The sequence below is a fragment of the Manis javanica genome, chromosome 11 (assembly GCF_040802235.1).
Source record: "Manis javanica isolate MJ-LG chromosome 11, MJ_LKY, whole genome shotgun sequence".
In the NCBI taxonomy this organism is placed as follows: Eukaryota; Metazoa; Chordata; class Mammalia; order Pholidota; family Manidae; genus Manis; species Manis javanica.
This window is the reverse complement of record NC_133166.1, coordinates 112,691,591-112,760,351: the sequence shown is the minus strand read 5'-3', so window position 1 is coordinate 112,760,351 and position 68,761 is coordinate 112,691,591. Positions and strand designations below refer to the sequence as shown.

At 56.1% G+C, this 68,761-nt stretch overlaps 1 protein-coding gene across 1 annotated transcript; it reads left to right on the top strand.

Moving 5' to 3' along the window:
• Positions 1–40,479: 40,479 nt before the first annotated feature.
• MUC5AC (mucin 5AC, oligomeric mucus/gel-forming) lies at positions 40,480–67,516 on the top strand. Its single transcript, XM_073217738.1, has 47 exons — positions 40,480–40,507; positions 40,687–40,948; positions 41,240–41,354; positions 41,672–41,762; positions 42,467–42,576; positions 42,704–42,917; positions 43,015–43,140; positions 43,363–43,480; positions 43,632–43,801; positions 43,958–44,082; positions 44,494–44,563; positions 44,642–44,779; positions 44,859–45,023; positions 45,376–45,470; positions 45,917–46,043; positions 46,285–46,540; positions 46,618–46,670; positions 46,951–47,051; positions 47,284–47,435; positions 47,547–47,685; positions 47,783–47,896; positions 48,039–48,218; positions 48,930–49,169; positions 49,359–49,515; positions 49,896–50,024; positions 50,172–50,334; positions 50,752–50,795; positions 50,888–51,076; positions 51,752–59,341; positions 59,611–59,819; positions 60,358–60,532; positions 60,849–61,099; positions 61,213–61,396; positions 61,823–62,036; positions 62,386–62,567; positions 62,894–62,981; positions 63,075–63,178; positions 63,390–63,421; positions 63,714–63,885; positions 64,250–64,351; positions 64,608–64,645; positions 65,057–65,179; positions 65,287–65,385; positions 65,765–65,884; positions 66,053–66,107; positions 66,205–66,319; positions 66,852–67,516. Exons 1-47 carry the CDS (start codon positions 40,480–40,482, stop codon positions 67,117–67,119), a joined length of 13,992 nt encoding a protein of 4,663 aa, XP_073073839.1. The 3' UTR covers positions 67,120–67,516.
• The last annotated feature ends 1,245 nt before the right edge of the window (positions 67,517–68,761 follow it).

Below are 68,761 nucleotides of genomic sequence, written 5' to 3'. Positions count from 1 at the left end.
TATTGATCAAATGGTTGTTAACAACAATAAAATTCTGTATAGGGGGGTCAATGCTCAATGCACAATCATTAATCCATCTCAAGCCTAATTCTCGTCAGTCTCCAATCTTCTGAAGCATAACGAACAAGTTCTTACATGGTGAACGAATTCTTACATAGTGAATAAGTTCTTACCTGGTGAACAGTACAAGGGCAGTCATCACAGAAACTTTCGGTTTTGATCACGCATTATGACCTATAAACAATCAGGTCAAATATGAATATTCATTTGATTTTTGTACTTGATTTATATGTTGATCCCACATTTCTCCCTTTATTATTATTATTATTATTATTTTTAATAAAATGCTGAAGTGGTAGGTAGATGCAAGATAAAGGTAGAAAACATGGTTTAGTGCTGTAAGAGGGCAAATGTAGATGATCAGGTGTGTGCCTATGGACCAAGTATTAATCCAGGCTAGACAAGGGCAGCAAGACATCCACGGATGCAGAAGATTTCTCTCAAAGCAGGGGTGGTGAGGTTCTGAGCTTCACCTCTGTTGATCCTCAAATTCTCACCTGATGGCCCCCCTGCGACTGTGCCTGTCTTAGGTTGTTCCTCCCTTGAGGAATCTTACCCGTCTCTGGCTAACCAGTCATCTTCCGGGGCCATACAGGGAAATGTAAAGTTGGTAAGTGAGAGAGAAGCTATATTGTTTGAAAAGGTTAGCTTTTTACTTCTTTGCAGATTTATGCCCTGTGGCTTCTATGCCCAGCACTTGTCTCGAGGTATCTTTACCACCTGGAGGAATTATGATACTCGGTAAATTCGATATGAGGCACGAATTCTATTTACGGGTTGTAATTAGGAAGGAAGAAGAAAAGCTATAGAGGTAGCAGACGGAAGACAACATGGGAGGATTGATTATTTCTTTGACATATCTTCTTGTATAGTAACTTAAGCATGTATAGGTTTTAAACTACTAACTAATTTGCACACACATATTAACATAATAGGAATACGGTGACATAAACAAAGCAAATCTATAATTACCATCCATCTCCAGTGAAGCCAAGAAAACCATTTAGGCACCCTAGGCATTTGTGAAAATTTATCTATGATATGATGGATATTGTCCAACTGTACTTGAACCATCAGACAAATTAAAGCAGCCCATTTCTGGGATCTGTTCACATCCCATATGTTCTTTTAACCGTAGATAGTCTATAGTCATGAGATTTTGGAGTGCTACAACTTGCACCCCTCCCAACTCCTGGTTGAGTTCCAACAGTACAGATCTGGTCAAATTCGCTGTCTCACTGTATGCACATGCCAGCCTGGACATCTCCCTCCTCATTCCTATGGCAAGTCCAGGAGACGGTGGGCTGGAAGCAGCCACAACCGCAGCATCGCCCGGATCCCTGTGGAGGCTTTTTGATGATCATCCCCCGGCACAAGTCCTCCAGAGAGTGCTGATGCCGGAAGCTCCTCCTCATATCGTATCTTAGTTCATTTTCTGGGTATCCAAGCTAGGCCTTGATCTTCTGCATAGAAACAAACAGACCCTTTGCCCACACTTTGACATGCCCTCTATACCACTGTGCAGAACTCATTGGAGGTCAGCACACAGTAACTGCTTTTTTATTTTTTTTTTATTAAGAGAAAGGAATATTATCAGAAAAGAGTACCTCCATAGCTGATCATCTGACACCCTTTAAGTGATCAACATTAAGGATATTTAAAGCATGCATTGATCTTGGATTTACCAATAGTTTTATCCTATCAAGGAGTAATCCCCCTTTTCTTTCTTTCTTTCTTTCTTTTTTTTTTTTTTTAATTTTAATCTACACTTACATGAAGAATACTATGCTTACTATGCTCTCCCCTATATCAGGTCCCCCCTAACAACCACATTACGGTTACTGTCCATTAGCTTAGCAAAATGTTGTAGAGTCACTACTTGTCCTCTCTGTGTTGTGCAGCCCACACCCCCATGCACGCTAATCTTAATACCCCCCTTCTTCTTCCCCCCACTTATCCCTCCCTGCCCACCCATCCTCCCGAGTTCCTTTCCCTTTGGTACCTGTTATCCATTTTTGGGTTCTGTAATTCCGCTGCTGTTTTGTTCCTTCAGTTTTTCCTTTGTTCCTATACTCCTCAGATGAGTGAAATCATTTGGTATTTCTCTTTCTCTGCTTGGCTTATTTCACTGAGCATAATACCCTCCAGCTCCATCCATGTTGCTGCAAATGGTTGGATTTTTCCACTTCTTATGGCTGAGTAGTATTCCATTGTGTATATGTACCACATCTTCTTTAGCCATTCATCTACCGATGGACATTTAGGTTGCTTCCAATTCTTGGCTGTTGTAAATAGTGCTGCGATAAACATAGGGGTGCATCTGTCTTTCTCAAACTTGATTGCTGCGTTCTTAGGGTAAATCCTAGGAGTGGAATTCCTGGGTCAAATGGTAGGTCTGTTTTGAGCATTTTGATGAACCTCCAAACTGCTTTCCACAATGGTTGAACTAATTTACATTCCCACCAGCAGTGTAGGAGGGTTCCCCTTTCTCCACAACCTCGCCAGCATTTTATTGTTGTTTGTCTTTTGGATGGTGGCCATCCTTACTGGTGTGAGGTGATACCTCATTGTGGTTTTAATTTGCATTTCTCTGATAATTAGCGATGTGGAGCATCTTTTCATGTGTCTGTTGGCCATCTGAATTTCTTTTTTAGAGAACTGTTCAGTTCCTCTGCCCATTTTTTAATTGGGTTATTTGTTTTTTGTTTGTTGAGGCGTGTGAGCTCTTTATATATTCTGGACATCAAGCCTTTATCGGATCTCTCATTTTCAAATATATTCTCCCATACTGTAGGGTTCCCTTTTGTTCTATTGATGGTGTCTTTCGCTGTACAGAAGCTTTTCAGCTTAATGTAGTCCCACTTGCTCACTTTTGCTGTTATTTTCCTTGCCCGGGGAGATATGTTCAAGAAGAGGTCACTCATGTTTATGTCTAAGAGGTTTTTGCCTATGTTTTTTTCCAAGAGTTTAATGGTTTCATGACTTACATTCAGGTCTTCGATCCATTTTGAGTTTACCTTTGTATATGGGGTTAGACAATGGTCCAGTTTCATTCTCCTACATGTAGCTGTCCAGTTTTGCCAGCACCATCTGTTGAAGAGACTGTCATTTTGCCATTGTATGTCCATGGCTCCCTTATCAAATATTAATTGACCATATATGTTTGGGTTAATTTCTGGAGTCTCTAATCTGTTCCACTGGTCTGTGGCTCTGTTCTTGTGCCAGTACCAAATTGTCTCGATTACTATGGCTTTGTAGTAGAGCTTGAAGTTGGGGAGTGAGATCCCCCCCACTTTATTCTTCTTTTTCAGGATTGCTTTGGCTATTCGGGGTCTTTGGTGTTTCCATATGAATTTTTGAATTATTTGTTCCAATTCATTGAAGAATGTTGCTGGTAATTTGAGAGGGATTGCATCAAATCTGTATATTGCTTTTGGCAGGATGGCCATTTTGACAATATTAATTCTTCCTAGCCAAGAGCATGGGATGAGTTTCCATTTATTAGTGTCCCCTTTAATTTCTCTTAAGAGTGACTTGTAGTTTTCAGAGTATAAGTCTTTCACTTCTTTGGTTAGGTTTATTCCTAGGTATTTTATTCTTTTTGATGCAATGGTGAATGGAATTGTTTTCCTGATTTCTCTTTCTATTGATTCATTGTTAGTGTATAGGAAAGCCACAGATTTCTGTGTGTTAATTTTGTATCCTGCAACTTTGCTGTATTCCGATATCAGTTCTAGTAGTTTTGGAGTGGAGTCTTTAGGGTTTTTTATGTACAGTATCATGTCATCTGCAAATAGTGGCAGTTTAACTTCTTCTTTACCAATCTGGATTCCTTGTATTTCTTTGTTTTGTCTGATTGCCGTGGCTAGGACCTCCAGTACTATGTTAAATAACAGTGGGGAGAGTGGGCATCCCTGTCTGGTTCCCGATCTCAGTGGAAATGCTTTCAGCTTCTCGCTGTTCAGTATAATGCTGGCTGTGGGTTTATCATATATGGCCTTTATTATGTTGAGGTACTTGCCCTCTATTCCAATTTTGCTGAGAGTTTTTATCATGAATGGATGTTGAATTTTGTCAAATGCTTTTTCAGTATCTATGGAGATGATCATGTGGTTTTTGTCTTTCTTTTTGTTGATGTGGTGGATGATGTTGATGGATTTTCGAATGTTGTACCATCCTTGCATCCCTGGGATGAACCCCACTTGGTCATGGTGTATGATCCTTTTGATATACTGTTGAATTCTGTTTGCTAATATTTTATTGAGTATTTTTGCATCTACATTCATCAGGGATATTGGTCTGTAATTTTCTTTTTTGGTGGGGTCTTTGCCTGGTTTTGGTATTAGGGTGATGTTGGCTTCATAGAATGAGTTTGGGAGTATTCCCTCTTCTTCTATTTTTTGGAACACTTTAAGGAGAATGGGTATTATGTCTTCTCTGTGTGTCTGATAAAATTCCGAGGTAAATCCGTCCGGCCCCGGGGTTTTGTTCTTGGGTAGTTTTTTGATTACCGTTTCAATTTCTTTGCTCGTAATTGGTTTGTTTAACTTTTGTGTTTCTTCCTTGGTCATCCTTGGGAGGTTGTATTTTTCTAGGAAGTTGTCCATTTCTTCTAGGTTTTCCAGCTTGTTGGCATATAGGTTTTCACAGTAGTCTTTAATAATTCTTTGTATTTCTGTGGAGTCTGTCGTGATTTTTCCATTCTCATTTCTGATTATGTTGATTTGTGTTGACTCTCTTTTTCTCTTAATAAGTTGGGCTAGAGGCTTATCTATTTTGTTTATTTTCTCGAAGAACCAGCTCTTGGTTTCGTTGATTTTTGCTATTGTTTTATTCTTCTCAATTTTGTTTATTTCTTCTCTGATCTTTATTATGTCCCTCCTTCTGCTGACTTTAGGCCTCATTTGTTCTTCTTTTTCCAGTTTCGATAATTGTGATGTTAGACTATTCATTTGGGATTGTTCTTCCTTCTTCAAGTGTGCCTGGATCGCTATATACTTTCCTCTTAAGACTGCTTTCGCTGCATCCCACAGAAGTTGGGGCTTAGTGTTGTTGTTGTCATTTGTTTCTATATATTCCTTGATCTCTATTTTGATTTGTTCATTGATCCATTGATTATTTAGTAGCATGTTGTTAAGCCTCCATGTGTTTGTGAGCCTTTTTTTTTTCTTTGTAGAATTTATTTCTACTTTTATACCTTTGTGGTCTGAAAAATTGGTTGGTAGAATTTCAATATTTTGGAGTTTACTGAGGCTCTTTTTGTGGGCTAGTATGTGGTCTATTCTGGAGAATGTTCCATGTGCACTTGAGAAGAATGTGTATCCTGTTGCTTTTGGATGTAGAGTTCTATAGATGTCTATTAGGTCCATCTGTTCTAGTGTGTTGTTCATGCCTCTGTGTCCTTACTTATTTTCTGTCTGGTGGATCTGTCCTTTGGGGTGAGTGTTGTGTTGAAGTCTCCTAAAATGAATGCATTGCAGTCTGTTTCCCTCTTTAGTTCTGTTAGTATTTGCTTCACATATGCTGGTGCTCCTGTGTTGGGTGCATATATATTTAGAATGGTTATATCCTCTTGTTGGACTGAGCCCTTTATCATTATGTAGTGTCCTTCTTTATCTCTTGTTACTTTCTTTGTTTTGAAGTCTATTTTGTCTGATATTAGTACTGCAACCCCTGCTTTCTTCTCACTGTTGTTTGCCTGAAATATGTTTTTCCATCCCTTGACTTTTAGTCTATGCTTATCTTTGGGTTTAAGGTGAGTTTCTTGTAAGCAGCATATAGATGGGTCTTGCTTTTTTATCCATTCTGTTACTCTTTGTCTTTTGATTGGTGCATTAAGTCCATTTACATTTAGGGTGACTATTGAGAGATATGTACTTATTGCCATTGCAGGCTTTAGATTCGTGGTTACCAAAGGTTCAAGGTTAGCTTCTTTAGTATCTTACTGCCTAACTTAGCTCACTTATTGAGCTGTTATATACACTGTTTGGAGATTCTTTTCTTCTCTCCCTTCTTATTCCTCCTCCTCCATTCTTCATATGTTGTGTGTTTTGTTCTGTGCTCTTTTTAGGGGTGCTCCCATCTAGAGCAGTCCCTGTAGGATGCCCTGTAGAGGTGGTTTGTGGGAAGCAAATTCCCTCAGCTTTTGCTTGTCTGGGAATTGTTTAATCCCGCCATCATATTTAAATGATAGTCGTGCTGGATACAGTATCCTTGGTTCAAGGCCCTTCTGTTTCATTGCATTAAGTATATCATGCCATTCTCTTCTGGCCTGTAGGGTTTCTGTTGAGAAGTCTGATCTTAGCCTGATGGGTTTTCCTTTATAGGTGACCTTTTTCTCTCTAGCTGCCTTTAAAACTCTTTCCTTGTCCTTGATCCTTGCCATTTTAATTACCATGTGTCTTGGTGTTGTCCTCCTTGGATCCTTTCTGTTAGGAGTTCTGTGTAATTCCATGGTCTGTTCGATTATTTCCTCCCCCAGTTTGGGGAAGTTTTCAGCAATTATTTCTTCAAAGAGACTTTCTATCCCTTTTCCTCGTTCTTCTTCTTCTGGTATCCCTATAATATGAATATCATTCCTTTTGGCTTGGTCACATAGTTCTCTTAGTGTTGTTTCATTCCTGGAGATCCGTTTATCTCTCTCATGTCAGCTTCTATACGTTCCTGTTCTCTGGCTTCTATTCCTTCAATGGCCTCTTGCATCTTATCCATTCTGCTTATAAATCCTTCCAGGGTTTGTTTCACTTCTGTGATCTCCTTCCTTGCATCTGTGATCTCCCTCCGGACTTCATCCCACTGCTCTTGCATTTTTCTCTGCATCTCTGTCAGCATGTTCATGATTTTTATTTTGAATTCTTTTTCAGGAGGACTAGTTAGGTCTGTCTCCTTCTCAGGTGTTGTCTCTGTGATCTTTGTCTGCCTGTAGTTTTGCCTTTTCATGGTGATAGAGATAGTGTGCAGAGCTGGTACCAGTGACAGCTGGAAGAGCTTCCCTTCTTGTTGGTTTGTGGCCTTCCTCTCCTGGGAGAACAGCGACCTCTAGTGGCTTGTGCTGGGCAGCTGTGTGCAGACAGGGCTTCTGCTTCCTGCCCGGTTGCTATGGGGTTTATCTCCGCTGTTGCTGTGGGCTTGGCCTGGCTGGGGCTGCTCCTCCAAAACGGTGGAGCCCCGTTGGAGGGGGAGAGGCCGGGAGGCTATTTATCTCAGTAAGGGGCCTCTGTGCTCCCTGCTGCCCAGGGGGTTAGAGTGCCCAGAGATCCCCAGATACGCTGCCTCTGGTCTAAGTGACCTGTCCTGCCCCTTTAAGACTTCCAAAAAGCACTCCCCTTCGCAAGGCGCTGGGTTCTTGCAGGTGTGGATGTGGTCTGGATGTTGTCCTGTGTCCTGTGGTCTCTATTTTAGTAAGATTTTTCTTTGTTATATTTTCATAGCTCTATGTATTTTTTGGAGGAGATTTCCACTGCTCTACTCACGCTGCCATCCTGGCTCTGCCCCCCTAGATCAATATTTTGATGGTGAATTGATCTTCAATAAAGGTGCCAAGGTAATTAATGGGATAAAGGGAGTCTTTTCAACAAATGATGCCAGAATGACAATCTATCTGTAGGGAAAAGAGATGAACCTGACCCTGAGCTAACACCATACACCAAAGTCACACACCTAAATGCAAGAGCTAAAACCATGAAACTTCCAGGAGAAATATAGAAGAAAATATTTATGACATTGGGAGAGGTAAAGATTTCTTAAGGGAGACACAAAAAATGCAAAATATAAAAGAAATAAACCAATAAAATGGACTTCATTAAGATTCAAAACTTTTGTTCTTTGATGAACGTAGTTACCAAAATAGTAAGCACAGTGTGGGAGGAAATCTTGTAACATGTATCCAAAAAGGAGCTTATGTTCAGAATATATAAGGAATCAAACAACTCAATTATAGTATTGCTCCCAAAATATGATCTATGATTGGCCAGAAAGCATGTGAGACGATGTTCTTCCATATTGCCAGTCACCCAATAAATAAATCCACCCTCAAACTGTGAAGATTTGCTGGTGTCCACACATGGACAATACCAAGCTTGGGCCAACTAGAACTCTCAGATGTTGCTGGAGGGAATGTGACATGTGACATCCTGCAGCCACTGGGGAAAACAAAATCTATAAAGTTAAATGTATGCTTTACTCTATGGCTAACAGCTCCAGGTGTTTACCTAAGACAAGTGAAACACGTGGCTAGGTGGGGAGATATATGTGTATGTTCAATGCAGCATTGTGCAAAATCTCTGAAAACTAGAATCAATGTAAACGTCCACCCACTGGCAAACGGATGGACAAACTGAAATATATCCACACAGTGAAACACTACCATGTGGATATGTATGACTATAGGGTAGATACGTATGAATACCACGGAAATGAACAACTGCTGATCTAGCTGCATGGGTGACTCTCAAAAACATTACATCAATTGAAAGTAGTCAGACCTAATTAATGCATGACTGCACTACAGGATTCCTAAAAGAAAGAAACCGGGGAGCAGGCTAAGCAGGTTTCCTGAGACTGGGTTTGAGGGATACCTGCAGAATGGCACCAAGATTTTGAGCTTCTCTATTTGATTCTGGTGGCAGGTACATGATAGCACAGTTACTGAAATTCATCAGACTGTACGTTTAAAATGTATTTTTTTGCAAGTAAGTAACACTGACTACAAAAGTGAACTACTGATAGTTGCTTAAAACAGCCATCATTTATTCAGCTTGTGATCCCACAGTAGTCTGGCCTGGCCTGGCCTGTGTCTGCCGTCAGCTGGACGGTCTGCAGGGCTGGCCGTGGCTGGAGCAGCTGGGACTGGACTGCTCTCCCCACAGTGCGCTCCTCCTCCGGAAGGCCGCTGTTTGTGCTCTGGTCCCGGTTTCCGAGAGCGGCAGGAAGATGGACACGGCCCCGTGCGCGGGCAGCTTCCATGCCCGCAGCTGTTCCAGTGACCATTATGGGCTGCATGCACAGAGCCCAGGCCAGCAAAGACGGCTCAGCGGGTATGAACCACTGGGGGTTACGACTGCCTGTGTCACACAGACTGTTTCAGATGGTAGAGGAAGTGGGAAAGCTTAGCCATCTCACCTCTGAAACCAGAGTAACTGGCATACAAATCACTCAAGGCAGCCCAAGGAAAGATCACCGTAGACACACGTCGCTCACCAGCACAGAGGCAGACCCCCTGAGGCGGACGTCAGTCAGCGCAGCACAGAGAACGGGGAAGCCGCAGCGAGAAGCCCCTGTGGGCATGCAGTTTTCTCTGCATGGGGAGCCCATCCCACCCCTTCTGCTCTTTACTTACTGTGCCGGGTGTGCAGCCACCACCTGGAGGAGCCAAATCTGAAAACAGAAGCAGGCGCATGTGTCCCAGCTCCTCTCTTCCTCTGGGGGCTGACCTGTTCTCCGCTTCCCCACGGAGCGGGGCTTGTCCAGGTCCAGGGCTGCCTCCGACTGGAAGGGTGCCTCTGATTCTGGGGGTCAGAGTTGGGAAGGACACTTACCCACAGCATAATCCATGGCCTCCTGCTTAGAATTCATAATTTAAGAGACTGGGCTTGGCCCTGCACATGCCAACTCCGTTTGCTTAGTTTTGAGTTGGTTTAAGCACTTGGTGGAGAGGGTGGCACAGTGCACGAAGTTGCTCCCAGTGCCCTAAGGCCCCAGCAATCGTAAGCACGGAGGGCCTATCCAGGAACTCGAGAATGTTCAACAGCAGAAAACCCACGGACCTGCTGTGTCTGTCAGGGTAGCTCTGTTGTGTTGAATAACAAAAGCCTCCCAATCTTGTGCTGGTGACCACAGAGGATCTGTCTCATTCGTGCTTTGTGTTTGTACCTCTAGGCTGGAGCTCTGCGCCTCCAGCACCCAGAGGCACGGAGCAGCCATCAGCTCAAGATCACGTTGTCCCGAGGAGGGTCCAGCCCTGCATCTGAATCCTCGGAATCCAGCCGCTGGGCTCCTTGCAGCCACGGGCCAGACACGCAATACTGCTGTGTGAGCAGCAGGGGGCGCCAGCCGCACTTGCAAATGCTGGGTGATTGCCACACCCTCAGATTTAAGGAGGAAAACCTGGCCATCTTAGCAGATGCAGAAAAAGCTTCTGACAAAAGCAAACAGTGGTCTTTTTTTTTTTTTTGAACAGATTAACACTGGAAGGAAACATGCTTAACATGTTAAGGGATCTCTGTCAGAAAAGGGCAGCAAACATCAGATTTAGTGCTGGGACTTGGGGCTCACTCCCAGAAGTCCAGGGGAGGAGGCTGCCTACAGCTTCTGCTCTCACACCCGGGGGTTCTGGAGGTCCGCGCCAAGGCAGCAAAACAAGAAAAAGAAATAATACGTATCAGGACTGGAAAGAGACAAAACGGTTTCTAGTTACAGACACTGTGGTTTTCAAGACGGAAAAGCCAAGCACATGTATGGCTCTGTTATTTGAACCAATTCAAGTAATTGGCTGTTGGAATCAAGTAAAATACACAAAACCAGTAGCATTTATTTATTTACTTAGCTTTCATGTTAAAAAAATTAATTTTGGCATTATTGATCTACAATTACATGAGTAACATTATGTTTACTAGATGCCCCCCATCACCAAGCCCCCCACCCCCACATACCCCATTACAGTCACTGTCCATCAGCAGCATTTATTTATACCAGGAAAAACCAAGCAGAAAATATAATAGAAAGTTATCTCATTAATAGCAGCCACAAAACCCATGTATATTCCTTAGAGTGAGGCAAATAAACATAGCCCATCACAAGCAAATCACTCTATATTACTAAAGGCCACAGGGGAAGATCTCACTAAACAGGGAGGCGGAGATGTTATGCTCACTGATGGTAAGTTTCAGTTTTGAAAAATAAGGTCATTTCTCTTCAAACAGCTGTCTAAATCCCATGGTTTTTCCTGGGACGTGGCAGTCTCCCTCACAGCCCACATGAGGGGCAAAGATCCGAGGAGAACCGAGAGCACCTCAAAGAAGCTCAAGGCGGGCAGGCCGGTCTCAGCCGCTGTGTGACTCACGAGGCGGCGTGGACGCGGCATGTGGACAGGCGAGTGGGCAGAGGGAACAGACCACACACCACGGTAATGGCTGCAGTGGTGAGAGCTACCCACACCCAGGGCTGGGGGGACTTTAGTGGACGGTGCCCGATGGGTTCTCCACATGGGGAAATCGAAACTAGGTTTCCACACCCCAAACTGAATTAAGTTACCAAACGGATTAAATCACTAGAGGTGAAAAGCAAAACTGTTAAGTTTTCAGGAGAAAAAAAGGCACAATATTCATGACCTAAGGGTAGGGAAGTCACTAAAATCACGGGGCATAATTAAAGCCAAGATGGATGCATCGGACGCATTACACTTTAATAATTCTGTTTGAAAAAAATACAACATGGCAAATAAAAAATACAGACCAAAGAGTGGAAGAAAATTTCCATGGGTGTGGCCCACGAGTTCCAGCATCCAGAGGCCTAAAGAATGTCCACACCAACACAGCGTCAGGATGGGTGAGGGGTCTGAGCAGCATGTCACAGAGGAAGGCACTCAAATGACAAAAAAAACAACAGCAAGAAGCAAAGAGGCTTGAGGCCCCCGATCCTGAGAAGTGCAAGAGTTGCCAGCACCAGGACCCCCACGTTGGCCCACCAGATCCCCAGTGCTGGCAGGCACTTGGGGTGCCACAAACGTGCAGACACACATGCTGAGGAGAGCCAGAGACTGGAGGCAGCCTACGTGCCCAGCGACCGGAAAGCGGCCGTCAGTCGGGTGCGTTGGTTGCCTGGAACGCAGCACAGACATCAAACTCGAGCTGTGCGCGGCAGCGTGGCAGAGCCGCCAGATCACAGACAGCCTTGAGCAGAAGAGCGGTTTGCGGACTTACACGCACCCTGAGCCCATTTCCGTGCATTTCAAGCATGAATGATACTTGGTTACTTGCGGGTTTATAAACATAGTAAAATTCAGAACTTCTGAGAATGCTGGGATTCAGGAGAGAGGCTGCCTCCAGGGCAGGAAGAGAGGGGAATCAGGCACCCCAATTCTACCTGGAATATTTTATTTCCTGATGGAAAAGAAACGGCAACTTGCTAATTTAAAGCTGGTCGGTGGGTCGGTGGGTAACTGCTTTATCCTTCTGTACTCTTCACAGGGCGTTGAAATCACCCGGGAGGGGTGAGTGTGAAGGGCCGGATCCTGGAGCTGCAGGAAACGAGACAGAGCCCAGGGACGGGCCAGCGGGAAGCCTCAGGTCTCAGGCCCGCAGGCTGGCGGCCCCAAGCCCGTCCCCTCACCCACCCACCTGGCAGGGCCCAGATGGTCTGCGGGTCTGAGGTTCTCTCCGAGTTGTTCTCAGCCCTCCCTGGCCTGAGTTTCGACTTGCTTTCTCTGTGCTTGTAGATTGCTATGAGCTGAGCTGTCCCCAAACCTCGCAGGTTCGAGTCCTGACTCCCAGCATCTCAGAACGTGACTCTGTTGGGAGGTGGGGTCTTTACAAAGGTGATTAAGGCACATGAGGTCACAGGGTGGCCCCAATCCCATATGACTGGCATCCTTATCAGAAGAGGAGGTCAGGACACAGACACGCACAAACGGACAGCCATGTGAGGACCCAGGGAGGGGACGGCATCCACACGACCTGGTGAGAGGCTAGGGGGGCCCGTCCTGCCCACCCCGGGGTCTCAGCCTTCCAGCCCCAGGCCTGGGAGAGAAGAAACACTTGTGGTTTAAACCCCCAGGCTGTGCCACTGGTCGTGGCTGCCCCAGGATGCTTCCACCCTGACCAGCCACAAAGGAGGGGAACCCTGGTGGGTGGGTGGGAAGCTCAGAGAGGCTTTCAGAGGCTTTTTGAGGGTTTTCCCCCCAACAGCCCTTGCCCTGAAGAGTGGGAGAAAAGCCTAGAGAAGTGGTCATTGGCCTAGCACCCTGAGCCCAGGGCAAAGCCCCTTGAGTTGGGAGACGGTGTTGACGGGGTTCTACTACCACTTGCATTTCATAGATGGCAAAACTGGCTGAAGTGGGCCAGTGACCCTGGGGGTCACGCAGCCAGGCTGGAAGCATCCCACCACGCTCTGCCCACACCCAGGCGCTGGCCTCCGCTGGGGGAGGGATGGGGCGTGTGGGCCAGCTGGGTCCTGCCATGTGCTTCCCTCCGTGGGCCCTGGACAGCCGTCCCTGCCTGGCCGAGAGGCAGAAAGTACTCTGTCTGGGCTGCACCCCCAAGCCCTGCACCCCTACTTTCCTGGTAGCTGGATGCCGACACCCGTGGCAGCCACACACCCCTCCCTGCATATCACTGGTAACCCAGGCATTTTTCATCCACAATCTCCTCAGGCCATCAGCTTATTTCACTAGGCCCCAGAGAGGTCTCTGGCTGGCATTGGCAGGGCCCCTCCCACTGGCCTGGGGCCAGCACTCGCCCTGGAGCCAGGAAATGGTGCTTACCCGAGCCTTGGCCTCCAGGGCCCGGCGCTGTCCTTTGCCTGCAGGGCTGGGGGTGGCTCTCTGCCTGCCCGGGGATACAGATTGGGCTGGGCTCCACTGTGGACCAGGACACTGCATGCCCCCTCACGAGCTCTGGCAAGACCACCCCCAGGAAGCCCTGGTACTGCCAATGGCTCCACCTTCAAATGAAGACCGAGGGTCCCAGTGGAACCTGGACTGGGCGGAGAACTTGTAGGGTGACCCCCATAGTGCAGTCCCATGTACCCCCATTTATGCCAGCCTCTGAGACCCTCATGGAAGGACCCCCTGGACGGGGAGGTGGCAGGGCGGCATCCTGCCCCAGGACACCAGGTCTCACAGCGGCCTCCTGTCCGGGAAATCAGAGACTGCGGGGCAGCACAAACCTTTCCGTCCTGATCATTTTGAAGAGCCTGCTCGGCGGCATTAGGCACGTTCACGCCGTCTGCGGCCATCCCACCGCCTCCAGAGCTCCCTATCTCCCCAGACTGGAGCCCTGTGCCCCTAAACACCTGCCCCCGCCCTTCCCCAGCCTGGGCACCCCCACCCACTCCCTGTGCCCACAGATCTGGAGGCTCCAGGTCCTCCTGGGAGGGGGTCACGCCGTGTCTGTCCTGCGTCGGCTCGTTTCCATGGGCGCAGTGTCCTCAGGTCCCCCATGCTGCAGTGGGGCCAGGAGTCCCTCCCTAAGGCTCAGTGATGTCCCAGGGTGGATGAGCCCATTTTGTGTGTCCTTTTGCTGGTGCAGCGACCTGCGGGGCCCCTTGGGCTGCCATGAGTCACACCACCAGTTGTTGGGGTGAGGGATGCCTCCAGGTCTCCCTAAGGAGAAAGGAGGGGTGGGCCTAGGCTCTCAGACCCTCCTTGGTGTGTCCCCAGAGCAGCTCCCTCTTGATCGGCCCCCTGGCCCTCGGAGGGGAGCAGGGAGGAGCCACCTCTGAGGTCTGACCCACAGGCTGGAAGCTTGGAGGGTGGAGGGGCCCGTGCTGGGTGTGGCGGCCCACGGCCCTGCCCTCTTAGCTGCAGCGGACTGGGTCAGTGCTACCGCCACCTCTGACCCCTAACCTCCGACCTCCACAGCCCAGGGCCCTGATGGGGGGAGACCCTAGAGAGGCCGGAAGGCCCTCCTGAGCCCGCCGCCCTCCCTCCCAGCTGCAGCTGCTGCTCTGACCCCCCGCCGCCCACCCAGCCTGGGCTGCCTCCCCACAGGCCGCTCCTCACTCGCTGCTCGCAGGGGGACGGCGTCCTGGCGGGGCTTATGGCCCCGTATATCTGGTAACTAAAAAAGGCATCTGGGCTGGCCCTGTGTGCAAGCATGAGGCGTCCGATTGGCCGCCGCCCCATTGTCCAGGGAGCCAGAGGACTGGCCAGTGGGGGCCTCGAGGGAAGACCGTCCTCTGGCCGTCCAGCACCTTCCCTCCCATCCGCGCCGACGCTTCCTGCTCAGTGTCCTTCTGAGGTGCAAGGGGCCTGGTCTGGCTGGGGTCTGACACTGCCCTCTGGGGCTGGGTGGGGGGCTTGGGGCCGGGAAGCCCAGCAGCCCTGCCCAGGCCTGGCCCATATGGTGACTCACACAGAGGAGAGAGGGCAGGGCCACTGGAGGGCAGACCTTGGGGGCCACCAGGGGCCTCTTGGGGCTGCACTCAGGGTTAGGCCCCACTATCTGTCCTGGATTCTGAATCATTTTTGAACTTGGGGCCCTGGGGACCTGTTCCTTCCTGGGACTGTGTGGATGCAATGTCCTGCTCAGTACGCTGGCTGGTCAGCATAGCTGAATCCTATGTGGCAGCCACGTGGGTTACAGCAGACAGAACGGTGGTGGGGCTGAGAGCTGGGGTCTCCACAGGCAGAGGGGCTGGGGTTGGGCGCTCAGAGAGCCGTCCATGCCCAGGAGGGCTGTGAGGCTTGTGTGCCACCAGCCCGGGCCCAGCCCGGCCTGGAGACTTGGGGAGCCCTTCCGCTGGGAGACGGAGGGCTCGTGGCTGATGGAGACCCCCAGGGAGGACGTCTTTGAGCTTTCCTAGCTTCTGCTTACCATGTTTTTTTTAAAAAAAAGGCATGAAAGGACCCAGAGCTACAAAGGCACCGCATTTCCATCCACTATGAGCCTCCCTCTACCACTGGGTGTCCAGCCCGTCGGGACAGCCACCTGCCCACTGATGGGGACTCACCCCTGCCCTTGCACAGTTGGGCGGGCATGTGTTCATGGCAGCTGGAGACAGGTGTGCCACGCCCTAACCTTGACCTGTCCCTGCCAATCGCCATCCCTGGGTGGTGATGGGGTCCCAGGCAGCACGAAGCCCGTGCCCATCTAGGGGTGGCTCCACCTCGTGGTTTGCTGGGAAGGGCTGGGTGCAGGGGAGAAGGGCCCTGGTGGCATGTCGCCCAGCCCACTGCTCTGTGGAGCCCCTGCTGGGAAAGGCTGCGACCTGTGGGCCCTGCAGGGCGGAGGTGGCAAGGATGCAGACGGGGGGCCAGTCCTCTGAGCGCCTCCCGGCTTCAGCTGGTCTGGCTGGAGGCAGACATGCTCAGACCCCCACCTGGGGCTCTGATGTGGTGACCTGACCTTGGGGCCACTCACTTTTCTTGGCCCTGCTGTGACCCCCCATTCCTTTGGGGCCCTGGCCGGGCAGACCAAACCCTCCCCTCACTGCCTGTGTGACCCCAGACCTGGCTCTTGCTGCTGACAGGCTCTCCCGCCTCCTGCTGCCAGTGAGGGCCTGCCCCACCAAGGCCCCCCTGGCAGGGCCGGTCACGGGAACCCTGGGCGGAGGGGCACACTGCCCGGGGTTCCGTGGCTGCCCTGCTGCTCCATGGGCCTGGAGGAAGCTCTGCTTTGAGGGCCCGCCACGGAGCGAGCTAAGATGGGGGGCTGACCCCCACCACTCAGGCACTAGGCCCTGAGGCCAACCTGGTGGCGCTTGGAGATGTCGGGCTATGGACAGCTGCCCTGGGCTGAGTGTCCAACCGTCCAACACAGCGCGGGCTGAGTGACCTGTGACCGCTGTGAGGCACCGCTGTTTGCCATCCTGTCATGAGCCTCGAGGCCCAGGAAGGCACGGCCTGTCTGTCTCGTGGCCTGTGAGCCCCACCCCCAGGTACGTGTCTGGGTGCAGGGAAGGAGGTGTCGCATGAGAACACGTCGTGAGGCAGGCGGCGGGAGGCCGGAGTCCCATGCCCTTGGAAGTGGGGGGTCTCGGTAGCTTGCGGGCAGCCCCAGCCCCAGGCCATGAGGTCACCCCTCCTCCGGCACCCCTGCCAGCACCTCTAATGACAGGCCACCCTCATCCCCTCACTGGCCCAGAGTGGCCCTAGAGCCTCCCCAGTGAACACACTGCTCTGGGTAGGCTGGCACCCAGGGCTGGTGCATGAGGGTGTCCCTGCCATCCAGGAATGGCCTCGCTGCTCTGGGCTGGGGGCTGTCGCCCTGACGGCCCGGGTGGCCTGGAGGGAGAGAGCCCAAGCCTTGGGGCCAGCCCTGGGCATCACCCTGGAGGGGGTCTCCAGAGGGAGGCGTGTGGAGGCCCCTGACACAGCTGTTGCCCCCGGCACCTCAGTCTCCACTTGGCCAGGGCACAAGCCTGGTCCGCCCAGGATGGCCTCTTGGCTGGGGCTCTGAGTCAGGTTTCCGCTCCTTCATCCAAGGGCCTGACCCCTCCTTCCTGGGGCACGTTCGCCAAAGCCCAGATAAACCAGGCCTTTGTATGCCCAGGGAGGGGGATCGGGAGGCGATACTTTCCTTTTCTGGGAGTAGACATGCCTTTGCCGGCCCTGGTGCCAACTACATGGCCTGCAGGCCCGAGGGAACCCGGAACTGCTCACACCTCGGCTGGTAGAGATCCTGGATTAGCCGCAGAGGGTGGGCACACTCACCTTTGCCATCCTCAAATTCCCCTTTGGGGAGGTACTGGCCCCGCTAATCCGCTGTGACAAAGGCTCTGTGGTTTGTCCCCAACCTCGGGGGGCAGGGCCCCTCCCCAGGAGGCCCCTGGCGGGGGAGTAGGCTTCAGGCAGGCCTGCACAGGGCGAGCGCCCCCCCCCCGGGCATAAGGGTACCCCCCAATCCCCGTCCTGGTCAGCTGGGCGGCAGCCGCCACAGCCCCCCGAGAGCCCCCGTCCTCCGGAGCTAGAGCCGCCCTGGAAGCCCCTCTGTGGGACCGCAGCCTGGGCTGGGCGTGGGGCCGGGGGGCAGCAGGACCCCTGGGGGCCCTTCCTCCTGCTCCTTTCCCCTCAGCCCCAGGAGCTGGGGTGTCTGGGCCTGTCTTCCGTCAATGACACTGCCCCACAGGGGGTGAGTTTGAAAAATTGTGACAAAATACACGTAACTTAAAATTTACCATCTTCACCATTTGTAAATACAGATTTCAGCAGCGTTAAGTTCCTTTTTTTTACATCCTCACTTGATTTTATGGAGCAAAGTGAATTCTCACGAGGCTCCATCATGTGCCCAAGGTGGGAGGTGCAGTGGTAAGTCCACAAGTGCCCCCCCAAAGCTTTAAAAACAGCTGCGGTAAAATGCACATAGTATCCAATTTAACACTTTCAAGTGTAATTCAGTGGCGTGAAGTGTACTGATACCGTGCGGCCACCCCACCATCTTTCGACTGAATGCAGCAAGGCTGTTGCGTCAGGACAGAGGGTCGTTCAGAATCGTGCTGAAGCCACGACCTGGGACGGCAGCTGTCAAGGGGCAAGAGTTCGTGCCGGTCGGACAGCTGCAAAGCGCTTTGCCTGCCAACAGCATGTAAGCCTGTTCATAACAGGGGCCATTTCAGGAAAGAGGTGCCATTTATCTGTGTGCTGAGGTATCAAGCCTGTCATGTATGTGCCAATGCATCACACATGTCAATGTATCAAGTGTGTCGATGTGCACGTGTGTCAGTGTCAAGGACACATCTGGCCGGTGACCTGAAGTGCAGACCGGCCCTCCGGCGCTGCCTGCGCGTGAGGGGAGTCAGGGACGCAGGCTGCCACTCGTTCTCCTGAAGATTCCTACCAAGGGGCGAGAGCCGGGCCCCCTTTCAGTCCATCTTTGCGCGTCCCGGGCCCTGCCCCTCTCTGCCTCGGGTGAGGGGCTGCACACGCGGCTGGCCCGGGCCGGAGGCCGTCTGGCATCTGCACATGCAGCACGAGCCATCCTGCTCGCCTCCAGCCCCGGCGGGTCTGGGGGGCCGTGGCCACGGGGACATCCCACATCCACCTCCAGAACTCTCCATCTCCCCAAACTGAAGCTCTGTCCCCTCTAAACACTCCCCTCCTCCCCTCCCCAGCCTGGCGACATCCACTACCGTCTCTGGGCAGCTCACTCCTGTGGGTCCTCCTCTGAGCGGAGTCACGCAGGGCCTGTTCTTTCGTGATGGGCTTATTTCTCTCAGCGTTGTGTCCCCCAGGTTCGTCCACACTGGAGCAGGGGTCAGGATCCCCTCTCAAGGCTGGGTAGTCTCCAGTGTGTGACGGCCACACTGTGTGTCCGTTTGTCCTTCAGTGGACTCTCAGCACGCTTCCACCCCTCAGACATCCCCCGACCCAGCCTGGGGCCTGGTCACTACTGTGAACAGAAGCCACTGCCTGGCCCCGCCGCCCTGCAGGTGGGCATGGCTCTAAGCTGACCCTCGCAGGTGTGGGGCTCAGGGGGCAGGGAGGGGAACCTGCTAGGCCCTCAGGCCTGGTGTCGGCCGCACGGCCCAGCTGCGGCCCTGGAGCCAGCCTCTTCCTCCTTCTCCTGACACAGGCCAGCGTGGGCCCGTCCTGGCCACGGCCCGGCTGACCCTGCAGACAAGCAGATTGCCGCTGTGTGTGCCCAGTGGGTGAAATCGGTGTTATCGGGGCCAGGATGTTGTCTGGGGTGGGGCTGGCAGGCGGGGTGAGGCAGGCCTTTCCAGGCCACCAGCGGGCAGCCCCGCCCAGCCCCCACCGCTCTGCCTGCCGCCCTCGGGGATTAGGGAGGGCCAGGGTGCAGAGGAGAGCAGGGTGCCTGGGGCTTCACGCTCTGGCCTGCTTCCCCTTGCTGTCCTTACCCATGAGTGCATCTCCTGAACTCTTCAGGGCGGGGCCCACGGGGCTCTTGGGGTGGGGTGTGGCTCTGGTACCGGGGCCTGTGTGGCCAGGGCCACCCCAGGGGGGGTTTCCAGGCATCAGCAGGGCACTGTTTACAGCAGGCTCAGGGGTCCCTGGTGGACTTAGCACAGTGCACATGCCATTGGGTCAGATTCCCGAGAGGGGATCCCCACCCACTAATGGGGAAATGGTCTCAGAAACTTGGTCGCCTGTCCGCGTTCACTAGGCTGGGCCCCTGCTCACATGGGCGTGGGAGGGGACCTGGGAGAGGGGGGAGGGAGCCAAGCCTGGCTGGGAGGGCCTGGGGGCCTGCTGGCCGGGGTGGGCAGAGATGGCAGCTACTGGGGCTCCCCACATCCACCTGTTCCGGGGCCCACCCACCCAGCCTCACGGAGACCCACCAAGGACAGGGAACCGAGCCTCCGCTGCCCCCTATGGTCCCTGGAAGTCCCTGTTCTGAATCTTTGCCCCAAGGATGCCCTGCCTACTGTCAGACCCAGCCCACCTCCTGAAGTCCTGCCCTGTGCCTGAGCCTCAGCTGGATGCACCCCTCTGTGAAGCCCCCTGACCCCCCAGAGGAGTTTGTCTTGTCCCACCCCTGCCCCCTGACGTTGTCCACAAATAGGGCGACGAGCTCCCAAGGTCAAGCTCTCTGGCCAGGCCCTCAGGCTGAGCCCCAGAACGGCCCTTGCCCCCCGGATCTGCTCCAGCGTGTCTCTCCTGTGGATGCCCCCGGGGCACTGAGCCTGGCAGGAAGCCCAGGGTAGAGTGGCCAGACGGGGGAAGGAAAGCAGATCCTCCTTTGTCTGCAGCTTTGGCTTCTGCTTGAGGGGCTCAGAGTACAAAGCAAGGTGGGCTGAGGATCCTGCAGTCTAGACAGTGCCCCCCACGGGCAGTTGGTTGGGGGCACTCCTGGGAAGGCATGGGAGTTTTTGGAGCAAGTGCCAAGTCCCCAAGACGGCCAGGACCCTGCTGAGGGCCAGGGAAGGAACAGCCGAGGCTGAGGTTCTGGCTGAGCCTGGGGGTCCGCACTGCTGCCCCTCCTTCCACAGCAAGGCTCCAGAAGTGCCACCTTGGGGTGTCAGGTCACATCAGGGACTGCCCTTAGCCCTTCCTTCCATCACAGGCACCTCCTCCAGGAATCAACTGGACATGACCTGTCTTTAGGGCCCTTTCCACCCTTGGCACCCCCACCTTGAATCTCAGCCCTGCATTGCAGTCCCCCAACCCTGCATCCAACCTCCTCCAGGGGGCTGTGATGGGGGACCTGTCTGGCTGCCTGTGGGTGACGTGGCCACCTCGGTTGTCTACTGCCATTCACCAGCTGTGTGGTCCAGGGTTGCCCAGTGTCCGCCATGTGTAGTTCGGACTCCCTGGGCCCCAGCAACCACAGCTCCAGCTCTGGGCCTCCCCCTGCACACCTCTCCGTCCCTCTGGCATCCAGCCCACCCCGGGCTTGTTCTCAGCGCGCTGGCCTCTCGACCCTGCCCAAGGAAAGCCCTCCATGCCTTCCTGGCCAGGCCAGGTTCCCCTTCCCTTGGAGCTCCTGCTCCCCTTCCATCTGGACCACACGGCTGTGTGTCTCTGCGTCACCGTCATCCATGCTCTCACTCCCTCGGTTCCCTCCCAGCTCCGTCCACACTGACTTCTCCAGGGCTGTTTCCCCCCTGGCACCCCAGCGGTTCCATCATGCACCCAGCTTGCGACTTACCCAGGAGCCCTTGCCTGCCTGGGGAGTAAAGATGCGGAGCAGTGAGGGGCAAGGGCTGCATCCGTCTTGGAGCAGTTCCAGAGCATCCTTCACTCTTCCCCTCGGCATGTGGAATGGCTCCACCAGCCGGGACCCTGGAGGAAGGGTGGCTCACAGAAACCCCCCAGGGGCCCACAGCGGCCCTGCTGCCTGAACCCCGAGTAAACCCCTGCTCGTTTAAGCCTCAGACTTTATAGTCACTGCCTAACCCATTAACTGGGGAGTCTGGTAAAAAGCACAGCCCTGACCGACAGGGAAGCCCTGGAGGCCTGGAGAAGCCATTGCAAAGAGAGCAAATGACAAACCAAGCCAGGGGAAGTGGGACCTATGGAAAGACTCACGAGCTGTTATAACAGGAATGCCTTGAGAGGCAGAGGGTACACATGGTTTTATAAAATACCTATTACAGGGAAATGAAGTGTATTCTAGAAACTAGCTATTAATAATAATAAAAAAACATTGACTCAGTGAAACAACAAGTGAAAACTGGATGGAAAAGTAACAGACTGAGATGACCGCATGGTGGATGAACCAGATGTGGGAGGGAGTAGATGACACAGGAGAATAACGGGGGAGTGAACGGCGGGGGCAGCACCGCACACTGCGCACGGGACGTGGAAGATGTCACAGTTTTCTGGGAATGAGGAGAAAAAGACAGACATCACTGGTGTGACAGGCCTCTTTCATGTTTGCAGAGTGGCTCATGTCAGACCAACACGCCTGCTGGGGAGGATGGTAAGCTTGGGACGGGAGATGAAGGAATGGTTTTAAGGATGGGCAGCAACCCGAAGTGGATGGCAATCAGCTGGGTGCACCCTCGAGAAAGAGGAGCATTGCAGGGTGGCCCTCGTTCAGCCGACTTCCCCACCAAAAGCCACCTCAGTCTGCAGGCACTTGGGGAGAGCGCAAGAGGAACGGGGCATGCTCGCTGGGCTCAGGGTGCCAAGGAGACGGGAAGTCAGGAAGGCAGGCACAGAAAGGATGGTGCCATTGGGTCGCTGCTGACACATGACCAGGTGGAACTCTGGCAGCACAGTGGGAAGAAACGGCGGGAGGCGAAAGGGGCGAGCAAGGGGCATGGAACGTAGTGTTCAAGTCAGCCATGTCAGAACCAACAGGGAAGCGTGTCGGATGGCCCATTAAACTCTGAGCTTTAGGAGTAAGGACTGCATCCCAGGAATGAGAGTTTTGCACTGGAATAACGGAGCATGAGCCCAGACCGAGAGACACCCAGAAAACAAAGCCCAAAAGGAATCCCCTTCAGGATCAAGGTGATCCACGAATAATTTATCTGTTGGCACAAAACAGAATGCACTCCTGAGGAAGGTGACAGAATCCAAAGTCTCTGCCATGTATTGGGCACGAGGCCTAGTGTGTGATAAAAATCACCAGACGTGATAATGTGACTGACAACCAAGAGGAAGAAAATACCCACAGGGAACCATGTTGGAGTTATGGTAATTAAACCATACATGAACTGTTTTATTTATTTTATTTATTTTTTATTAAGGTATCATTGATATACAATCTCATGCTCAGGTTTCACATGAGCAACATTGTGGTTACTGCACTCCCCCCTAATATCAAGTTCTCACCTCATACCCTATTACAGTCACTGTCCATCAGCATAGTAAGGTGCTATAAAGTCACTACTTGTCTTCTCTGTGCTATACTGCCTTCCCTGTGACCCCCCTATATTATGTGCACTAATCACAATACCCCTTAATCCCCTTTTCCCTCCCTTCCCACCTACCCTCCCCAGCCCCTTTCCCTTTGGTAACTGTTAGTCCATTCTTGGGTTGAGTCTGCTGCTGTTTTGTTCCTTCAGTTTTCTTTTGTTCTTATGCTCCACAAATGAGGGAAATCATTTGGCACTTGTCTTTCTCCTCCTGGCTTATTTCACTGAGCATAATATCCTCCAGCTCCATCCACGTTGTTGCAAATGGTAGGATTTATTTTCTTCTTATGGCTGAATAATATTCCATTGTGTATATGCACCACATCTTTTTTATCCATTCATCTACTGATGGACACTTAGGTTGTTTCCATTTCTTGGCCATTGTAAATAGTGCTGCAATAAAATAGGGGTGCATATGTCTTTTTGAATCTGTGTTCCTGTTTTCTTAGGGTAAATTCCTAGGAGTGGGATTCTTGGGTCAAATGGTATTTCTATTTTTAGCTTTTTGAGGAACCTCCATACTGCTTTCCACAATGGTTGAACTAGTTTACATTCCCACCAGCAGTGTAGGAGGGTTCCCCTTTCTCTGCATCCTCGCCAGCATTTGTTGTTGCTTGTCTTTTGGACGTTGGCCATCCTAACTGGTGTGAGGTGACATGAACTGTTTTAAATAGCTGTTATAAATATGCCAAATAACTGAGTGGGGGAAATGGACATAATGGAATGAGAAGAGGTAAAGAGCTTAGGAGACGTATGGAAATTGTGCAAAAGAACAAAATGAAAATCCTGAAAGTGAAAAAAAAGAGAACAACACCTGAAATAAAATAGTCATCTGATGGCTCTTAGAGAGTACTTGTTAGCAGAAGATTGGATACTGCAGAAGGGCTCAATGGCCCTGAAGACAGGCCAATAGGACTTACCCACACTGAAGACCAAAGAGAAAACAGTTGTTTACAAAAGCCTCAGTAACCTGCGAGATATTAAATACCAAGTTGTCTGAGAAGGCGAAGAAAGGAGAAGTGGGGGGAAATACCTGAAGAAAAAAATGGACAAATGTTTTCAAATTTAACTGGAAACATCCACCCTTAGTTCTAAAAAACAAAACCCAAGCAGAATAAACATAAAGAAAATCATAGTGAGGCACATGATAGTCCAACTGCTAAAAAGAAAAGGTAAAATAAAATATTTAAAGTAGTCAGGAGAAAAATATGTATAATTTCCAGAGGAAACAAATAATAAAATGGTAGCTATAAATCCAATCATAAAAAATTACATTAAATGTAAGTGGATTAAACTCTTCAAATAAAAGGCAGATATTTTCAGATTTGTTGCAAAAGAAATGACCCAATTGTATGCTGCTTACAAGAGACAACTGTACATAAAAAGTGAAAGGAAGAAAAAATGTGTGCCATGCAATCAGTACTCATAATGAAACTGGAGTAGTTATATTAATATCAGCCAAGACGACATCAAGATAAGGAGTACCACCAGAGATGAAAAGGGTTGTTTTATAATGATAAAGTGTCAATTCACAAGAAAGCACAACAATGTTAAATGTAGATGTGCCTAACAACAAAGCTACAAACCATACAAAGTAAAAACTGACAAAACTGAAGAAAGAACTAAGCACATCCACAAGATCTGGAGATTTTTAACACTTTTTTCTCAGTGATTGATAAAGCAAATAAACTAAAACTCATTAAGGCTATAGACTATCTAAAAGCCATTATTAGGAGACTTGACCTAATTGGTGTTTTAAACACTACCAAATACCTCCAGAACACACATTCTTTACAAGTTCACATGGACTGTTCACTGAGAGAGAACAATGCCATGCTATAAAGCAAGTATTGGTAAAGTTCTAAGGGCTGAAATCATCAAAGTATGTTCTCTCACTAAACTAGAAATTAACTAAACACCAGTAACAGTCAAATAGCAAAAATACCCTCAAATATTTGAAAATCAAGCAGCATAGTGAGTTCTAAGTAACTTATAGATCAAAGTCATCACAATAAGAATGACAGTTAACTTCTCATTAGCAATGATGGTGGTGAGAAGATGATAGAAAGGCATCTTTACAGTGCTTAAAGAAAAAACCTGTCAACTAACAGTGAAATTTAGATTCACAGGAAGAAATGAAGAGTAATACAAATGATAACTAGAAGGTAAATGAAACAAATTTTCTAGATGTCTCTAAAGGACTATTAACTATTTAAAGCAAAAAAATTAATTGTGGGAGTTTATGACACATGTAATAGTTACATATATAGCATCAATAACACCTAGGATGGAGGATAAATGAAATCAGCCTGTCTTAAAGTTCTCATATTTCACACTGGGTGGTGTCAGTTAAAAGAAAATCCTAGAGCAAAACTCCAGGAAAGAGTTATTAGAGTTGCATTTGTGCCCAGGCTTAGGACAGTTGTATGGAAAACAGTCCTTCTGAAGAAAAGTGTTCCAAAGAAGGAAGATTTCTTACATAGTCATATATCCTTTTTAGCAAAGGATCTAAGTCATGGTGATTCTACAGATTAGCACATACAGAAATTGACTGTACAGGGTATTTAAAAAGAATCATTACCTAGGCACAAGGTAATTTCCTGAAACTATTCAGATGCAAAGCATATGTACAATGCTTGCCATACAGACCACAACGCAGGTCTTTGCTTTAGATAACCCAAGTATTAAGGTCAGGCACTTCTCAGAATTGCATTTTCTTAGCATGTTTTCTTTTCTCTGACTGTGGTATAATATCAATTCAAGATAGATTACTATAAGTTAAGGATGCGTACTAGAATCTTTGGAGAAACTACTAAAGATATATAGATAAAAAGCCAATAGATATTTCAAAATTAAATAGTGAGAAACACTTAAGTGACTATACTAAGTGTTGGCAAGGATGTGGAGCGACTGGAGATGACACGTCCAGTGGTGCCATCTCTTTGGAAAACTGCCTGGCAGTTTCTTATAAAATTGTACAGCAATTCTACTCCTAGATCTTTACTTAAAAGGAAATTTAAAAATAAGTTTAGAAAAAGACTTGTACAAAAATGTTCCTAGCAGCATTATTGATAGTTATAAAAGACTGGACATGATTAACATTCATCAAGACATGGGTGCCTTAAGGCGGGTGTGGAGTATGCCTGCCGTGGGGTACCACCCAAGAATAAAAAGAAACAAGCCATAGCTACACATCTCCGCATGGATAGATCTTAGGACACTCTGTTGAGGGAAGAAGGTCAGACACAAAAGAGCTATTACTTTATCATTCCAGTTGTATGAAGTCCCAGACAAAAATGAGGTCTAGTGACAAAACTCAGACCAGTGGTTGCCTGGGTCAGGAAAAGGCTTGGGCCGAATGGAAAGGGCCATGAACTTGCTTTTTTGGGGTGATAGAAATGTTGTATCCTGAGGGCGGTGGAGGCTCCACGGGTGTAAACATTTGCCAAAACTCACTGGCTATTAACTGGAAATTAATTTCATTGTATATAAATTACATCTCAATAAAGCTTAATCTGAAAGAGAAGGAAAAAATTGATAAAGTAAAAGGAAATCAGAAAAAAGGAGCAAAGAACAGGTGGGTAACACATAAAGAAAGGGCAGGATGGTTGACTTAAACCCAAGCACACCAATCACGTCACTAGACTGAAGATACAGCAAAACAAAACATTTCTGAGTTGAAGTAAGATTTTCTGAGTCTTGTTCATTCATTCAGCGGTTTGAGAATCTCCCCTTTTCATTGAACAAAGTGTACAAAAATAGACAAAATCTTTGCTCTCATGAAGATTAGTGTTTAGTGGGATCGTCATTGTCATTTTTTGGTTAATTGATGTCATTACTCAGAGTGTAGTTGCAGGAGGATCAAAATTCTTGGGAAGATTCATCATGGCGAGGTGAGCCAGCCTGGGCCGGGGTCCAGCCAGAGAAGGTGGCCCTAAGCAAGTGATGGGAGGTCAAGGGGATGGAGGACAGGGGTGTTCAGACCCAGGTGGCTGTGTGTGAAGCCTGCAGATTGTTGAGTCAAGGGGTTAGAAGGAATATTTCCCATATATCTTTCCTTGAAGACATACTTTAGTCAATCAAGATAAGACCTCAGTAGGAGACTCAGGAATGGGGAAGTCACAACAGATGGCCTGGGGGAGCCCTGGAATGATCTAGCTTGAGGTCATTCCTGGAGGGTTGTGTATTATCAACAACACAGAAATGCAAAGACCACAAGCACTTCCTGAAGGACAGGAAATGGGACTGAGATTATTCCAATCTCCAGTGAACGTTCCAGAACCAGCCCGGAAGCCAGAGCAGCGAGGTCTGTCATATGCAGTGGTAAATCCATATTACTGATAAAGAAAGACAGTCTTTAGGCTAATTTAAGTAGAGTGAAAATCCACAAAGGCAAAGAAGGACAAAGAAAACGTGGACCAAACTTCCAAAGGGCAGAAGACGGAAGGAAAAGGCAGGGACGTCCCTGAGCCACGGAGGACCCGCTGTCTTGGGGCGGGAGTGAATGCACCTGGAGCAGCCCTATAAAAGTGAAGCTGAATATTGGGCTAAAAAGAAAAAAAAAATACTCATTGCATGCTATTTATAAGAGCAACTAAAAATCAAAAAAGTTAAAAGTGAAAGGCATCAAGATACCGGAGAAAAGCAAGCAGATGGAATCGGTAAAAAACAGTAGGATTAAAGCAAGTCAAATAGGACAGAGGGTCACTAGCACAACCAGAAATCCCGCGCTGTGAAGTAAACATAAGAAGAGCTGAAAGGTGGGAAGAAGGGGCAGGCCGGCAGGGACGTCAGGACTCAAGGCGCAGCCCCGGGGTGAGTGCCCTGGCCTTCATTTTTGCCTCCATGTACCCAGACTTGGAGCTGAAGAAGTCGGCGATGTGGAAACATCAGCAGGTGCCAGGGAAAAGAGCCCCAACAAAAACTTGCTTTCTTGAGGCAAAGTAGTTAAGAAAGGGGCAGCTTGTCAAAACAGAAAACTTTAAAATTATAATTTAATAATTGCCCTGCTTCAGCTAAACACTGCAGAAGGAGCTGTGCCCCAGCCTCCAGCAAAGGTCGGAGGCGGCCAGCCTCCCAGCGCTGCCAGGCTACGATGAGGTGCCCAAGCACCCAGAGGAGGTCTGGGGGAGCCGGACTTCCCCCAGGGCTGGGTGGGGATGAGGTCACCTTCCCCCACTGTGTCGGGGGAGGACACATGGGCACCCCTACTCCTCCCAGCCAATCCGTGGGAGCCAGGACACTCTCAGAGGAGGGAAAAGCAAGAATTGTCACCAAACGCTGGGCCCTAAAAGCAGCAAAATGTGTGAACTGAAAACAGACAAGGCTGAGAGAATATGCAAATATACAGGGACAGTTGGAGACGTCAACCCCACCTCAGCAACTGACAGGATGACTAGACAGAAAATCAACAAGGACACAGAAGAATTTAAGACCCTCAACCAACAGGATCGAGTTGGCAGACACGCAATACTCTCCTCCCAGCGGCAGTGGAACGCACACACTTTTCACAGAGACATACCAAGATGGGACGTATCCTGGGCCATAAAACAAACCTGCACAAAAGTTGAACATCACTGAAGTCACACATAGTTTGTTCCCTGACAACAATGGAATCAAATTAGAAACTGATAATAGAAGGTCAGGAAAAGAATTTCCAAACACTCAGAAACACAGCTCTAAACAATCCGTGGCAAGGAGAGTCTCAAGGAAACACAGATACACTGAACAGAATGAAAATGAAAACACAATGTATCTAAAATTAAGGGAAAAGCTCAAGCCGTGCTGGGGGAAATCTACGTGGGCAGGTGCTCACACCAGGAGTGGGGACAAATCTCAGATCAGTGAACTAAGCTCCCAGCCCCAGAATCCAGAAAGACAAGAGCAAAATGCAGTCCAGCGGGCAGAGGGAAAGAAATAGTGGAGACCATGCAGAAAGCAGTGAATTGAAAACAGGAAAGAAATGAATGGATTTGAATTCATTTGAGTGAAAGGAATGAAGTGAAAGGAAGAAAAAGATCAATAAATTCGACAAATCTCTAGCAAGGCTGTAAAGAAAAAAAAAGAGAAGACCTAAATCACTAACATCGGGGAACAAAAAGTGCTACGACTACAGACCCCACAGTCACCACAGGGCAAGCAACGCTGGGGACAACTTTTCACACAGAAACTGACAACTTAGATGGAACCTATCGATTCCTCACAAAGTATAAACTACCACAACTCACCCAATATAGATAATTTGGGTAGCCGTATAGTATTAAAGAAGTTAAATTCATGATTTTAAACTCAAGAAAGAGAAATCTTCCTGCTCTGATGGTTTCAGCAGAGAATTCTGTCCACGTTTTAAAGAAGACTTAACTGTAATGCTGCACAAAGTCTTCCGGAAAGAAGAAGAGATGAGAACACTTCTCAGTCATTTATGAAGCCAGTATTATGCAGATACCATAACCAGACAGAAAAAAGGTCCAAAATGCAAACCAAAAGCTCATCCCTCATGATTTACATTCCTCACGAATATAGAGATACAAACATCTTTAACAAAGTAACAGCAACCAGAATTCAGCAGTATATAAGAAGAATTATACATTATAACCAAGTGGGGTCTATTCCAGGGGTGCGAGTCTGGTTCAGCCTTAGAAAAATTAATGAACTTAATTTAACATTAATATGTTAATCAATGTATTTAACTTAAAATTTCAAAGAAGAAAAAACACATGAGCATATCAACTGATGCTGGGAAAAGCATTTGACAAAATTCAACATCCATTCATGATTTAAAAAAAGCTCTTGGAAAAACACAAGTAAAGGTAACAGAGGGAAATTTCTCAACTGGATGCACACATACCAAAAACCCTGCTTGCGGCACTGAGCTTAATGACGAAGGGCTACGTGCTTTCATTCTGACCCTGGGAACAAGGCACAGCATTCCTTCTCACCACTTACCACAGTCCTGGAAGTCCCAGGCAGTGCAATGAGACAAGGAAAGGAAATACATCCAGTGCAGAAGAAATAAGCTACCCCCACATGCAAATGACATGATTGTTTACACACAAATTTCCAAATAATCTTAAGCAAAAAATCCAAGAACTAATAAATAAGGTCAGCAAGCATGAAGGATACAAGACAAACACACAATGTTGCATTGCATTTCTGCACGCTAGCCGTGACTGTGTGGCCACGGACCATTGTATTAATAATTCAATGCTATTTGCGAATGCTCAAATAAAATGCAATACTTAGATGTAGATTTAACAATATGTTAGGACTCAAATGCTGAAAACTACAAATTCTGATGAAAGAAATCAAAGATTTAAAGACGTGGAAAGACATCTGTTTCTTGCATTGGGAGATGTAATGTAGGGAGGATGTCAATTCTCCCCAAATTAAAGCACGACCTTAATACAATTCCTGCCAGAACCCCAGTGAGAATTTTTGCAGACGTAGATAAGATTATTCTGAAATTCATATGGAAAGGTGGAAGAACTAGCTTAAAGCAGTTGTAAAAAGGATTCAACTGGACAGAACCAGTGTACCTGATTTCAAGACTATGCAGCTTTAGTAATCAAACTATGTGGTGCTGGTGGAGGGAGAGAGGCATACATTGGGGGGACAGAGAAGAACCCAGAAACAGACTCACACAAATACACCCAACTGATGTTCAGCAAAGGTTCTCAAGCAATTCAGCGGAAGAAGGATTGTCTTTTCAACAAGTTGATGGATCAATTGGACTCTCGATAAACAAAAAAAGCCAAATTCTCACGCCTTATACAAATATTGACTCAAAATGGGGGGGATGGAAGTGTCCTCTAGCTCTGCCCTGGTTGAGATGTCCTGCTCTAGTTCTTCAAGATGTCACCTCTGGGGAGTACAGGCTGCCTGAGAACTCTCTAGATTATTTCTTACAGCTTCTTGTGAATCTACAATTGTCTCAAAATAAAGAGCTTAATTGAAACAAAACAGCATCTAAGCACGTTAAACTGTTTTTTCAGCAAGTGGTGCTGAAACAATTGGATATACACATGCAAAAAAGAAAAGAAACCCAGTCTACACCTAACACCTTGCATACAGATTAACTCAAGTGGATCAAGGAACTAAATGTAAAACCTAAAATTATAAAAATTCTAGGAGAAAAGACAGGAGAAAATCTTCATGACATTGGGTCATGCAAAGATTTCTTAGCTATGTCACCAAAAATAAGACCCATAAAAGAAGGAACTGATGAATTGGGCTTCATCACAATGGAAAGTTTCTCTTTAAAAGCCCTGGTGAAGAGTGCCAAGACCAGCCACAGACTGGGAGAAAATATTTACAGCTTGCATAGCTGATAAAGGACCTGCACTCAGAATGTATAAAGATTTTCCAAAACTCAAAGTAAGAAAGCAAACAATGCAATTTAAAAATTGGCAAAAGTTTGATTGGACTCTTCAACAAAGAAGATGTAGAGATGATGGATGGCAAATAAACAAATAAAAACATCCTTAACCTCAAAGGCCATTAGAGAAATTCAATTCAAATGACAATCTTTGAGAACCATGAGTCTGTGGTGCAGCTAGCGTGCTTGTGGTACAGCTGTGCTGGGAGACGCGTTGGCAGTTTATCTAAGTTAGATGTGCTCTCACCGTGGCCACACCACTGTGTGCACCCAGCCAAACGTGCAGGACTCTACACCGAGAGGGAATTTTACTGTATGTAAATTACACCTTAACAAAATAACGAAAAACATGTGGAAAGCTGACCTTGAGAAAAGCATGGGGAAACTAAGTGAAGCCTGCCTGTAGCGCCCTACGGACGGATGCGGCAGGCAAGGTGGACAGAGAGGTGAACAGCTGTGCAGAGGAGATTCTAATTATGAGATTAGTAAAATTTATTTATTCACACATTTCAAACTTTATTCCCGAATGCAGATGTTACTGCTTCAAGAAATGGTGCAAGCCACGGGCTCTGACACAAGCGCAGCTGGAGACTGACAGCAAAGCTCAGCAGCACGAGGGTGAGGAACCGCCATGCCCCCCACTCCTCCCTGTGCCCCTCCTCGCCCTCCATGAGCCCGTGAAACAGGCAACAGGAACTTCACAGGACGCATCAGCTTGCATAAACCGTGTATCAGGGTCTGGGATCTCTTGAGAGGGAGCGCTTTGCAGCAGGTGCTGCCACTTAGATTTTTCATAAAGGATGCTATTCGGTTGGTCTATATAATCACGACTGTCTGCTTCCCGCGGCTGCTGTAACAAATATCCCCCCACACTTGGAGGCTTAGAGCAATGCCGATTCACCACCCTACAGTCCTGGAGGCCAGGAACCCACAGCGGGGCTGCCCTCCTTCTGGAGGCCCTCAGGACTCTGTCCCTGCCCTTGCCAGCTCCTGGGGTCCTGGCGGCTGCCCACACTCCTGGGCTTGGCCTGTCCCCCATCATCGCAGCCACTGGGTGGAGGCGTCTTCGCTTTCCGACTACTCGCCACCCTGACGCTTTCTGACGGGTCTGCCCAAGTCTGGCTGGCAGGGCTGGGGGGACGAGCTCTCACAGTTCCCGGGACCTAAAGGGTGTCCTGGGACGTGGGACCCTCAGCTTTAAAACCGGGATGGTCCTGGGAAACTGGGGCTCTTGGTCATCTCAGGTGGAGTCTGGGGTCCGGACGGATGCGGACTGGCCAGGCTGTCTGCACACTGGGAATGTGCCGTGGCTCCTTTACAGCTCGGAGTCTTTAGAGCCAGCCAGACCACCTCCCTCCCAGGGGAGCCCCTGCTGTGGAGCGCCACCACCCCCTCTGCAGTCACTTGCCCTCCCACAACCAGGACAGGACTCAGGGACAGGGCAGAGGGGAGGGCCTCACCCCACAGGGCCGGGGCAGAGGGGAGGAGCTGCTGGCCAGCAGCCCACGGGTGTGTTTGTGGGTGACAGCTGACCGCACAGGGCCGCGACTCCTGGCGGAAGGGAGTGGAAGCTCTTGAGCCCATTGTCTCTGCTCACTGTGCCTCCTCAGCCTGAGGTGTGTGGGCCCAGGTGACCCTCAGTCAGGGGCAGGGCTTCTCAGCCTGGCCGGAGCCCCTGGGCTGGGTCCGCACAGTCACACCACTGGGGCCCCCCAGGGCCCCTGCTACCCCTACACTTGCACTGACTCAGCCTCCAGGGTCAGAGAGGGTGCCTGCCCCCAGGGCTCACAAGAGTTCCCCACTCAACTGCCCGGGCAGAGGCCCAGCCAGTGTCCCCAGCACTGTTCTGACACCCCAACCCTACAGAGCACGTGAGGGCTGAGGGGAGAGAGCCAGTTCAGCCCACGAGCTGCCACGCATGTGGAGACACAGTGCAGGGCCCCAGGCCGTGGCCCCAGAGCCCCAGCTCCCCTGCCAAGCTGCCTGTTCTCAGAGGGGGTGGACACCTGCACACGGCCCTGCCCCCCGCAGCTGAGGCGTGTGGCGGTCTCCCTCCACACCTCTCCATGCCTGTCTGCACGTCTGGTGGGTGTGGACTGTGAGTGTTACTGTCTGGGGTGTTTTTCTCCCAGGAGCCCTGCCTGGGACCTTGGCTCTCATGTCCCTGGTCCCTCTGGGTAGACAGGGCATTGTCCCCACCTGGCTCTGGGCCAAATGCCTGGGGGCCTTGACCCCTCTGCCCCGAGGAGGCCGGGGTCCCATCACCATTCCTGGGGACTGGGCTGAGGGAGATGGGGTGTGTGGGTCTGGGCGTCATGCAGCGCCAGGGCCGTGGCCAGCCCAGCCCAGCTGTGGGATGGTGACTCAAAGCAGGTGTGCACAGGGCACCTACGCATTCCTCGGATCACAGGTGTGACAGTGGGTCAAGCATGTATGTTCTCAGAGCCCCGGGCCCAGCCCTGGGAGACACAGCCTCCTAGATATTTCAAGGACACTGGCCAGGCGCCGCCCCTGCGGCTCAGCAACCTTCCAAGACATTAGTTTGTGAGCATCTCTGGCTTATTTGCATTTATGTGACTCAGGAAGATTGGATGTGAAGCCCCTCTGGGCAAGGAGCACTGGGCAGGGCCGAGGGGCGGCAGGGACGGCTAGGCTCAGGAGAGGGCTGCACAGCGCCCCCCTGCAGGCTTGGCAAGGACTCACACCGAGTTATCTGCAGGACTTTCTCAAGCTTTTGCTCCAATTTTTTACAATTAAAAAAAATTGTGGTAAAATACACAAGCATAGAGCGCGCTTTCTTAGCCACGTCTCAGCGCACACTCGGCGGCATTAGGGCACTCATGAGGTCTGCAGCCACCCCCACACCTCCAGAGCTCCCCGTCCTGCCCTGTCTCCCTAAACACCCGCCCCCCTCTTCTACAGCCTGTGCACCCCCCACCTCCCTGCATCCATGGGTCCAGGCCCTCCTGGAAGGCGGTCACGCAGCGTCTGTCCCTCTGCGTCGGCTCACTCCGCTGAGCACAGCGCCCTCAGGTCCCCCTGCGCTGCAGCGGGGTCAGGATTCCCTCTCTAAGGCTGAGGGACGGGCCCCCGTGGGGATGGACACATTGCCCATTTTTCTGTGGGTGGACGCTTGGGTCACCTCCACCCTCAGTGGCTGTGAGTCACGCTGCTGTGAACACCTGCACGGATACCTTGGAGACCTTGTTATTACTTCTTTTGGGGACAGACCCAGATGTGGCTCTTTCATTTTTACAACTATGACTTTATACTGAGAAAAATGCGTTTTGATGTGCAGAGACTATTAAACGTGTGCCACCCCCAAACGCCCTCCTGTGCTTTTCTGGGGTCAGAGTGACTGACCCTATGCCCTCACCCTTTCGGATCTGTGTGCCCTGGGAGCCACCCTGGGTACCCCCTGCTCCCTGAGGCCAACAGGACAGTGTTCGGCAAACTTCCTGTGTCCTAATGCAGGCAAGCGGCCTGGCGGGGCCTGGTGGGCGGAGGGGTCCTTCGGCCAGAACTGTGCGTCTTGGGGTCCAGGGCTTCATCGGCAGGGCCAGATCTTGGGAGGAATTCTGTTTGCTCAGTGACTCAAATAAACCTGCACGCAGGTCCCAAATCAACGCAGGCCCCACCTTAAAACCAAATTTACCCTCTGCTTCCTTCCTTTGCCTCAGAGGGAGTGCGACCTGCACCCCAGCCCATGGTGGGGGGTTCTCAGCCCTCCTTGGGCCCAGGAGGCTGCCCCACCCAGGCACCCCCTGGATGGCTCTCTCAGGCCTCACAGCGAAGCAGGCAGGGTGGGGACGCCCTCCTCGTTATCAGGGAAGTTCCTGGCTTGGAGAAAATCCTCACCTTGCCAGCCCTTTCAGTCAACAGCATGGTGATAAATGCCTCTAAGCTATCAGCGTTCCCAGTGTGGCCGGGGACCTCCCCTTCCTGAGGGGAGCCCGTTTCCTCTTCATGGCCTTGGTGGTGAAATCCTTCTCTATCACATGGGGATACCCCGTAACCTTCCCCCAAACAACAGATTTCCCGTTTGTGACATCAGCGACCGCAGCAGCTGGGGGCGGGCGGCTGTGCCCTGGATGGGTGGTCCCGCTTGCCAGGCCCGGCAGCTAGGCCGGCGTTGGTCAGAAAGTGTGCCGTGACTTTGGTGGCCGAGGGGCCACCATTCTGAACTTGTCAAAATGGGCAAAAAGTCCAAGAAACAGCAGTGTGGCATCACACCATTTCAAGGATGAGGGGACAGGAGCTTTCTGGGCCCCAACCACCCCAAAGTCTCAGCAGGGGCAGGGGGACAGGACAGAGGCTGTTTCCTGCCTCATTGGCTTGTTCTGTCCTGGGGGCTGCACCTCTGAGCAGTGGGTCCTGGGGTCCCGCTTGCCACCGAGGAGCCTGAGGTGCAGAGCCAGTGGGTGCTGGGCAGGGTGCAACCTTCTCCAGTGCCTGGAGCCCTGGCTGGCCCTCTGTGGCTAGCACCTCCTGCTTAGGTCATCCGCAAAGTAGGAATAACTTTCTGCCGCTCAGGTGGGTGGCCTTAAGGACTGAACTCAACAGTGAAGCCACAAAGTGGGTGGCACTGGGTGCCCCCACCAGGGCTGGCTGAGGGCTGCCCGGTTGGTCCATACTCAGGCCGCCCGAGATGGGGCCGGCCAGTAAGGTCCCTGGGGCCTGGACACAGCTGTCCACCCTGCTGCAGAGGCAGGCTGACTCTAGGCCTTGAGATGTGTGGCTGGCCCAGGCCCGGCCTTTTCCTGGGGAGGGGGCTGTGGGGAACCTGGCATTTGAGGGTGCAAGTGTTGACCTCCAAGTTGCAGATGCACCTCAAGGCCTGGGCTGCTGGGGAGGCCCGGGCCCAGCTGCTGGCCACTCGAGCAGGCCAGTCTGTTCTCACTTTCTGGCCCCCGTGGAGCCCAACCTGGGAAGGGCCTGAAGCTGCCTCCTCAGTCCACCCCAAAGCCACCCCTGGCTCCCCAGGAAAGCCCCTGCCCCGCAGCCTTGTGGAAGGGAAGCAAGGCTGGAGCAGCTGCCTTGAGAGCTGTTTGTGGAGGGCATGGCCCCTTGGTCCAGCTGGCCAGAACCGAGGGGACCCTCAGAGCCCTGCAGGTCGCCTGCGTGGGGACCTCCGCCATGCCCAGAAACCAGAATGGAAAGGACAGAGCCAGGGAGGAGCCCTAGCCAGGGACGGTGATGCTGACGGCAGAGTTGGCCTGGACCACCTTGGCCGGGAACAGCTGGGGCTGGAGCTGAGGTCGGGCCGAGGCTGGGCTGGGCCAGGGCCCTGTGCTCCTGGTGGCCTGGAGCGCCTCCTTTACTGCTGGTGTCAGTGTCAGAGGAGCTGGAGGGGAGAGGAGTGGGCCAGCCCTGTGACCGACTGAGGCGAGGAGTCCCCAGAGGGAGAGGGGCTGCTTCCCGGTCACGTGCTGTCTGGGCAGAGGGCTGTGGACGGCATGCAGCCACGGCGGGGTCCAGGCCCACCTGCTCCCTCACACGGCAGGTGCACCTGTGCACGCTGGGACCCCGGGCTGGCGGCAGTTCCACCCTCCCTGGGTTGCGTGAGGCCAGGTCCCCATGACACACGGGCTATCTGGTGCCTGCTTCCTGCCCCAAATCAGGGTGGCAGAGTGAGTCAACCGCCTGGCAATAGCAGTGACAGCCAGGAGCTGTGCTCTGGGACTCCGCCAAGGCCCTCATCCTTCACCAGCTTCCCGTCTCCAAGGCAATGCCTGGGAGACCTGCAGGGCAGGGCTCAGGCCTCTCCTGGGGGACCCCAGGAAGCGCATGGGTGATCAGATACAGGTGGGGACCGCCCGGGGCCCCCACGCGTGCCCGTGTGCCTGCACACAGCATCCCCACCCCGGGTCCCCTGCCACGTGACCCTCTTCCGGCAAGCATTTTCATGGACCCCCTTGATGAGGAAACAGGCTCATCCTGCCTGCTTGTCCCCTGTGTGGCCCCTCTCTGAGCATGAAGGCCCCAGGAGTGGGAGGGGGGGCTCACTGCCAGGCTGCTCTCCTCACCCCCGTCGCAATCCAGGATGCACAGCAGAGCCCTGGCCCCATGCGCCGCCCCCGAGTGCCCGAGGCACCTGGGCCAGGAGATGGCTCGGGAGGCCACTGGGATGAAGGACCCTGATATTTGAGGCCGGGTCACCAGCCCTACAGCTGCCCTGACTCCCGTTCTCTCCCCATGGGCCCCTCGAGAGCCCAGAACCCTCAGATGTGGGAAGGCACCAGGCCTGGGGCCTCCCGGACCATCCTGCTGGGTTGGAGTTTTGGGGGAAGTCGGGAGGGCAGCCTGGCCCTATGCGATGGCCCCAGGCAGGCCTCACCCAGTGGCCTGCTGTCCCCAGCCCCTGCACCTCTCTAAGCAGGAGGCACTCTTCCTCACACTCAGGGCATGAGGAAGGCACAGCTCAGAGCAGAAAACCAGGCGACCAGAGGAGCCTGGCACAGCCTGAGAGAGCCCGAAGCACATGCTCAGGGCAGCTCTGGCATGTACCTCCGCCCCAGAACCCTCCCTAGCAGGGTGGGGGGTCCAGGCCCCCTTTGTGGGGCAGTATGGCACCCATGTGCCTAGCTCCTGGGCAGGACCTGAAGCTCACATGCTCACGGTCTGGGACCAGGTGTCCTTGACACTGTGACGCCCTCTCAGCCAATGACCATCAGGGCGAAGACCCTTTGGGATGATTTCTGGGCTGTCAGCAGCTCCCCAGCCTGCCCCTCGTGGCCACAGGCCCACATGTGACTCGAGCTGGCCCGGGGCCACCCGCTGCCCACTGGAGGCTGGGAGCCTCAAGCACAGCCAGGCCCCCAAGCACTGGGGAATGCTGCCCCTGCAGCCCCTCTCCAGTGAGGGTGAGGCCGATCCTGGCAGCCCCACCAGCATCGAGGAGCCCATGGCTTCTCCAGGCACCAGGAATTCAGGGGTCCAGCTGCATGGAGGCATGCCCAGGGAGAGTCCCGGGGTGGGGGCATGGGAAGAGAGTGCCTGCTGGCCAGGACTTGAGAGACCTCCGTCAGGAAACCGGGCCCTGCCCGGCACACACGCCCGTCTCTGCCTTTCTTGGGCCACTGGCCAGCCTGAAGCAAATGCCCATGTTTACCTGGGTGAGGGGAACTCAGGCCCCGCCCCCCCTACGCAAAGCCACTGGGGCTGGAGCCAGCTCTGGGCTACAAAAGGCTCCTGCAGACCCAGGTCCCTCCTCAGAGGCTGCCCTTGGGACCGTCACCCCTCCCTGCACACGATGGGTGGCTGGAGAGAGCCGGCCCTGCTCTGGGCCCTGGCTCTTGCCCTGGCCTGTGCCCAGCACGCAGGTAAGGCTCATGCTGGTGGCTCCCCCGCGTCCTGGGGCAGCCCTGGTCCTGGAGGCAGCAGGCAGCTCAGAGGCCTGTGTGGGGCTCCCAGCACAATGCTGGTCCCGGAGCAGATCCTGGCACCTTGGCCCCTACCCCTGGCTCTAGCCACCCTGCTTCTGGCTCATGAGTTGGGGTCCAGGTGGGGACAGGGTCTCTGAGGTTGGGCTGCTCCCCTGAGGCAGAAAGCAGGAGCCCAGGGTCCCCCAGCCCCTGGCCCATGTGCACCTCCCTGCTGCTTACTGCCATCTGACCCCTGCCAGGCCTGATCTGAGCAACTTTCAGCCCCCTAGGCCAGCCTGGGCTGCCCCTGCCCCCAGGGCCCCCGGCCCCCATTCATCTGCAGTTTGCCAGCTCACTTTCCCCATCTGGGCCTCAAAGGGGGGCTCTAGGGAGTGTGGCCTGGGCTGGGGGTGTGCTGGGGAAGCCGTGGCCCTCTGAGACTCCCTCTCATTCGGACCTGAACCTCCCGCCTCTGCTTCCCAGGGGACACCAGCTCCTGGACAGTGTAGGGTGACAGCATGCTCCAGGAAGAGCGGCCTGGGGTGGGGGGCAGGCACTCAGTTTGCATGAATGAATGGCTCCTGGAGACCCCAGGTCAGCACCAGGGGGCCCCCCAGATGCTTGCTTGGCCAGGCTGAGCAGATGTTCAAGGAGGGTTGTGGCCCAGCTGAGGGTTGGGGTGACCTAAGATGCTCAGCTGTGTGCACAGAGACCTTCCCAGCACCCAGGCCTGAGCAGAGAGGCCCCTCCCCTGTGCCCTACGGCTCAGGCCCAGCGCTCCACCCCCCCCACAGGCCAGGCCCGGGATGGCTCTTCAGAACCTGGCTACAAGCATCCAGACCTGCCTCCGGCTCCTCCAGGGGCCAGGCGGTGAGGCTCACCTGTCAGGGCCGCCCCACCTCCCTGACCCAGCAGGAAAAAGCCCCCGAGGGGCCCCTTGCCTTGGGTGGCTGCCAGCCCCTCCCCACCGAGGGCTGGAACTCAGGGGCTGGAGGATGCCTGGAGGATACGTGCCTCGGGAAGTCACCCGTGGTCCTCATCGCGGCTGCAGAGAGCGGCACAGGCTGAGGGCCAGCCGAGCCGTCCTCATTTGTCTACGTTAAACTCGGGGATTTTGGCCCCCCCTACGTCCCCTTGGCCTGGAAGCAGAGGCTGGTGGCGGCCTCTCTGGGTATTCAGTGTCAGCGCACACCGGGCGTGCAGGGCAGGGGATGCCACTGGTATGGCTCCTCTGCCCTTGGAGAGAGGGGTGGGCGAGGCGCGGCCCCTGGCTGGGCCGCATGCTCCAGCGTGAGGGGAGGCTTCGGCAACAGGCCCAGCCCGTCTCGGTCTGCATTGCCCCAACCGGCTCAGAGGGCGGCTCACTGCGCCTGATGCCGGCACCCAAGGGATTGTCTTGAGTCGCTGATGTTGACTCAGGTGTTTCTGAGATTCTGGGTGGGAGGAGCCCCACATGCAAGCAGAGTGCTCAGGGCCCTGTGGGCCTGAGAACCCCAGGGGTCCTCTGAGGGCGAGAGGTCCGCAGAAGCCTCTGCTGCCAAGGTGCCCCGGTGGGTGGGCACACAAGGCAGAATTGGGAGCCTCAAACGGCCAGTTTGGGTGGGGGTGGTGGAGACCCCCACCTCTGTGGTGTGTGTGGCCGGTGGGAGTGGGGCCCGTGCATCACTCAGCTCCGTTCCTGCAGGCAACCCGGCCCGTGGGATGACCATCCTCCCACCTCTGGTGCGAGGTGAGTGAGACCCCACGAGGCAGGGTTGGGGGGCGCCTGCGGCAGCCCAGCCCCCCCTCCCTCAAACCCGGGGGCCCAGCTTTCTGGGTGGGTGAAGGCGTACAGGACCCACGCAGATGCCTGGAAGCCCTGCCCCCAAGTGGCAGCAAGTCCCAGAGCACTGGCTGCTTGGCCCACAGCCCAGAACCCGGCACACAACGGGCGCGTGTGCAGCACCTGGGGCGACTTCCACTACAAGACCTTCGACAGCAACGTCTTCCGCTTCCCCGGCCTGTGCAACTATGTCTTCTCCGCGCACTGTGGCGCTGCCTACGAGGACTTCGATGTCCAGCTCCACCGAGGCCAGGAGTCCAACACCACCACGCTGAGCAGGGTTGTCATGAAGATCGACGGCATGGTGGTTGAGCTGACCAAGAACTCCACCCAGGTCGACGGCCACCTGTGAGTCTGGGCCCCGCAGAGGGTGAGGGCATTTGTGGGGGTGGTGGGGGACTGTGGGGCAGTCCTGGAGAGTGGAGTGGACGCGGAGCTCCCCAGACCCCTGTGCCCTGCCTGCCCACCCCTCCAGAGATCCAGGCCTCTTGCTCTGCCCGTGGAAATGGGCCCCTTCCTGATCCTGTGACTCCAGGGTCCTACCGGCACGGTCCATGGGGACCTCCCTGCCTACAGTCCAGACCCCACTGTCCCTCCTCGTGTGCCACTTGGCGCCTCAGCTGGGCTCTCTCTCTGCAGAGTTCAGCTGCCCTTCAGCCAGTCCGGGGTCCTCATCCAGCAGGGTGGCGGCTTCCTGAAGGTGGTGGCCAGGCTGGGCCTGGTCCTCATGTGGAACCAGGATGACAGTCTCCTGGTGAGCTGGGGGCTGGGCGTGGGCAGGGGGTAGGGGGCCTGGGCAGAGCCAGGTGCGCGCCTGCAGCCAACACTGCTCCCAGGGAGGGAGGAACGTGCTCCGCGGAGGGCGAGGAGCCCGGGGGTGTGGGCGTCTCCTCCGGGGCGGGTCCCTGCTCACAACGCGGCTCCAGGGAGCGCGTGGGGAGGGTCCAGGGCTGGTCTCCTCGCTGAGGAGCCCCCCCACCTCCAGGGGAAGTCTGGCTCCTCCTCCCATCTGTCCGTCCATCCTGACGGCCGGGGAGGCCAGCGTTTGACATGTCCTCTCCTCTGTACCAGCTGGAGCTGGACACCAAGTACGCCAACCAGACCTGTGGACTCTGTGGAGACTTCAACGGTGACCCTGTCCTCAACGAGTTTGTCTCCCACGGTGAGCCCCACGTGTCCCCCCCCCTCTGCTCTAGCTCCTCCCATTGCACTCCCTGCAAGGCTGTCTTCCAGGGTCCCAAGCCAGATGGCTCCACCTGGGGGGCACGGATGCACACACACACAGGCCTGCACTGGTGTGCGGTTCCAACATGCAGACATGCACACACGCATAGTCCCGGCACGCACGTGCACACACAGTCCCGGTCACCTGCAATCACAGACCTCCTCCCGGTTGGACCCTGCCACTGCCTCTTGGCCCTGGAGTCCACCGCCAAGCCCTGGCCCTGTGTGACTGTGCCAGCCGCAGCCCAGTCTCCGCGGCCCCACCAGGCCCGTGAAACCTCACATGATGCCCACATATAAGGGGCTTCCAGCCGTGGGGAACTGAGCTTGTCCAAGCATCCAGCGGCCCTGGCTGGGCAGGAGCTTTGCAGGCTGGGCCAGGCTCTGAGGACCATGGGGGCTTAGGGGTCCTCTCTGGCTCTCCAGGCTTGTGCCTCATTTAATGAGCCTCAGCACACCGTCCTACAGCTGCAAACACCTGGGTGGCCCCTCACTTCATCCCCAGACCCCCTGAATGTCTGCATAGCCACTCGTAACCCAGCAGTGTGGATGGGGGTGGGGAGGCAGGGTACCGGGACGCCTCAGGTGCTGTGGGGAGCATGGCAAGGGCCACGGGAGCCTGAAGGAGGTGCGCCTCTGCAGATGTCAAGCTGACCCCCGCTGAGTTTGGGAACCTGCAGAAGATGGACGGCCCCACAGAGCAATGTCAGGACCCTGTCTCTGCACCCCCAAAGGACTGCTCCCCTGATTTTGTAAGTGCCAGCGTGAACGGGGTGGTGTGGGGCGTGTAAGGTGGGTCCTGTCCCTGCAGAAGCGGCTGAGGTACTGGTGGCAAGGGCCAGAGCCTGGACTCAGCGTGGGCTCCCCACTGTACCCCAGGGCGTCTGCAGGGAGGTCCTGGGCAGCCAGCTCTTCTCAGGCTGCAACGCCCTGGTGGACGCCAGCAGCTATGTGGAGGCTTGCCAGCACGACTGGTGTCATTGTGAGCACGCCAACCGGACCAGCTGTGTGTGCCACACCCTCGCCGAGTACTCCCGCCAGTGTGCCCATGCCGGGGGGCTGCCCCTGGATTGGCGGGGCCCCGACCTCTGCCGTGAGTGCCCCACTGGCCTGTACCCTGTTGCGCTGACCTGCCTCGTCCCAGAGGCAGGGGCAGGGCGTGACGCAGGCCACGGGCTGTTCTCCTGCAGCTCAGACCTGCCCCGGCAACATGCAGCACCGGGAGTGTGGCTCGCCCTGTGCCAACACCTGTTCCAACCCGGAGCGCGCCCAGCTCTGCGAGGACCACTGCGTGGCCGGCTGCTTCTGCCCCGAAGGTGAGACAGAACCCCACATCCGCCAGTCTCCCAGGAACCATACACATGCCTTCTGGCGCCCCAGGCAGCTGGCACTGTCACACGGGATCCGGGAGGGAAGGCCCACAGTGTCCCTGGGCCCCTGGGTCTGAGGAACCCCTGTGGGCAAAGGGCTGTCCCCTCCACATGCTTATGCAGTGGATGCAGCCCGGCACCTGCCACACAGCCTGCCTTCTTCTGCAGGGATGGTGCTGGATGACATTGGCCGCACTGGCTGCATCCCTGTGTCCCAGTGCTCCTGCGTGTACAACGGGGACACCTACGCTCCGGGGGCCGTCTATGCCACAGACTGCACCCGCTGGTAGGCCCCTGGCCCCTGCCCCGTGGCTCTCCTGGAAGCTGTGGCTGGGTGTGGGCAGCTGGTTGGCCCCAGTCTATGCAGGCCTGGGCAAGACCCCCATCCAGCTCTGGTGTGGAGGTGCTGGCACACAGGGGGTCTCTCGCGCTCTCAGCACCTGCTCCAGCGGCCTGTGGAAGTGCCAGGAGGTGCCGTGCCCGGGAACCTGCTCTGTGCTGGGAGGCTCCCACTTCTCCACGTTTGATGAGAGGCAGTACACAGTGCATGGGGACTGCAGCTACGTGCTGGCCAAGGTGCGGGGCCCCGGCTCTGACCGGCACGGAGGTTTTCCGGACCACACTTGGGTTTTTGCATGGGTCCATGCCCAGCACTCTGGTCAAGGCGGTGTGGTGCTCTGCACCTGGGCCATCCGGGCGTTTCCAGGGTGGGTGGGGATGGAGGGAGGCAGCAGGGGCTGGGGGCTGCTGGGCTGAGGTGGAGGACCGTGTCTGCAGCCCTGTGACAGTGGTGCCTTCGCCGTGCTGGCCGAGCTGCGCCGGTGCGGGCTGACGGACAGCGAGACCTGCCTGAAGGGCCTGACGCTGAGCCTGGGCCGGAGCCAGACGGTGAGTGTGGAGATGGGCCTGGGGTGCCTCGCACCACGGCGTCTGCCTGAGCCCTTGACCCTGGCGTGGACTCGCTGTGCCTGCTTCTCACGGGCCTTCTGAGTGATCCCACCTCAGGGAGGGTCACCAGAGCCCCTGCCTGCCCAGGGACGAGGGCAGCTCGGCTTCTCTGCTGAAGGTGACTTCCCCTTTTACAAAGTCACTTCGGTTTTACGTGGCCAAAAATGCATCTCCTCACAGAAAACAGACAATCAGGCTCAGCTCAGGGCAGACGGGGGCCACCAGCCCTCCGAGTGGGAGCCGTGTCCGGCAGGCCGGGACTCATGGGCACATTTCCTAGCCTCTGGGGCTGCTGGGTGGCATTGGCAGAGCCCTGGCTGGGCCTGGAACCCTGCTCTGTGCTGCCCCTAGGCCATCGTGATCAAGGCCAGCGGGGAGGTGTTTGTGAACCAGATCTACACCCAGCTGCCAGTCTCAGCAGGTGAGGACCCCCTCCCAACCCCCCCACCGAGGGTCCTGCCCTCACATCCACTGAGACCTTTGACATCTGTGTCCGTAGGCAACGTCACAGTCTTCAGACCATCCACCTTCTTCATCGTTGCCCAGACCAACCTGGGCCTGCAGCTGGCTGTGCAGCTGGTACCCACCATGCAGGTGTTCCTGAGGCTGGTGCCTGAGCTCCGGGGGCTGACCTGCGGTAAGAGGCGCCGCCCACCCTGCACGTCCGCGCCCACCCTCGGAGCCCCTGGGCCTCATGCTGACTCCCGTGTCTCCAGGTCTCTGCGGGAACTTCAACAGCAACCAGGCAGACGACTTCCGGACCCTCAGCGGTGTGGTGGAGGGCACGGCTGCCGCCTTCACCAACACCTGGAAGACCCAGGCCGCCTGCCCCAATGTGAAGAACAGCTTTGAGGACCCCTGCTCCCTCAGCGTGGAGAACGGTGTGTGTGCCAGGGCCCCCAGCTTCAGAGGTGTAGGCCGGGACTCCCCTCCCCACTCGACCCCGAAGTGGGGAAGTCGGGTGGGAAACCTCACCAGCATGTGTGTGTGTTGCAGCCCAGATAAGGTCTGCAGAGGGACCAGGGTGTTGCAGGTGGGCCAGGTGGCGGGCAGAGGTCAGGCCTTGGCACCAGGCTGGGGGCTCCTGGGAAGCGGCCTCGGAGCGGCTGCAGAGAACTGCTTTGTGTGGAGCGCTAAGAACTCCTGGAGGAAGGAGGTTCGCACACGGGCCCGCGTCCGTCCGTCTGACAGCACCCGCCCTGCCTGCTGACCGCCCCTCCTCCTCTCCTGCAGAGAAGTTTGCTCAGCACTGGTGCTCACGGCTGACAGACCCCCAGGGCCCCTTCTCCCAGTGCCATGCCGCCGTGAACCCTAGCTTCTACTACGCGGTGAGCCGGCCCACTGCCTCTCCCCTTCAGCCAGGGGGCCACCCCCAGCAGGTCCCGAGGGCCCTGGCGGCAGGGTCCAGGGCCAGCTGGTCTCCTGGGAGGTGTTCCCCTGGCCCTCGTGCCTGATTCACATCCCCTGTGTTTGAGCCCCAGGCGTTTGCAGCCTCCTGGGCTCTGGCGTCTGGACGAGAAACCAGTGGCTGCCGATGGCTCTTGTGTCTGGGGCTGAGCACATGGGCTGGGCCTGCAGGGTCACAGAGAGAAGGGGCTGTGTGCTTCCAGTGCCTGCCCAGCTGGGGAGCTCAGCTCCAGGACACGCTGCAAGGGAGTGGGGTCCCTGGTGCAGGCCTGGGAAGGGGTCCTGGAGGGGAGGGGGCAAGGGGTGGCACCGGGGCTGCTTGCCATGCGTGGGCTGGAGTCCCTAAGAGCCAATGGCCCGTCCCCAGAACTGCATGTTTGACACATGTAACTGTGAGAAGAGTGAGGACTGCATGTGTGCCGCCCTGTCCTCCTACGTGCGTGCCTGCGCCGTCAAGGGCGTGCTGCTCCGTGGCTGGAGGGCCGGCGCCTGCGGTGAGTGTCTGGGGCCAGCTCCGCCTCCAGGTGGGGTGGGGTGGGGCAAGGTGCTCTACTCAGTGTTCCCCGGTGGCTGGAGGAGGTGCTCCAAAGGCCCCCTGAGCACGGGGCTGGGAGGCCAAGGAGCGTCCTGGCCACAAGAGGTGGGCCTGGCTTGGAACAGGTGGGTGAGCAGGGTGCCTGGGGCAATGACTGCCTGCTCTGTCCTGAGTTTTGCCCCCTTCCTGGCATCCTGCAGCAAAGCGCATGGCCACCTGCCCCAAGTCCATGACCTACCACTACCAGATCAGCGCCTGCCAGCCCACCTGTCGCGCCCGGACCGCTGAGGACGTCACCTGCGGCATTGCCTTCGTGCCCGTGGACGGCTGCACCTGCCCCCATGGCACCTTCCTGGATGACTTGGGCAAGTGTGTGCCGGCCACCAGCTGTCCCTGCTATCACAGGGGCTCTGCACTGCCCAACGGGGAGTCGTTGCATGAGCACGGGGTCATCTGGTAAGAGCCTGCGCTGCGCAGGTGGGGTGGGGGGGACAGGACAGTCTGGGGACCCTCTGACCACCCTCTCCTCTCAGTACCTGCACACAGGGCACCCTGACCTGCATTGGAGGCCACGCCCCTGCCCCAGGTGAGCCCAGGTAGGGGAGGGAGGGCAGGGGAGTGGGGCATGTGAAGCTTCGGGGTTGAATGCCCCAAGTCAGCAGGGTGGAGCTGGCCAGTGCCTGTCAGGCCTGGCCTGTGCCCTCTGGGCTCAGAGAGGGCGAGTGGGCACACTGCCTATGGGTTCATGCACACACCAGCCAGCCATGCCCCAGGCTGCCCAGACTCGAGTATGCAGCAGCTATGTCCCTCAGAGTGAGCCTGGCGGGTGGTGGTCCGGGTGCCCTGAACGGCCCTTCCCTCCCCAGTGTGCGCCCCACCCATGGTCTACTTTGACTGCCGCAATGCTACGCGTGGGGCCCTGGGGGCTGGCTGTCAGAAGAGCTGCCACACCCTGGACATGGACTGTGTGAGTATGGCCCCCAGGGACCCTCCACCTGCAGACCCTCACCACACCTGTGGAGAAGCCCACATGGGCAGCTCCTGGGGAGCGCCCCTGCTGGGGTGCTTGCTTGGCCCACCAGTCCCTCTGCAGACCATCTGGCTGGGCGCTGGCCCCAGTGCAGTCCCTGGGGGACCGTCCACTGCTGTGTGGCAAGCTGTACCTGGCTCTGCCCACTGAACCGTCTGCTGTCCCACAGTACAGCCCCCACTGCGAGTCCGGCTGCCTGTGTCCCGATGGGCTGGTGGCCAACGGCGAAGGCGGCTGCATCGCTGAGACTGACTGCCCCTGTGTGCACAATGAGGCCAGCTACCTGCCTGGCCAGACCATCTGGGTGGGCTGCAACACATGGTATGTGTGTGGGGGGGTCGCCCTGCGGCAGAGCGCAGCCTGGTCAGGCCCCTGAAAGGTCCCCCTGGGACGGGACCCTGCGGCTGGGGCCTGATGGGCAGCCCCCTGCAGCACCTGCAAGGACAGGATGTGGCAGTGCACAGAAAAGCCCTGCCTGGCCACCTGCGCGGCTTATGGGGATGGCCACTTCATCACCTTCGACGGTGCGCGCTACAGCTTCAGCGGGGACTGCGAGTACACACTGGCCCAGGTACGCGGCCCCACTGCCCAGGGTGCAGGACACCCATTTGGCCTTCCGGTGGGGAGGGGGCAGGGCTGGCCTCACCCTGGACCATCCTGCTCCCTAGGACCACTGTGGCGGGAATAGCAGCTTCCAGGACACCTTCCGCGTGGTCACTGAGAACGTCCCCTGTGGCACCACAGGGGCCACCTGCTCCAAGGCCATCAGGATCTTCCTGGGGGTGAGTAGGGGGTTGCAGGGCCAACAGGGAGCCCCAGGAAGGTGGCACCTGCACGTCCCAGCCGGGATGCACCCCAGGGCCAGTGGGCCTGCTGGAAGGCGGTGGGTCCTCGCGAGGCACTGAGAGGCCGCTCCCCCCGCAGAGCCACGAGCTGAAGCTGAGTGACGGCAAAGTGGGGGTGGCCGAGAAGAGCGCGGGCCGGGAGGCGCCCTACACCATCCGCCAGATGGGCATCTACCTGGTGCTGGACACCACAGCTGGCCTGGTGCTGCTGTGGGACAGAAGGACCAGCATCTTCCTAAGGCTCAGCCCCGAGTTCAAGGTGAGGCGGCCAGGCCCAGGGCTGGGGCAGGGGAGACTGAAGACACAGGGACAGAGAGACAGGGAGAGAGAGACAAGGAGGGCGAGGTGGCAGGAGACCTTTTGCTACGTGTAGTGTCTGTCCCGTGGCTGCCGGGACAGATGCCCACAAACCCGGGGCTCCTGGTCTCTGGAGCCGGAAGCCCAGGCGGGGCCTCGGGGGCCACACTCCCTCTGGAGCCCTGGCGCAGGGTTCCTCTTGCCTCTTCCAGCTCTGGGGGCTTGTGGCCATGTCCCCCCAGTCCCCAGAATTTCCTGTCTTCACTTGCTCCCATCTGCAGAGACCCTGTTTCCACATAAGGCCACACACCTGGGTCCTGGGTCAGAGCCTGAGCCTGACTTTGGGGGTCCCCACTGAGCCACAGTGAGGTGCCCCACTGTGCTGTTTCTCTCATGCCCCCTTCCTCCAGAAGAGGCTGGGGTGTGCCCCAAGGCCCTGGATGTGGAGGGGGCTGTCAGAGAGCCCCCCTCTCTCAGCCCTCCTTGACCCAGGGGAGGGTGTGGGGTGAGGGAGCCTGAGGGCTGGGGAAGGGCATATGGCCCCCCATGCTGGCCCAGAGCCCCCACCTCCTTTGGTGTCTACAGGGACGCTGCCAGGGGGGAGCTGGGTGCCCTGCAGTCACCCTCCTGGGCTGGCCCTGTGCTCCAGCTCCACCTCTCTCGGCATCTGCAGGGGCGCATCTGCGGGCTGTGCGGGAACTTTGATGGCAATGCCGTGAACGACTTCACCACACGGAGCCAGTCCGTGGTGGGCGACGTGCTGGAGTTTGGCAACAGCTGGAAATTCTCCCCATCCTGTCCTGATGCTCTGGCCACCAGGGACCCCTGTACTGCCAACCCGTACCGCAAGGCCTGGGCCCAGAAGCAGTGCAGCATAGTCCACAGCGCTACCTTCGCCACCTGCCATGCCCATGTATGCAGGGTGCTCCTGGGAGCCTCGGGAGGAGGGACTGATATGGGGGCAGCAGCATGTGGGCATTGTGTGGGCCATGTGTCTGCTTTCCCTGAGCTCCAGGGAGCCAGCTGAGGTCGAGAGCAGGCCCGGCCTGGTCCCCCAGGAGCCTATGGCCAATGCCAGGTCCCAAGCCCCTCTGTCCATCAGGTGGAGCCAGCCAAGTACTACGAGGCGTGCGTGCAGGACGCGTGCGCCTGTGACTCCGGGGGTGACTGCGAGTGTTTCTGCACGGCCGTGGCTGCCTACGCCCAGGCCTGCCATGACGCGGGCATGTGCGTGTCCTGGCGGACCCCGGACCGCTGCCGTGAGTGCACACGCGGCCTGCCAGTGGGCGGGGACATGCGGGAGGGAGAAGAGCAGAGCGCTGATTGATGCGTGCCTGCTGCTGGGAGGGTAGTAAGGGGAATGAACCGGGTGGGGGTTGCTGATGTGGTAGAAGTTCTGGACCCAAGGGCCCGCAGAGCCCCTGCCCCCGGCCCCGCTGGAGTCCCCCAGGCCCACAGGTGGCACCCCTGAGGAGCCATGGCGACTGCGAGCTGGGCCCCCTCTCAAGCCCTGCAGGCCACACTGAAAGCACAGGGGAGGGATTGGCTTCAGAACAGCCCATGGGGTTTGGTCAGGGTGGGCTGCTGGGCGGCCCTCCTGGCTGAGGGCCTCCCTCTGAGCGTGCCTCCTCTCCTCTAGCTCTCTTCTGTGACTACTATAACCCCAAGGGCCAGTGTGAGTGGCACTACCAGCCCTGTGGGGTGCCCTGCATGAGGACCTGCCGGAACCCTCACGGCCAGTGCCTGCAAGATGTGCGCGGCCTGGAAGGTGGGTAGCTTCCCAATGTCCCGCAAGGGACGGTCCCTGGGGAGCCCCTGATTGGGGCTGAGGGCTGTCTGGGGACCTTGGGACCCTCAGTGGGACTTGAGGTGTCTTTGGGGGAAGCCTCATGCTCTGCACTGGTCTGGCCCACAGGTTGCTACCCCAGGTGCCCGCCGAAGGCCCCCATCTTTGACGAGGACCAGATGAAGTGTGTGGCCAAGTGCCTGGTCCCGACCCCACCTCAGCACTGCCTCATCCGGGGCAGGTCATACCGGCCGGGAGCAGCTGTGCCCTCCGATGAGAACTGCCACTCCTGGTGAGCCGCTTGGCAGAGGGGCCTGGGGTGCAGGGGGGTTCACCGCCCCCCCCGCAGGGCCTCACCCTCAGGAAAGGAGGGACCCTGGGGGCTGGGTTTCCTGCGGGTCCCACCAGGGGGCTCCCAATGTAGGATGGGGTGAAGGGCAGGGGCGTAAGCAGGGTGGGTCGGAGAGGACATCCCCACCCTGGGACAGATGCCCTGGCAGGGACACAGCCACTGGACACCATGGGGCCCACTGGCTGTGCTGGACTCTCGCCTCCTTTGCCATTGTTGGAAGGGGTGCCCAGAGGGCAAGTCCACCCCTGGGCCTGAGACGTGGCCCCTAGGGCACCCTGTGGGGGCTGCTCCTGCCCATGCCCCCGCATGAAGGGATGCCTTGCACCCCCAGACTTATCCTCTTCCTTCCGTCACCAGCATTTGCACAGAGAGCGGCATGCAGTGTGCTTACGACGCCAAGGGTGAGTGGCAGAGTGGCCTTCCCTGGGACTGGGGTTTTGGGGCTCCCGCCTGCACCGCAGCCCCCTGATGCGCCCGCCCTCTGCTCCCACAGCCTGTGTTTGCATCTACGGTGGGCGGCACTTCCATCGGGGGGAGGTCATCTACCATACAACAGATGGCACGGGGGGTTGCATTTCTGCCCGCTGCGGGACCAATGGCACCATCGACCGGATGGTCTATGCCTGCGGCCCCACCACCCCCGTGCCCCAGACCACCTTCTCCTTCTCCATGCCTTCACCGGGTAAGGCAGACGTTCCCGAGTGGGGCTGGCCCTCGCCCAGGGAATGGGAAGGGGGATCAGGAACAGGACAGAGGCTCTTTCCCCTGCCAGTCATCGCACAGCTGGGAGGATCAGCCTCCCTGGGTCTCCCTGGCAGGACAGGGCTCCCAGAATGGGGCAGTGGCTGTGGGTGAGGTGCCCCAGGCTGGGCTCAGGGGGAGGGCCACTGACAGCACCTCGCGTGGGGGGTTCTTCTCCCAGGCACTGCCATCTTCTGACCTGACGCTCCACCAAGTGCCAGGCAGCAGAGTCCTCTCCCCCTCTGGTGGGGCATCTTAGGGCTTTCTCACAGCTACCCCAAGAGTGAAGACCCCTGAAACTGGCTTCGGGGCACTACACATACAGATTCTGCTCAGGGTGTGCCAGGGGGCAGCCTTTCCTTCAGTGAGATTGATTCACCCATTAATTAAACTGCTGTGTGCTCCACGCTGGCATGTGCCTGGCACACCCTAGGGTGCCCCCTCTCCCCAAGCCCCTTTCATGGGTGGAGACACGTAGGCAGACTATTACAAGTGAAACCCCAAGGCAGCTGGCCGATAGGGGGAGCAACAGACGATGAAGTGGGGGGTCCCTTAGGACCCCAAGAGAGGGCTGGACCCTGATGCTTGGCCCTTCTGCCCTCTCTTCATCCCTCAGGTGTGAGCTCAACACGCCCCAGCCCCTTCAAGAGCACAGTGCCCACAGGCACTCTGAGCACGGTCCCACCTACCACCACGGGCACGTCCCCCAGGCTGGCATCTTCAGTGGCCTCCACCTCTCCCAGCCTGGGCTGTGGGGAAGATTGCCAGTGGTCACCCTGGCTGGACATCAGCCATCCGGGCCGGGGCATCGACAGTGGGGACTTCGACACACTGGAGAACCTTCGGGCCCATGGGTACCGGGTCTGCCAAGTGCCAAGGGAGGTGCAATGCCGAGCTGAGGACGTTCCTGAGGTGCCACTCCAGGTCCTGGGACAGCGTGTGGACTGCAGCCCGACGGTGGGGCTTGTCTGTTACAACAAAGACCAGCATTCGGGGCTCTGCCTCAACTACCAGCTCAGGGTCCAGTGCTGCTTCCCCCGAACCTGTGCCACCTCCAGTGGTCACACCGCCCCCACCCCTCCTGCAACCATGCTTGGGAACACCACAGGCACACGTCCGACAGGGAGCCCACCTTCCCCAGCCCCTGTCACCACAACTAGCAAAACACCTACCCCAGGTGCCTCTACGCCTGTTCCAGGTACAACTACAACTGCAAAATCAACTCTCCCAACCCCGAGACCACCACCACCAGTTTCAACAACAGCTTCAACAACTTCTGTGTCTGCCCCAACTCCATGGTCCATGGAGCCAACCTCACCTGACACCAGCCAGGTCACCTGTTCACAAGTCCGGTGCACCTGGACTCGGTGGATCGACGGCAGCTACCCTAAGTCAGACAGGAACAGTGGAGATTTTGAGACTTTTCAAAATTTGAGATCAAAAGGGTATAAATTCTGTGAAAGGCCAAGTAATGTGGAGTGCAGGGCACAGATCTTCCCAAACACCCCACTGGCGGAGCTGGGGCAGGATGTGGTCTGTGACAAAAACGTAGGGCTACTGTGCCTGAACAAGGACCAGCTGCCGCCGATCTGCTACAACTACGAAATCCGGATCCAGTGCTGTGAGCCCGTGGATGTTTGCACAGGACCCACCAGCCATCCGGTAACATCATGGACCAAACGCTACACCTCAAAAAAACTTAGTGCAACCCCTGTGCCAGTACCCAGCATGACTCCTGTGCAAACAACCAGCCCAACCACTCTGCCAACAATAAGCACCTCTGAGCCAACCCCCAGCACAACCTCTGTGCCATCAAGCAGCCCGACCTCTGTCTCTACACCAGTGACGACCGCTACCAACTCCATGTCCACCCCCTGCAGGCCCCAGTGCACGTGGACCAAGTGGTTTGACGTGGACTTCCCATCCCCTGGCCCCCAAGGAGGAGACATGGAAACCTTCAGCAACATCATCAGACGTGGGGAGCAAATCTGCCGCCTGCCTGAATTCATCACCCACCTGGAGTGCCGAGCCGAGAATCACCGCGAGGTCAGCATCGAACAGCTGGGCCAGGTGGCGCTGTGCAACCCTGACGTGGGCCTGGTGTGCCGCAATAGCGACCAGAAGGGAAAATTCAGGATGTGCCTCAACTATGAGGTCCGCGTACTGTGCTGTGAGCCCAGGGGAATCTGCCCATCCACCATCACTCCTTCCACAGGACACACCACCTCAAGTGTGAGCAACATGACGCTGACAGTGTCCACCACCCGCGTGAGCGCATCGAGTACAACCTCTGTGCTGACAAGCAGTCCAGCTTCTGTGCCAGCCACCCACTCAACCTCTGTGTCAACCAGCAGCCCAACATCGGTGCCAATAACCAGCACCTCTGTGGCAACCTCTAGCCCAACTTCTGTACCAATAACCAGCATGACCACTGTGCAAACCACCAGCCCAATCTCTGTGTCAACAATCAGCCCAACCCCTCTGCCAACAACAAGCACTTCTGTGCCAACCTCCAGCACAACTTCTGTACCAATAACCAGCACAAACCTTGTTCCAACAACCAGACCAACCCCTGTACTATCAACCAGTGCAACACCTGTGACGGTAACCAGTACCTCTGTGCCAACCTCCAGCCCAACTTTTGTACCAGTAACCAACACAACCCCAGTTCTGATGACCAGCCCAACCTCTGTGCCTATAACCAGCATGACAACGGTGCTGATAACCAGCACAACCTCTGTGCCAATAACCAGCACAAATCGTGTGCAAACCACCAGCCCAACCTCTGTCACAACTTCCAGCACAACTTCTATACCAATAACCAGCACAACCCCTGTTCCAACAACCAGCACAACCTCTGTACTATCAACCAGTGCAACACCTGTGCCAGTAACCAGCACCTCTGTACCAACCTCCAGCACAACTTCTGTTCCAATAACCAGCATGACCCCTGTGCAAACCACCAGCCCAACCTCTGTGACAACTTCCAGCACAACTTCTATACCAATAACCAGCACAACCCCTGTTCCAACAACCAGCACAACCTCTGTACTATCAACCAGTGCAACACCTGTGCCAGTAACCAGCACCTCTGTACCAACCTCCAGCACAACTTCTGTTCCAATAACCAGCATGACCCCTGTGCAAACCACCAGCCCAACCTCTGTGCCAACTTCCAGCACTACTTCTGTACCAATAACAAGCACAAACCCAGTACCAATAACTGGCACAAACACTGTGCTGATAACCAGCACCTCTGTGCCAACCTTCAGTACAACTTCTGTACCAATAACCAGCACAAGCTCTGTTCCAATCACTAGCTCAACCTATGTACCAGCAACCAGTGCAACACCTGTGCCAATAACCAGCACCTCTGTGCTAACCACCAGCACAACTTCTGTACCAATAACCAGCACGACCATTGTGCAAACAACCAGTCAAACCTCTGTGTCAACAACCAGCCCAATATCTGTGCAAACAATAAGCAGTTCTGTGCCAACCTCCAGCACAACTTCGGTTCCAATAATCAGCACGACCCCTGTGCAAACCACCAGCCCACCTTCTGTCTCAACAATCAGCCCAACCCCTCTGCCAACAACCAGCACCTCTTTGCCAACCTCCAGCACAACTTCTGTACCAATAACCAGCACAATCCCTGTGCAAACGACCAGCCCAACTCCAGTTCTGATAACCAGCCCAAGCTCTGTGCTTATAACCAGTACAACACCAGTGCTGATAACCAGCACAACCTCTGTGCCAATAACCAGCACAACCCCTGTGCAAACCACCAGCCCAACCTCTGTGCCAACCTCCAGCACAACTTCTGTACCAATAACCAGCACTACACTTGTTCCAACAACCAGTCCAACCTCGGTGCCGATAACCAGCACCTCTGTGCCAACCTCCAGCACAACTTCTGTACCAATAACCAGCACAACCTCTGTGCAAACAAGCAGCCCAACCTCTGTCTCTATACCAGTGAAGACCACCACCCACCATGTGCGCTTCAACTGCAGGCCCCACTGCACGTGGACCAAGTGGTTTGATGTGGACTTCCCATCCCCCGGCCCCCAAGGAGGAGACATGGAAACCTTCAGCAACATCATCAGACGTGGGGAGCAAATCTGCCGCCTGCCTGAATTCATCACCCACCTGGAGTGCCGAGCCAAGAACCACCGCGAGGTCAGCATCGAACAGCTGGGCCAGGTGGCGCTGTGCAACCCTGACGTGGGCCTGGTGTGCCACAACAGCGACCAGAAGGGAAAATTCAGGATGTGCCTCAACTATGAGGTCCGCGTGTTGTGCTGTGAGCCCAGGGGAATCTGCCCATCCACCATCACTCCTTCCACAGGACACACCACCTCAAGTGTGAGCAACATGACGCTGACAGTGTCCACCACCCGCGTGAGCACATCCAGTACAACCTCTGTGCCGACAAGCAGTCCAGCTTCTGTGCCAGCCACCCGCTCAACCTCTGTGTCAACAACCAGCACAACATTTGTGCCAATAACCAGCACAAGCCCCATGCAAACCAGCAGCCCAACCTCTGTGCCAACCTCCAGCACAACTTCTGTACCAATAACCAGCTCAACCCCAGTACCGATAAACAGCACAAACACTGTGCCAATAACCAGCACCTCTGTGCCAACCTCCAGCACAATTTCTGTACCCATAACCAGCACAACTCCAGTGCTGATAACCAGCCCAACTTCTGTATCAACAACCAGTGCAACCCCTGTTCCAACAACCATCCCAACCCTTGTGTCCACCACCAGCTCAACCCCTCTGCTAAAATCCAGTACATCTGTGCCAACCTCCAGCACAATTTCAGTACCAATAACCAGCATGACATCTGTGCAAACCACCAGTCCAACCTCTGTATCAACAGCGAGCACACCTGCACCAACTTCTAGCACTTCTGTGCCGATAACCAGCACAACCCCTGTGCAAAGAACCAGCCGAAACTCTGTATCAAAAACCAGCCCAACCCGTGTGCCAAAAACCAGCATCTCTGTGCCATCCTCCAGCCCAACTTCTGTACCAATAACCAGCACAATGTCTGTGCAAACAACCAGTCCAACTTCTGTGTCAACAACTAGCATAACTGCTGTGCCAACCTCCAGCACAACTTCTGTACCAATAACCAGCACAAGCCCTGTTCCAATCACCACCTCAACCTCTGTACCATCAACCAGTGCAACACCTGTGCCTATAACCAGCACCTCTGTGCCAACTGCCAGCACAACATCTGTACCAATAACCAGCATGATCATTGTGCAAACAACCAGTCAAACCTCTGTGTCAACAACCAGCCCAACATTTTTGCGAACAATAACCACTTCTGTGCCAACCTCCAGCACAACTTCTGTACCAATAGTCAGCATGACCCCTGTGCAAACCACCAGCCCAACCTCTGTGTCAACAATCAGCGCAACCTCACTGCCAACAACCAGCACCTCTTTGCCAACCTCCAGCACAACTTCTGTACCAATAACCAGTACAAACCCTGTTCCAACAACCAGCCCAACCTCTGTACCATCAACCAGTGCAACACCTGTGCCAGTAACCAGCACAACTGTGCAAACCTCCAGCTCAACTTCTGTACTAATAACCAGCACAACCCCAGTTCCGACAACCAGCCCAACCTCCGTGCCTATAACCAGGAAAAATCCTGTGCAAACCACCAGCCCAACCTCTGTGCCAACCTCCCGCACAACTTCTGTACCAATAACCAGCACAACCCCTGTTCCAACAATCAGCCCAACCTCTCTGCACATAACCAGCACCTCTGTGCCAACCTCCAGCACAACTTCTGTACCAATAACCAGCACAACCCCTGTTCCAACAACCAGACCAACCTCTGTGCCAACAATGAGACCAACCTCTGTGCTATCAACAAGTGCAACACCTGTGCCCATATCCAGCACCTCTGTGCCAACCTTCAGTACAACTTCTGTACCAATAACCAGCACAAGCTCCGTTCCAATCACTAGCTCAACCTCTGTACCAGCAACCAGTGCAACACCTGTGCCAATAACCAGCACCTCTGTGCTAACCACCAGCACAACTTCTGTACCAATAACCAGCACGACCATTGTGCAAACAACCAGTCAAACCTCTGTGTCAACAACCAGCCCAATATCTGTGCAAACAATAAGCAGTTCTGTGCCAACCTCCAGCACAACTTCGGTTCCAATAATCAGCACGACCCCTGTGCAAACCACCAGCCCACCTTCTGTCTTAACAATCAGCCCAACCCCTCTGCCAACAACCAGCACCTCTTTGCCAACCTCCAGCACAACTTCTGTACCAATAACCAGCACAATCCCTGTGCAAACGACCAGCCCAACTCCAGTTCTGATAACCAGCCCAAGCTCTGTGCTTATAACCAGTACAACACCAGTGCCGATAACCAGCACAACCTCTGTGCCAATAACCAGCACAACCCGTGTTCCAACAACCAGCCCAACCTCGGTGCCGATAACCAACACCTCTGTGCCAACCTCCAGCACAACTTCTGTACCAATAACCAGCACAACCCCTGTGCAAACAAGCAGCCCAACCTCTGTCTCTACACCAGTGAAGACCACCACCCACCATGTGCACTTCAACTGCAGGCCCCACTGCACGTGGACCAAGTGGTTTGATGTGGACTTCCCATCCCCCGGCCCCCAAGGAGGAGACATGGAAACCTTCAGCAACATCATCAGACGTGGGGAGCAAATCTGCCGCCTGCCTGAATTCATCACCCACCTGGAGTGCAGAGCCGAGAACCACCGCGAGGTCAGCATCGAACAGCTGGGCCAGGTGGTGCTGTGCAACCCTGACGTGGGCCTGGTGTGCCGCAACAGCGACCAGAAGGGAAAATTCAGGATGTGCCTCAACTATGAGGTCCGCGTGTTGTGCTGTGAGCCCAGGGGAATCTGCCCATCCACCATCACTCCTTCCACAGGACACACCACCTCAAGTGTGAGCAACATGACGCTGACAGTGTCCACCACCCACGTGAGCGCATCCAGTACAACCTCTGTGCCGACAAGCAGTCCAGCTTCTGTGCCAGCCACCCGCTCAACCTCTGTGTCAACCAGCAGCCCAACATCAGTGCCAATAACCAAAACCTCTCTGGCAACCTCTAGCCCAACTTCTGTACCAATAATCAGCACGACCACTGTGCAAACCACCAGCCCAACCTCTGTGTCAATAATCAGCCCAACACCTCTGACAACAACAAGCACTTCTGTGCCAACCTCCAGCACAACTTCTGTACCAATAACCAGCACAAGTCCTATTCCAATCACCAACCCAACCTCTGTACCATCAACCAGTGCAAAACCTGTGCCAATAATCAGCACCTCTCTGCCAACCACCAGCACAACTTCTGTACCAATAACCAGCATGACCCCTGTGCAAACCACCAGCCCAAACTCTGTGTCAATAATCAGCCCAACACCTCTGCCAACAACCAGCACCTCTGTGCCAACCTCCAGCACAACTTCTGTACCAGTAACCAGCACAACTCCAGTGCCGATAATCAGCCCAACTTCTGTATCAACAACCAGCACAAACTCTATGAAAACAACCAGTCCAACCACCGTGTCAACAACTAGCTCAACTTCTGTGTCTACCTCCAGCACAACTTCTGGACCAATAACCAGCAGAATCTCCATGCCAATAACAAGTCCGACCTCTGTCTCTACACCAGTGATGACCACCACCAACCCCATGTCCACCTCCTGCAGGCGCCAGTGCATGTGGACCAAGTGGTTTGACGTGGACTTCCCATCCCCCGGCCCCCAAGGAGGAGACATGGAAACCTTCAGCAACATCATCAGACGTGGGGAGCAAATCTGCCGCCTGCCTGAATTCATCACCCACCTGGAGTGCCGAGCCGAGAACCACCGCGAGGTCAGCATCGAACAGCTGGGCCAGGTGGCGCTGTGCGACCCTGACGTGGGCCTGGTGTGCCGCAACAGCGACCAGAAGGGAAAATTCAGGATGTGCCTCAACTATGAGGTCCGCGTGCTGTGCTGTGAGCCCAGTGGTAGCTGCCCTGTGACCTCCGTGACCCCTTATGCAAGTTCATCTACCAAGCCCTCGACCCCTCCCGTGTCTGCCTCGGTGGTTTCTACCATGGCTCCGTCCAGCTCCTTGGTGCCATCCATCCCTACATGCTACTGTAGTGTGTCTGGCGAGCTGTACCCTGCAGGTAGGTGAACCTGTGTGTGCTGTGTGCTGCCCCGCTCACTGGTTTTCCCTCACATAAAGTGTAAAGGAGAGGAGAGGCCCTTGTGTGGGCCAGAAGGGGATATGCCCACAGGGTGACCGGAAGGCAGCTCTGGCGACTCAGCCCATTTACATCTGGGTAGAAAGCCACCCAGCAGGGCAGCCGTAGAGTGGACCTCTAGCCTGTGGTGCTGCCCTGCTGTGCCCCTCCCCAGAGTGGCCCCATAATGCCACCTGTTCATTGTCTTGCAGGAGCCATCATTTACCAGCAGACCGACCTCCTTGGCCACTGCTATTACGCCGTGTGCAGCCTGGACTGCCATGTGGTTAGGCGGACGGACTCCACCTGTCCCACCAACAGGCCATCACCACCCCCAGCTACCTCTCTGCCCAGGTCCTCTACCTGGACCCCTGTTCCTGTCACTGAGCAGGGATGCCCAAATGCTGTCCCCCCGAGAACGGTAAACTTCCACTTCCCCCTTTCTTGGGGGGTCTCAAGGGCTAGGGCAGAGATCCCCCAGTGTCCTTACATTTAGGTTGAGGGCTGAAGTGGGCATGAAAGTTGGTGACTCTGGGCTGAGGCAGGCTGGCCATTGGAGGTGGCTGGTTTTGGTCTGCCAGGACTTGTGGAGGGGGCTGCTTGCTGGTTAGCCAGGAGCACAGGGCCTGAGGATGGGACTCTGCTGCTTGCAGTTGGGGTGTCTGGAGCTCTGACAGGGATGGACTGCCAGGGAGGGCCACGGAGTTGGAGCAGGGCCGGAAGGAGACTGGGCCACCTGCGCGTGGGGAACTGGGGGGAAATGGGCATTGATGGGAGGGGACAACCTTCCCACTGCTGCAGACCCTCCTGCCAGCCCTTTGCTTGGCGGGTTGGGGGCAGAAGGGGGCCGGGCGCAAATGCTGGCTCCAGTTGCATGCACTTGTGCTGGTGTCCCCGCGGGCTTCTCTCTAAGGAGGGACCACAGGCATCACAAGACCTGAGCACCTCTTCTTCCACAGAAAGGCGAGATCTGGCCCATGCCCAACTGCTCCCAGGCCACCTGCAAGGGCAACAACGTCATCACCCTGAAGCCACGCCCATGCCCCCAGGAGCAGATGCCCACCTGTGCCAATGGCTACCCTGCCGTGAGGATGTCTGAGCAGGACAGCTGCTGTCCACAGTACCAGTGCCAGTGTAAGCCAGTGGCTGGGCGGGCAGGGCACGGGGCTACAGGTGCTATGCGGGGACGCAGGTGGGTTGGACCCCAGGAAGAATTCCCAGCAATGAGGCAGGAGACCCGTGGGGTCCAGGCTGAGCCCACAGCCCCCGGGCCAGGCAGGGTGGGAGACGTGGGAGCCCGGCCCTGCCTCTGGGCCTCATCAAGCTCCTGCCCACAGGATCCCAGAAGGTGGGTCAGAGCCCCTGGGGCCTGTCCCCTCAGTGGCTTCTGGGGCGGGGCCGGGTGGGGAGGGCCCCTGCCGGCTGGGTCCAAGCTGCTGCTGGCCCGCAGGTGTGTGCAGCGGCTGGGGCGACCCCCACTACATCACCTTTGATGGCACCTACTATACGTTCCTGGACAACTGTACATACGTGCTGGTGCAGCAGATCGTGCCCGTGTACGGCCACTTCCGTGTGCTCATTGACAACTACTTCTGCAACTCCCTGGACGGGCTGTCCTGCCCACGGTCCATCATCGTGGAGTACCAGCAGGATCGCGTCGTGTTGACCCGCAGGCCAGTCCTTGGGGTGCTGACCAACCAGGTGGGGACGCCCCTGGGCAGTTGCGCCGTGCACCGGGGGTGGGGGCTGAGGAGCCGGGCAGCTGCTGACGGCCCACCTGGCTGTTTTCCCTGCGGCTGGGCGGCCGTGTCCAGATCATCTTCAACAATGAGGTGGTCCAGCCTGGCTTCCAGAAAAACGGCATCGTGGTGTCCCAGATCGGCATCAAGATGTATGTCACGGTGCCCAGAATCGGCTTGCAGGTCATGTTCACCGGCCTCATCTTCTCTGTGGAGGTGCCTTTCAGCAAGTTTGCTAACAACACAGAGGGACAATGTGGTGAGTCCCCGCCCTGGCATTAAACGCCAGTGAGTGTCCAGTGTGGGGAGGGTCACTGGGTACATCTGCTGGGGCCATGTTCTTGGCTGGGCGGTGAGGTTCCCATGTGGGACTGAGCCTGCATGTGTTTCTGCTTTCTGGCTGCACCAAGAACATGCCAGTCAACTGGGCACAGGGCCTGGGTCACATGCCCCACATCTGAAGCTCACACTTGGCTGCCCTCCACAGGACTGCCCCCAGGGTCAAGCTTACTGGGGACAAAGGGAAGCACAGAAAGGTTGGGGGCCTGAGCACAGGCTCCCCAGCCAGCCTGCTGAGTGCAGCCCGGAGACACTATGGCCCTGTCCCCAGCTTGGGGACACTGGCCCTCAGAAGGGTGGGGCGGCTCTGCCATCCCCAGCGGGCCTGACCCCACTTCCCCGCCAGGCACCTGCACCAATGACCGCAGGGATGAGTGCCGCCTGCCCGGGGGCACAGTGGTGGCTTCCTGCTCTGACATGTCTGGCCACTGGAAGGTGCCCAACCCTAACCAGACATCCTGCCTTGGGCCTCCGCCGACGCCCTCCACGGCCTGGCCCATGACCCCACCCACAAAGGCACCATGCCTGCCTTCACCCATCTGCCAGCTGATCTTCCACAAGTGAGATTCTGGGGGGCATGTGGGGGTGGGGAGGGTGGTCAGCGCTGCTTTGAGGGCTGGCAGGAAGGGTCTGTGGGGGCTCCCAAGGAGAGGGCCCTGGAGAGGAGAGCTGCCCATGGGGCCAGCCTTGGGGCAGGTCACAAGTAGTGGTCCGCTGCTCACGGGCGCCCAGCGTAGGGCTGGACCTGTCAGCACCCTGGCAGCACCGGGCTTCAGGGCTGAGGTGGAGGCCTGTGGAGAATTTGGGAAAGAAACAGCCATGCCTCTTGGGGTGGAGGGAGGGGAGCAATTCTCAGGCCCTGGGGGAGCCCGGTGTGGAGCCACCCCTGACCTGTGCCTGCCTGCACAGCCATGTCTTTGGGTCATGCTATGCCGTGGTCCCCCCGGAGCCGTACTTCCAAGGCTGTGTCTTTGACCAGTGCTACATGCCCGCTTCTGACATGACGTGCTCCAGCTTGGAGCTGTACGCATCGCTCTGCGCATCCCATGGCGTGTGCATTGACTGGAGAGGCTGGACCAACCACACGTGCCGTGAGTGCCTGCTTGGCCACGGGACCCGCGGCCCATGGGGCAGCGGTGTTGGCTGTGGCGGGCAGACACTCTGGGCTCACAGTCAGGGGTTGGGCTTCCTGGAGTGGGGAGGGCTAGGCCCGGGCAGAGTGCACAAGGTCCCTGGAGAGGAGGGAGTGGTATCGGGTGAGGGGCCAGGCTGGAAGACAAGGGTGGGGCACAGCCCCCCAGCAGGTACCTGGGGCCCCAGGAGCCCCTGCCAGCTGGGCCAGACAAGTGGGGCTGGGCCTGGGGGTCTTCTCCTGGCCAGAGCCCTCGGCCTCAGGTGCTGCATCTCCGCCACACAGCCTTTACCTGCCCTGCTGGTAAAGTGTACCAGCCCTGTGGCCCGGCCGACCCCTCCTACTGCTACGGGAGCAGCAATGCCAGCATCGGGTATGCACTGCCCTCCCTCCTGGGCCCACCCAGAGCCCCCAGGCTCCCCCAGGAAGTCACAGCCAGCAACCACCTTCCCCACAACCCTTGCAGGGCTCTCCAGGATGCCGGCCACATCACGGAAGGCTGCTTCTGTCCCCAGGGCATGACCCTTTTCAGCGCCAGCTCTGAAGTCTGTGTGCCCACAAACTGCTCCAGTACGTCCCCGTGAGCCGGGCATGGGGCTGGCAGGTTGTGTCTTTCCCCTGAACACCAGGACCAGTTGCCCCTTGGGGTCTGTGCTTCCCTGCCAGCCCCTGGGGTGTCTGCCATGGCCTGGGTCCTCTCTGGCCTGACCAGGGTCCTGTCCCAAAGGGCTGGGCCTGCGGCTGCCCAGTGATGACCGGTGACCATGCTCTCTCCCTGCAGGTTGTCTGGGGCCCCATGGGGAGCCTGTGGAGGTAAGTGTGGCACACTTGGGGACCTGGGGACTTCCTCTCAGCACCAAAGGCTCAGAGGGAGGGGCAGGGAGGCTCCCCCAGTAAGACTGGAGGCTTCTGTGTGGGGCTGCCTGCCAGGTGGTCCTGGGAGGGGCATGGGGTGAGCAAGCGGAGGCAGGGGTGGGGAGATCAGGCACCCACACAGCCCCATGGCCCTGGCCTCGGCTGCAGGCTCTCAGCTCCCCCTGCCAGCTGGGCCGCAGGCAAGTCGCTGATCTGACGGCCCAGGGGTCACATATCTCCACTCTTGCAGCCAGGCCACAAGGTCACCATCGACTGCCAGGAGTGCACCTGTGAGAACGGCACTCACATGCTGAGCTGCAGGTCACAGCCCTGCCCGCCGCCCCCCGCCTGCCGCACGCCTGGCTTCGTGCCTATGCCTGTGGCCCCACTGGCTGGCCAGTGCTGCCCCCAGTACAACTGCGGTGAGCCTGAGTCACTGCTCGCAAGGGCTCAGGGCCAGCCAGCTTCGCCCACAAGGTCCATGGGAGGTTGGGTTACCCGGAGACGGCCCACTCAGCCTTCACAAGGGGGCATCAGCCTCTGAGGGTCCTGAGGTGCTTACACCTCGCAGGCAAAACTGAGAAGGAGTGGGGTGTGTTGGGGGAGTGTGGGTGCTGGGGGCACAGGGCTCCTCCACCCAGGCTGACCAGAGCCCTCGCCCTTGGTGGGGGCTGTGCTCCACGGGTGGTTAGCACTCCTGGAGACACTGGGGTGGCACTGGGCCCAGGTGGGAGCAGCACGGGGTCAGACAAAGGCCCCTGAGCACCCCCTTCCCGCCCCAAACAGCCTGCAACACCAGCTCCTGCCCCGCCCCCACGGACTGTCCTAAGGGCTCCCACCGGGTCTTGGTCTATGAGGATGGCGCCTGCTGCCCGAGCCAAAACTGCAGTGAGTATCCTGCCCAGCCACCCAGCTGCCCGCCAGGCCTGGCCCCAACCCTTGTGGGTGCTTATGCTGTGGACCAGCCTTGCTCGGGGTAAAACCGGGAGCCAGCTTGACCTCCTCTGGCCTATTGCCCTGGGACCAGGCCTGCTGTGGTGATAAGAGTGGGCACCTGAGTGCTTGGGAAGCTGGGAGGGCCGAGAGCAGAGGGCAGAGGGCAGAGGGCAAGGGTGGGTCTGAGACCTGCTTGTCTCCTGAACAGGCCCTAATGGCTGCAACATCAATGGCACTTTGTACCAGGTAAGAACCGGCGGCGGAAGGTCAGGACCCCCTTGGTGCCCGGGAAACCCAGAATTCCCTGCCGCACCCGCTTCTCCCCGAGGCTGGGCCTCCCAGCAGTGCCAGGATCATTGTGAAGCATCCAAGGCCTGAGGTCACCTGATGGGCTCGCTGCCTTGGCACTAGCAGGGCGGGCGGACACAGATGCCCTGGCTGTCCTGAACGTGTGGAGGGAGCCCAGGCCTCGGTTCCACCCAGCAGATCCTCTAGGGCCAGGTGCCCCACGCATGCAGGCAGAGCCTTGGGGGCCCCCTCCAGGAGGCACTGTCGACCAGGGGACTATTCAGCCTAGCAGGTGCCAGGCCTGGAGGGGGACGTCCAGGGAGGCAGGGCCTCCGAGCTCACTAATGCTGGCGCCCTGACCCTCCCTAGCCTGGCGCTGTGGTCTCCTCCAATCTGTGTGAAACATGCACGTGTGAGGTGCCCGGTGGCCCTCAGTGGGGCATGTTCACAATCTACTGCAAGACTGAGATATGCAGCCCCCACTGTCCCCTGGTGAGTGCCCCCTGCTCCTCCGCACCCCACACTGCTCCCCAGTCAGTGCCCCCCACCCCGGGACAGCAATGGCTGGGGCTCCGGCCCACCGTCCCTCACTCACACAGGGCTTCGAGTACCGGGCACAGAGCGGGCAGTGCTGTGGCATGTGTGTGCAAGTGGCCTGTGTCAGCAATTCCAGCAACAGCCCCGCCCAACTCTTCTATGTGAGTAGTGGCTGCAGGGTGGCTGGGGGCACTAGGGACTTGGGGTGAGTCCTGGGTGGGGCAGGCCACAGCCTCTGGACAGGCTGGGGACAAAGCCAGCACACTCCCTCTCGGAGCGCCAGGGAGGCTGGGATCAGGGCCAGGCCCCACCCCTGCCTGTCTGGAGGGCCTGTGCAGAGCGTAGTGGCAGCTGGGGCACTGAGCGGGCAGGGTCCTGGCACACTGGGGTCCTTGGGAGTGTCACTGCAGGGTGTGTACCTGGCAGAGGCCCAGGGACTCTTTGGAGGCCCACAAGCTAAGGGGTGCCTGGGTAGGGGGCACAGCAACCTCCCCTGCTGTGGGGAGGGGTGCTCACCCTGCTGGCGGGGCCTCCTTGCAGCCTGGCGAGTCCTGGTCGGACCCGGGGAACCCCTGTGTGACTCACAAGTGCAAGAAGCACCAGGACGGGTTGGTGGTGGTGACCACGAAGAAGGTGTGCCCCCCACTCAGCTGCCCTGTGGTGAGTCTGGGACCCACCCGCCCAGGTCAGGGTAGAGAGCACAGTCGGTCAGCTCGCCCAGTGCCCACAGGGCCGCCGCCCTCTGCCCAGGGCACGGTCCACTCCCGCACCCGTTCCCCATGTCGGGCTGGGCTGCTCTCTCCCTGATGGCGGGCCTTTGTCCCACAGACCCAGGCTCGGCCGAGCATGGATGGCTGCTGCCCCTTGTGTCGCCGCCCTACATGTGAGTGGGCGTGTCCATGGGGGTGGCTGATCCCGCCCATGTGGGAGGCCTGGGGCACCGGGGCCTGACCCTCTGCTCTGCTCCGGGTCCCTCCCAGGTGAATCCTGCGCCAGGAGCTACCAGCACCAGGTTATCAGGAAATGGGGCTGCAGCTCCCCTGGGCCTGTGCGTCTCACCTATTGCAAGGGTCACTGCGGGGCCACCAGCTCCATGTACGTGAGTTCCTCCTTGGCTGCCACACACACAGGGCACTGTCCACAGACTAGCTGGCAGTGGGTGTAGTCGGGTGCGCCCAGGGCTGGGGAGCCAGGCGGACGAGGCCGGAACCACGAAGGGACAGTGATTACTACCCCAGGTGGCCTGAGGTGCAGACAGGGAGCAAGTGGCGGTCTTGAGGCTCGACCAGGGGCTGGGGCTGGCCTTTGGAGCGCAGAACGACTCCTTTGTCCAGTGAGCCCTGGACTGGGTGTCCTCCTTGGTGGCGTGTGGAGCTGCCTCCCACAGGTTGCTGAGAGTCCACTGTGTGTCCCTCCCCAGCCCTGTGGTCAGCCACGGGGCTATTCAGACCACTGTGGTTGGCGCATGACAGCGGCTGTCAAACACTGGCCAGGGCGCCTCCAAGGGCAGGTCGTGGCAACGCCATTCAGCGTCTAGCAGCCGTGGCTGGCACGCAGTGTCTGCGGGGTCTCAGTGGGCTGGGGCAGCTGCCAGGCAGCACTGGGTGCTGAGCAGGCCTGCCCACAGGTACTCCTGGGAAGCCAACAGGGTGAACCGCAAGTGTACGTGCTGCCAGGAGCTGAGGTCCTCGCTGAGGAACGTGACCCTGCTCTGTGCCGATGGCTCCAGCCGCATCTTCAGCTACCCTGAGGTGGAGGAGTGCGGCTGCGTGGGCCTGCGGTGTGGCTCCCACGGGTACCTGGACCACTTGCAGGCGCTGGAGCCCGAGCAGAGCCAGCAGGCAGAGCACGGGGACCAGAGAAGGGGGGCCCCGGGGCCCAGGCCGCTGCCTTAGACAGACCCGAGGCCTCCCTCCTCAGCAAGCTCACCCCGATTCCCGCTGCCTCAGCTCCCAAGGCCAATGGAACCTGAGCCTTGGTCCACAGGACCCGAGTCTGGGATGCACCAGCCACCCGCCTCCTCCCCCTGCAGGGTCCAGCTGACCCTGGATGTGCAGCGGCCCTGACTGACCCACAGCTGCCTGTCAGGAATAGCCTGGGGCGGGCGGTGGCTCCTCTGGTGGGGGGCCTAGCCTGCTCTTCCCAGGACTTAAGCATCACAGAAGGGTCTTATCAAGGACTGTCACTCCGACTTGGCGACTGGCTGCTTGGCAGCCATTGGGAGGACAGCCTTATCCCTACCTCGGCCCTTGGCCTCAGGAAAAGGCCAACTGGTTTCACAAATACACTTGGAGCAACTCATGCCTTCTGTGTGATTCTTAAATGTGCGCATTAAACCTGGAGCAGGGCTGGGGACAGACGGGCCCCAGCGGGCTCACACGCTTGGCCTGGGCAGCTGCTGGGGGGCAGCCAGGGGCCTGCTGGTGGGGGAGCCCCTCATGGCCCCGGCCCGGGACACCATCACCCACCCAGCCGACCACCTCAGGCACAGAGGGAGCTTCTTGTGCAGGGCTCCGTCCCCTGCAGTGTCCTGACTTGCCAGGCACAGACAGCAAGCTAGAGCTCAGCCTGTGCATGTGCACACAGGCCAACAGGAAGCCAGTGTCCCTGTCCCCCTGAGACATGGCGGCCTCAGGGCCCAGCTCTGCAGTGGAACCAGGAGGGTGAGCTGGGCTGAGCTGGCAGGTGAGGCCTGGGAACACCCCTCTCCTGGTGTGGAGGGAGCCACTGCCTACCCAGGGCCAGTCCAGGGCAGAGAGGGGGTCCCGCACAAGCCAGAGGGTGGGGGGGCATGGAGGGCCAGGTGCCAGCCAGCTGAGCTGGCTGTGGGCTGGGACGCGGTCTGGGCTGGAGCCTGACGGGGCAGGGGGCTGGCAGGCTGGACAGTACCAGACCCCGGAGGCATCCTGTGCTCAGAGTCCTGCCGGGCTCCCGCGGCTCCAAGCGCCCAGGGTCATTTTGGGCCAGAGGTCCCAGGATGTGGGGCCGGGGGCAGATGCTCACTATCAATGACAGCAAGACGAGGCCAGAGAAGGAGGCCTGCTGGAGGCCACAGGGTGGACACTGGAAGTTGGCTTTGTGTCTCCTTGTCTGGGTGGCGGTTTTCCCCGGAGTTAGGTGCCTCCACTGCCTCAGTTACAAGACCTGGGCCCAGCGGGGGGTTGGGGGGCTGAGGTGGGGCAGGGGCTGGAGGAGAGGCGGCGCAGGGCAGGGTGGGGGGAGTGGCTCCAGCAGCACCAACCTTCCACCTCTGGACCTCGGCCACAGTGCCTCGGTGTCAGCAGGTGGCAGTGTACCAGACCCAGTGCCTCTCGCTGGCAGTACTGGGTCCTCGGGGACTGGCCTCCCTCGAGGCCACACCCTGGGCACTGCAGGGCTCAGGCCACAGGCCCCGGGAAGGGCACCCCCCCTGCATGGTGTCACCCCTCCTACCCTCCTGAGGCACAGGGGCTCCGGGGCCCCTGGTCCTGTCCCCCAGCCACTGCCTGACCCAGCTATCTGCTTGGCCATTTGGGCAGTGGAACTGACCTCAGAGCT

Bases quoted from the DNA above. Each gene is read 5' to 3' on its own strand.
- MUC5AC (XM_073217738.1), top strand. From the start codon at position 40,480: ATGACCATCCTCCCACCTCTGGTGCGAG. The intron at 59,820-60,357 runs GTAAACTTCCAC...CTTCTTCCACAG, and splicing joins ATGCTGTCCCCCCGAGAACG to AAAGGCGAGATCTGGCCCAT. The intron at 66,108-66,204 runs GTGAGTGGGCGT...GGTCCCTCCCAG, and splicing joins CTTGTGTCGCCGCCCTACAT to GTGAATCCTGCGCCAGGAGC.